Raw genomic sequence first — 71,162 nt, forward strand, 5'->3', positions numbered from 1 at the left:
ACACCAAGATGTATGCCAGGACATATTCTTCTTCCAGCACCAAAAGGAATTAGCTCAAAATCTTGTCCTAGAAAATTAATCGAATTTTTCAAAAACCTCTCAGGCTTGAATGAATCGGGGTCTTTCCAAATTTCTGGATCTCTACCAGTAGCCCATACGTTGACATATAGTAAAGTCTTGGATTGAATATCAAATCCCTCTATGGTGCAATCTTGCAATGTTTCTCGTGGAACTAATAATGGAGCTGCTGGATGTAATCGGAATGTTTCTTTTACTAGTGCCTTAAAGTATTCAAGATTGGAGAGATCATTATCTTCGATATACCCTTTGTTTTGAATTGCATTCCTAAGCTCATTCTGGACTTTCTTCATTACATCGGGGTTTTTAATTATCATAGTCATTGCCCAAATTACCATAGCTGTACTAGTATCAGTTCCTGCTACTATGATATCCTGAAAATCAGTTAAAGTTTTATGTTAGGAGTAGTATTTTAATTTTCTTACAGGTGTTGTAGTTTTCTTGTTAAGGAAACATATCTTTTTATATTTAATTTGTAGAATAAAGTAAATATTACTCCCTCCGTCCCTTAATTAGATTCTTACTTCTAGCATTTATTCCTCATTTCCTCACATAATAGAGAGAAGTAGGAATCTAATTATGGGACAGAGGGAGTATTTTTTACAGTTTCCTTTTGATCATGTTTTGTGAGTTATACATAATGAAATATAGTCATGTGGGGTCTTGTTAGATTCGTCACGACGTATATATTTTCAAAATATCAACTTTTTACAATTTTTGGAAATTGTTAATTAAAGATATTAATGGTTTAATGTATGCAGTGGCAAACGTGACTAAAGAAACCTCTCAACTAAAAAGAAACGGAGGAAGTACGAAATATTAAAAGTGATAGGAATAAAAAATAAATAAAAAAAAAAAAAAGGAGGAGTGACACATATCATTTGCTGGTTTAAAATTTTTCTTCCATTTTTCCTTTACTACTACCTCCGTTACAGGTTATGTGCAACGATTAGACATTTTCCCTCTCTACTTTATGTCAAATCGTTGCACATAACTTGTAACGGAGGTAGTATTAATTTTTAAATTTTTTATTTCTTTTTTTTTGGCTAAATATTTATTAATTATTTTAAATTAAATTTTTTCCTTTCATTTTAACATTATATCAGTATATATTTTGTTTTCTCACTCGAATAAAATAATTTTATATTTTCTCACTCATCTTGTTTTTTGTTGAATTAGCATTATAATTTATTAGTGTAAGAAGAATTACCATTAACATTGCCTTAATGTGATCCAGAGTGAGCTCAAATGAAAAGCAACGCTCTTTCTTGAGTTGGAGCAGAATGTCAACCATGTTTTCTCTTTCAAATTTATGCTTCTTTAGGTCAAGATGCTCATCAATGACCTCTTCATAAAACTCTTCCATTTTCTTGAATGTTTTCTCAAGTTTTGAATACTTTCCAGTTAACTTATCAAGCCAACCGAAGTAAGGGAAATAATCTGAAATGAAGAAGCCGGCGAGCATGGCTTGAGCTTCGGTCAAAAGGTCATGGAACCTACTCCTTATCCCTTCATCATCCTCGAACCTGTATATAAGAGGACGAATAATATCAATACTCCCTCTATTTTTAAATAAGCATCACGTATTTCATTTGAACAACTATTAGCTAGCATATTGAAAAACCCTTATTATCAGTAATATTGTCATTGGAGTACTAGATAGATAAATTTGAAATGAAAAACATTACAAAATATCTTATTTCATTAACTAATAATTTAACAACTTTGCAAGAAAAAATCTATTTCTTCAAAGAAAGAAAAAATCTAAAATTTGTTGACTTTGCTATAATAATTATTAAATACTCCATAGTTAAAATTATAGGGGGTAATTTAAAATGATGACCATAAAGATCGACTTGAAAGTCGTACCATCTATGTTATACTTACATCTTTAATTACCTGTATATTTCATGTACTTCACTTTCTTTTTTTCATTTTTTTTTTTTTTTTTGAAAAGGTAAGGGAAAATGTTTTTCCTTTTTCCTAACCCACATTTTCTTTATAAATGTATTTATATGTACGAATGTATTTAAACCATGCATAATGTTTATAATGAAATACTACATACTTCCTCTGTTGTTTTTAATAGTTACAACAGCTTGACTTCTACACTGTTCACTTGTTTCACTTTGACCCGTTTTAACGATTTATGCTTAAATGAAAATATAATCATGTGAGATCTTGTTAGATTCGTATTGATTTATATACAATATTATTATCAAATTTTTATAATTTTGGTATAATGGTAATTAAAGATATAAACGATTGAAAACATGCATTGACAAGTGTGAAAAGAGAAATGTTGCAACTATAAAAAGACAGAGGAAATATGTTCTTTATCTCTATGTGCATTAAATTAAAAACATGCAAATATATATTTTCTAAAAACCCGCACTGTAAGACATGATTAAGGACCTGTTCATATTTACTGAACTGAACTGAACTGAACTGATTGGAGCTGAACTGAACTGAACTGATTGGAACTGAACTGAACTGAATTAAGCTGAAATGAATATTTTATGTGAGAGGGAAATTAAGAGCTGAACTGAACTGATTGGAACTGAACTGAACTGAACTGAACTGATTGAAGCTGAACTGAACTGAACTGAAATTAAGTAAATATGAACAGGCCCTAACAATTAAATAAACATCATGCACACACATTTGCCTTCTAAATTATCAAATTATCTATAAGTAAATATAATTAGCTAGCGAGCCTTGGCAAGAGTAGATACATACCGCTTTCCAAAAGCGGTCCTGCATATGGTGGAGCTTGCACATCTAAACAGCAATTCACTCAAATTGACAACTTTATTTTCAGACGAAAGAGATGAGATCTTTTGAATGATCCTTGAGACTTCTTCGTGTCGAATCGGAGCAAAAGTCTCTACTCTCTTGGTACTTAGTAGATGAACCACAAAAATCTTCTTAATTTCTCTAAAATACTCACCATATGGTGCAAAAGCAACGTCTAACCCATTGTAACTTAGCCTTTGTCTACCAACCATTACTTTTTTGTTACAAAAGTTTTTGTCTTGTACTTGTAACACCTCTTTGGCCATCTTAGCCGATTGTATCACAACAATCGATCGATTCCCGATTCGAAAACTAAAGATGGGTCCATAGATATTTGCTAGCTTGGTAAAGTAGAGATGAGGGTTTTTGAAGTCAATTTGATGAAGATTTCCGATAATAGGAAGACCTTTAGGTCCAGGTGGTGGATTAAATGGTTCATGTTTTTTGTGTTTTAGATAAAGATAAATGATAGAAATTGCTGCAATGAAGAATAATGATAGGAGGAATAACATGTTTTTTCTCTTTTTTTTTTCTTCTTTTTCTTCCTATTCTTCAACTATTTATGCATGCACCTAATATAAGCATATATAGCAAGAGAGTATAAATATATAATTATTGATCATGTAGGGTTAATTTTTTATTTTTTATTTTTTTATTTTAACCTATAGACAAAGTTTGTAAGTGACTCATCCTTTGGGAAATACTTTAGTCATTGTTAATTATTAAAGATTCGTAAGAGTAGTGGTATCTGATCTGATTTATGATCAATTCATGATATGTTTCTGTCGCAATAATATGGTTCTCCACAAAACATGTTACTAACGTTTTTTTTTTTGTTTTTTTGGTGAAAACATATGTTACTAATGTTGTACTTCACCAATCACCACACACAATTGTGGTACTATCGTAGCTAGTGTATATATGGTCCTCCTCACACACTCGTACCAACATAATACTTTTCAACACAAAATTGTACTCGTTTATATGGTTTTGCACACATTATCAAAAACTTGCGTATATGTATGGTTCTCATTTCACAATTGTTGATAGCGTTTAAATGGTTCTCCATTCACGATGGACAACTTATTGCGGCAATACATAATACATGCGTGGTACTCCACACACAATTGATAACCAAGCGCGGCCCTTACCAGGCCATGTGCAGGTTGAGCAGCTGCACAAGGCGAGGGACCCAATTTAAAGTTTCTTCTTCACTTAGGCGTACTACAGTATAGCTATATCATGAGCAACAGATCATCTATGTATACTTTCTCCGTTCTTTTATTATTACACCGTACCATAAGGGTTGGGCACAAATTTTTTGGTTGCGGAAGAAAGGATGAGAGAGTAAAGTAAAAATGCATAATTACCTATGTAATTTTTTTTTTTTTTTGAGAAATAATTACCTATGTAATTGTATACATAACTTAAAATATTAAAATGGATATGGTATAATATTTGTGAATCTTCTTTAAAGGAAAGTAGTGCAATAAATTAAAAAGGCATTAATTCAGCCTTGCTCCCGAAATTCTCTTTTAATGAGCATTAATTCCATCCATATTCTCTTCAATTTTGCATTTTCCTATGAACAAACGACTTTTAAAGCAACTTCTATGGCTGCTTTTGGGACTAGATTGCAATTTTTATATGTTTTAAGTGATAGCTAAACCATTGGAGGATAATTCACTTATTAGCTTGGCAAAGCAAATTAACTTAGCTTAGGAATTAATTGTTTACAATAAAAACTATTATTTAATAATAATATAATTGAAAAAAAAAATGAAAACTAGCTTACCATTTAAACATAATAATGACCCTAATATTAGATTCAACAATAAATTATTGCGAACCAAATCTATTTATAAATGACCCACATTTTCTTTATTTTGAATTATATGTTTGTACATATGTATTTAATTCATGCACAATGTTTATAAGGTACTTCATACATTATTTCTTTCTATAAGTATGCATTAAACACATAAATATTTTTTTTAAAGGCAAAAATTAACGGATGCTTTGGTGGCATAATTTAGATAAAATAAATAAAAAATTATTGCGTAATTTTGATGTGTATTTCAAAATTTTATACTATTTTAAATATCTAACGTAACGCTTCAGAGATAGTCGTTAAATTATTTGGCAAGATCTTCTTTAAAAATCAACATCATGAATCACGTGATAAACGTTTAACAAACATCATGTTACACGCGTTCACCTTCTAATTACTAGTAGATTACGTAGAGATTATCAAATTATTCATAATAAAACAAAAATAATTGGTTAGCTAGCTTGAGCAAGCAAGAGAGTACAGCGGTCCTGCATATGGTAGAGCTTGCACATCTAAACAACAATTCACTCAAATTGACAACTTTATTTTCAGATGAAAGATATGAAATCTTCTGAATGATCCTTGAGATTTCTTCGTGTCGAATCGGAGCGAAAGACTCCACTCTCTTAGTACTTAGTAGATGAACCACTAAAATCTTCTTAATTTCTCTATAATACTCACCATATGGTGCAAAAGCAACATCTAACCCATTGTAACTTAGCCTTTGTTTACCAACCGTTACTATTTTGTTACAAAAGTTTTTATCTTGTATTTGTAACACCTCTTTGGCCAACTTATTAGCCGATTGTATTACAACCATCGATCGAATCCCGATTCGAAAACTAAAGATGGGTCCATATATTTTTGCTAGCTTAGTGAAGTAGAGATGAGGGTTTTTGAAGTCAAATTGATGAAGGTTTCCAATAATAGAAAGGCCTTTAGGTCCAGGTGGTAGATTTAATGGTTCACATTTTTTGTGTTTTAGATGAAGATAAATGAGAAAGATTGATGCAATGAATAAGAGGAGTAACATATTTTCTTAATTTTCTTTTTCTTGCTATTCTTCAACTATTGTTGAATGTTGATGCATGTACTTAATCAATATCTTGCACCAAGAGAGTATAAATGTATAATTATAGATGTAGGGTAATCTTTATTAATGTGTTGTAAGTTGGTGAGTGTTAAATTAACTCTTAAGAGAAGTGGTATCTGATTTGTGATCAAATCATGTATGTTTCTGTCACATTTATGATTCTCTATACACAATGACACAATGCTGGCAATTCATAATTTGTTAATATAAATGGTTCTCCATACACAATCCACATTTGCAATTTGGATCACATATTGACTAATTGACATATTGTACTGTTGTGATTCGTTTTCACTATGTTATTGTGATAAAATTGATTTTTAATTTAAGTACAATTTTAATAAAGAACATATATGTAGCTAGGCCCTATTCAGTTCACCTTACAAAAATTAATATTCAATAAAAGATAATTTTAGTTCAATAAAAATAACTTCAGTTTACTAAAATTAATTTCAGAGTACGCTTTTAATGGAGGTTACCGAGCTCAGCTGCATCAATGAGAGATAGAACTTTATTCCGACGGCTTCATTGCTGAATTTTGTCGTGTTCTTTTTTTTTCCCCATTTTCTTTTTAATATACCTAATATTCTTTTCGGGTGCATCATGCGCATGGTTCACCCGGGTGCACCAACCACACATTAATTGACATATTGTACTATTATGATTCGTTTTCACTATATTATTGTGATAAAATTGATTTTTAATTAAAGTACAATTTTAATAAAGAGCATATACATGTAGGCCATGATCAGGTTAACTTAAAAAAATTAATATTCAATAAATATAGTTCTAGCTTAGTAAAAATAACTTGAGTCCAATAAATTAATTTCAGAGTACAGTTCTTCTGAAGGTTACCGAGCTCAGATGCTTCAATGAGAAATAGAACTTTATTCCGGCGGCTTCATTGCTAAATTTTAAGAAAACCCTAATCATAAAGAAGAAGATTAATGGAATGCTTAACCCCTATATGGTAGGTGTTTGTTGTGTGCTTGTGAACTCTCTCTCTCTCTTGATTAGATGCTTGTGCTTGAAGATAATTTTGCTTCAATAGAGATATTAATTTTTGGTGATAACAGCAGTGAAACTATGCATATAAACATCGTTACATGGGTTTTACAAATATACCCTTTCCTTGACATGTGAGATTACAAAAATACCCCTTGAAGATAAACTTGAATATTCTCATTTTATACTCCGTTACATTTATTGTTTTTGTTGGGCGTGGTGAAGACGTGAAGTACCTATTTTGAATCAACTTCGGGCTTGTTCTCATTGACTGAATCGAGTAGAGCTGAAATGAATATTTTATAAAAGAAAGAAATTAGGAGTTGAGCTGAACTGAATTTCAACGTATGAGAACATGCCCTTCCTTAATAAAATCAAGAAAATTTTCACATTTGCTACCAGCGAAAGCACCCTGGTTTACATTTACTACCGCTTTAATTTTTTATTTTATTTTACTACCACCCAAATCCCAAAATCTTAAATATCACTACCATTTGCCTGATGCCGTTACTATTTCCGTTAGTAAAGCGCAACCACCGTCCAAACACCTCACCGCCACCACTCCATCTTCAACCACCCTCTTTGCCACATTCCAACCTCCATTTCCCATCAACGTCGGCGCCCAAAGAAGCCCACAGCAGCCGCGAACTCCACCAGCAGCCCCTTTCCGCCACGGACTCCACCAGCAGCCCCTTTCTAGCCCCGATCCCATGCCCTCCCCCCCTCTCCCTCACAAAAAAACCGACCTTGGACCTAAACACCACCCTTAAAACCGCCCTAAACGGGTTTTAGGGTAGCGTTGGTTGCGATTGGCCGCAATTGCCACCCTTTAACCGCCGTAGACGACCCCACAACTCTCTCATTCCTCTGATTTCCCACCGTTTTAGGGTGGTTGTTGCTGCTGCCACAAATTGCCGTTGCTGCTGATGCAAATTGCTGCCTCGATTTGCTGCTGCCGCAATTGATTTGCTGCTGCCTTGATTTGCTACTGCCGCATACTGCTGCTGTCGCGGTGGTGTTGTGTGTGGTGGTGAAGGGAGGCTTGGTTTGTGGTTTGTGGTGTTCTGAGTATAGGGCTTTCGGTGGTGGTGGTCTGGGTTTGAGGGTTAGGGTGGTGTCGTGGTGGTGGTATGGGGAGTTGCCGGGTTTGGGGATTACGATGGTGTTGGTGGTGGTGGTCCAGAGTTCGCCGGCGTCAGGGGAACCTTTGGGCGCCGGAAAGGGGAGGGGGAAGGTGGTTGTTTGGTGGTTTTTGTGGCTGGGGGTTTTGGTTTTTTAAGGTTTTTTATTTTTATTTATTTATTTATTTTTTAAAAAATTAATTAAATTATTATTTAATGAAATATTGGGGCCCATTCCGTTAAATGGTAGTGATTTTTAACAAAGTCTGATTTATGTGGTAGTAAAATAAAATAAAAAATTAAAGCGGTAGTAAATGTGAAGCAGGATGCTTTCGCTGGTAGCAAATGTGAAAATTTCCTAAAATCAACAAACCCATTGGGAACAAAAATAATGTGACTATCCATTGTCACCAAAAAAAAAAAAAAATAAATAAATAAAGTGATAAGCCCAAATCCAAGTAATCGAGTAAAAAGTGAGACAAAGCCCAACAATAATTACAATGCTACGTGATTAGCCCAACAATAATTGGTATGCACGTGATAAGCCCAACAATAATTGGCAGCTTGGCACATTTACAAATCACAATACGACTTTCTTAACAAAAAAACAAAAAAAAAAAAAAAAAAAAAAAAAAAAAAAAAAAACAATGTGACTACAGGAGTATTTATCTTAGTCATACTATCTTGTCAAAAAAAAAAAAAAAATCTTAGTCATACTAGCTTATTGAATCAAATACAACTTATACGACGAGGGAAAAAAAATGAAAAACGACTTATACAAGTATTTATCTTAGTCATACTAGCTTACTGAATCTGTTTCTGTCTGGATCCGATTGCCTAAGAACTCAAGCCCGAGATCCTGATACTCGTATCGGCAAGCTGAGAACCTACACAATGAAGAGAAGTTAGCTAACCCCGGGGTGATCCGGGGATAACCACTCCGATGATAAAGTCAGAATGTGTTTAAGAAGAAAAGAAGATTAGTATGAGAGAGAAAGTAGAGAGAGAGAGAGAGAGAGAGTAGAGTGTAATTAATGCCCTCATTAATGAGGTCTTACCTACTATTTATAATGATCTCCCTTGACAGGTGGCTCTCAACCATGCAAAGCTTCTTAAGCCAAGTGTCAAGTTTCTGTTGCTACGTGCTGAATTTCGACAGGCCGATATGTTTGCTTTATGATACATATCAGCATACTTTAGTAATTATCCTGGGTTTGGTCATGTGTTCTTCAGGATATCGGCCTTGCTTCACATATCATCCCATACAGAATCAAATATAGATTTTCTAAGCAAAACAAATTTTGAATTGAGTGTATAAAATCATTATTTATCTATTTTGTGCATGAGAGAACTTAAAAATAACAACCTTCTCGTCAAAAAAAATAAAAAAATAATAATAACTGTAATACTCCTTATGATTGTTTTAAAGGAGTTTGATATACTACTCATATTAACAAGATACATCTTCCTTTTAGGCTCATATGCTAAGATATTTCATGGTTAAGCGTGCTTGGCTGGGAGTAGTCTTGGGATGGATGATGTAATACCCCGTATTTTTAATGTATTTTATAAATTATTTACTTATCACAAACTTTTATATGTGGCTGGTCACACGGTGTGACCAGCCACAATATTTTATTTTATTTTTTTTATAATTCAAAATCACGTCCTCTCTCCTCTTTCACTTTCCACTTTTTTCTGTTCTTTGATTCATCTTCTTCAATTAATCCCCAATTTCCAGATTTTCTCCCTTTTAGGGTTCCATCTTCTTCAATCTCAATCAAATTTCATGAAGGTCGTGGAGAGTGACATCGGAAGCATGGTGGCGGCGGAGAATGTCGTCTGATTTTCCAATGTCGGTGATTTTATCGTCGTTGAAGACAACGACATTTTTGAAAATTGAAGCTCGGAATCCATGGTTACAATTAATGCGTTGTGAAGACTAGAATTGGTAGAACCTACTTTTATTTTTATGTTTTTGAAAATGTAGAACCTGCTAATACAATTACTTCTCTCGCTTTCTCAGTACCAAATTAAGTGTAGTTCATCATTTGATTTGGTGCTAATAGAAAGATTTGTGATAAATGATTGTAAATTAAAGTTTGTTAAAGCTAGTTATCACAATTATATTAGCTGTTGAGTAGTGTTGACTCCATTGTTGAGTTGAGTGTATTTTTTAAGATTCTTTGGACATTGAAGAGTCAGAGATGGTTGATTGTTGTGTTGGTTGGAACTTGGAATTGGTGGTTTGGTGGCTTCTTTAGTGGTGGAATTAGTGGTTAGGTCGGGAGTTACTTGGTCGGTCAGGGTTACTTCTACGATGTTACTGGTTTTGGTCAGGGGTTACTTGTATGGTGTTACTAATTTTGGTCGGGGGTTACTTATAGGGTGTTACTGGTTTGGTATAGGGCATACGTACAAGCAACCCTTGAACAAGTAAATCATACAAGTAACCCTGAATAAGTAACTCATACAAGTAACCCATGCACACAAGTAACCCTTGAATAAGCTAGTAACTCATATAAGTAACCCTTGAATAAGTAATCATACAAGTAACTCTTGAATTAACTCATACAAGTAACCCCTGAATAAGTAATCCATACAAGTAACCCCTTAAAAAAAAAGTAACCCCTAAAAAATACAAGTAATCAGTAACTCCTGAAAAAAAATAAAACAAGTAACCCCTGAATGATACAAGTAACCCTGAATAAGTAATCCATACAAGTAACTCTTGAAGAAAAAAAATATAAGTAACCCCTAAATAAGTAATCATACAAGTAACTCCTAAAAAAAAATACAAGTAACACCTGAAAAATACAAGTAACCCTGACAATACCAGTAACTCTTGAAAAAAAAAATATAAGTAACCCCTAAATAAGTAATCATACAAGTAACTCCTAAAAAAAATACAAGTAACACCTGAAAAATATGAGTAACCCTGACAATACCAGTAACTCCCATTATTTTTGCTGACTTGGCAGCAAGCCACATGGTGTGGCCTGCTGCACCAAAAAGGCACTGTTTACTTATTTATAAAATATATTTTGGGTAAAACTATTTTAATTATCAGATTTAAATTAAGTAATAAAGTTTAATCTTTGGGTCAATACCTAACTTACTCCAATATAGCTAATTTCATAACAAGCCCATCTATCCTATTTTCATAATTGGGCTAATAATTCTTTCATCACATTACTATTTCATGGGGCCCAAAACTTACCCTAACCTACTCTACTCTATAAATACTCTTTCAATCCCTAAAATTTCCCACACAAAAAGTCAATTTGTCAAGGTAATTATTTCTCCTCTTATTTCTCTTTTCTTATTCTTTTTCCTTTTTCCTTTTCTCTTCTTTCTTTTCTTATTTTTTTCCCCTTTCTTTTGCTTGTTCTTTCACGTGGGATTTCATGAACTCCAAGTTGCAACTACTCCCAACCACCGGCTGCCACCGCTGCCGTCAACCCCACCGTCGCTGCCGCCAGTTGCCACGCCACCGCCGGCCAGCCGCCGCCCAGCTGGCCGGCCACCACCCACGGTGGTTCTCCCCTTCTCTCTTTCCTCTTGTTTTAATTTATTTTTAAGTAGTATATTTTGGGATTTTGATTTTAATTATTAGTATATGATTAATATGTTTTATAATTGTGTTTTAATGATTAAAGAGGTTTAATTTCAGATTTTACAAGGTATTATGAGTTAGGGTTTTAAAATTATTAAATACTTGATTTTTAGGGTTTTCATGAACAATTGATTTAGGGCTTTTATAGTAATGATGTTTTGAAATTTTGGTGATTATAGCTACTAATTAGTTTAACTTAATTCTAGATTATTCTGAACACATAAATTCGTGTTTTAATTTATAGATTCCCGTTCGTTAATATTAATCATGTTTTAATCCCGATCAGGTTCTAAACTCATCCGATTTTGACAAAAAAGTAGTGTTTTCCATGTGGATTTTGACAAATTCAGCCTCTAAGTATGATTTTCGGGCAGTTTTTGATTTTTAACGAAGTTTTTTTTTAAATTTTATCCTTGAGTTTAAAGGGTAAGAGATAATTTAATTTTTCTATGGATAATTTAAGTATGAAGATGTATTTTGATGAAGTTTTAAAGGGGTTTTTGATTAGTTTAAAATGCTGGAATTTTATTTAAAGTACTATAATTGTGATTTTAATAAAAGGGTGTGATAACCTATTAAAAAGGAGTTTAATTAGGGGTTTTTAAATAATTTTTAGATTATTCTAAATAGTTTAAAGTGAGTTTAAGTTGCTGGAAATTGTGTATACAAAAGTAATTAATTTAGTATTATTGTCCCTTATTGTAGGAGACTTGATTCGGGAATTGTTGTAGTATTTTCGGCCACTTTATGGGCTTAATTGAGGTACGTTCGCGTACTTAGCATATTTGATGACGTAGAATCATGCTAGGTTTGGTTTCAATCAATTACAAGTAGCATCATGCTAAGGTTTATGTAGTAAATTGTGAATTATTAGTATTGGTGATTGAATTATGAAGCATGAATTTATTTGTGATGATCTATGGATCGGAAATTATATTTTTGGCATGAGTATATGGACTACATATTTATTTATGGCATGTTAGAGAGCATGTTTAATTAAACTAGTTGTTTAATTATGTTTAGAATATTGAAAAGGAATTTTATTATAGTCCATATAATTTTTATTGATGCGTTAAGCATGAGGAAGGAGCTATATAAGTGTCTATGTACACAAGGAATAAATAGTATGTTGGTGCCTTTGTGCACTTAAGGTGTTTTCAACACCGAGGGATAGGATTGTTAGCGCTTTATGCGTTTAAGGTGTCTTTGACACTGAGGTAGTTTTAAAAAGGGTTCAACATTAAATTATATGTGGTCACTAATTATTCAAGAATTGAATTGGTATGTTTGTTTGATTGAATAATTATTGTTGATTGAATTATTATGCTTTGGGAGTCATCACCAAGTTTAATAATCTGTAAATAACGTAAAGTGAAAGAGATTACACACCAAAACTCTTGGAACGTATATACCTTGAGTATGAACAATGGGGGGAGTTATGGGGTTTTATATTTAACCATAACTTCTAATGGAGAACAGGACGCTGTATATTCCCTTTTATTATTATGCGCTGGAATTCCGCCACCAATGTGTGGCATAGGTGATGCTGGCACGGTTAGCTCCCGTGCCAGTGGACCTCAATTTATTGAGGTAGGTTTAGTTGGAAACCCGTTCGATGCGTAATCAACGCTAAATGAATTATTTAGTGTCCAGTTAAAGAGTCTTGTTGTTGTGTGTGTGCTTGTAAACAGGTGCAATGAGGTAAGTATGTGTGATGCTAGGAGTTGCATGTTAGTGTGTTTAAATACGCTTATGTACTCAGCTTTGCTGATTGTGTGTGTTGTTTGTGTCTGGCTATGTCTTTATCTTGGCCCTACGATGATCCATTTTAATGGAGAGTAGTGGGGGCAAGTGGAGATAATCTTTTCAGGTGTTGAACCATATTCATGATGGGGCGTGAGTGAAGAGCGAATCATGCTAGTTTCTATTAGTTGAGATGTGGTTTATTGCTTTCAAATATTATATTATATTATGTTATGCTTATGAGACTAACGCAAAGGTTTTCGTAATTTAATTGGTTTTGATAAGGGCCTTCAATGCTTCCAAGTTGTAGGTTGATTTTATTTGACTTCATTTGACTTTGGTTTTAATCTTTACTTTCGTTTGGTTGACTTTTAAGTTGACTCGTTTTGAATGGTTTTGAGTTAAGTCTTCCACTGTGTGTCTTTGATAATTGCCTTAGCCGTTTTCACGGTGGCGGTAATGTCTTAGATATTCCTAAATCGTATTTTTAAAAGAGTAAAGTGTGTATTTAAAGGAAAGGAATTTCTAGGGTGTTACAGGTGACCACCTGAGAAGTTTTCTCGGGGTACACATGAGTGTAGACAAAATGCGCCGAAAGGACCTATATTGGTTTGTGGGAACAGTTGTTGGCCCTTGATACGCGTTTCGTGATAATAGACCCCTCGCTAATTTGTTTGGGGTCGGGGTGTTACAATAACGACCTTAATCATCCACTAATAGTGGCATCAAGTGATTGTTAATTTCGAGGTTATTTTTTAACCTTTACATGGCAAATAAAGTGGGGAAAAAAAGTTCATAATATAAAGTACTTTTTTTTTTTTTTTAAAAAAAAAAAAATGTATTTCCTGTCTCCCTCCGTCTCCTTATCTACGGAAAATGATTTTGGCACACCCTTAATTGATTTTAGCACACCCCTATGTGAGAAGAGCATAGAAAATTGTGCTCTCACATAGGGGTGTGCCAAAATCAATTGAGGGTGTGCCAAAATCAATTTCCCTTATCTACATGCCTACTTTTTTTTTTTTGGGTTTCAAAACTTCATGCTCATTTCTATTTTCTATTTAAAGAATGTGCTTTTTGACAATATTCTCTCTTTTTGATGAGTTGTAAATGTCATTAATTTTCTTTTATTGTTTTTTGTACTTTTGACTTGACATTAATTTCTACTCTCTCCGTCCCCGAAAGAACGACTCATTTGGCCTAATTTTAGTCCCAAAAAGAATGACCCATTAGCATTAAAATAGTTACCAATCTGCAACAATATTTGTGCAAAATTGGCTTTTCCACATAAAATTTTGTTTTTCCATGTACTTTTATTACTATCTCTCTCTACTTTTTTATAAACCCCATGTAAATTTATCTTTCCAATGTACTTTTACTTTTTTTTTTTAAGTTTATTAATACCCGCGAAATCAACCCAAATGGGTCGTTTTTTCAGGGACGGGAGGAGTAACATTTTCTCTCTCTATCTCTTTAATTATCAACTATCTTTTCTTTCTCTTTATCCCTCTCTAACCCCATAGGCCCATATGCACATTTGTCTTTCCCAATCATGAGTTTTAAGAAATCTTTCGATTTTTTAATTTTCGTAAAAAATGAGAAATATGCATGTTGATAATGGACAAAGGAAGTTAATGATTGAGCTAAATCAAGGGACCTTAAACAAATTGATACATAACAAATATTGTAACGCCTAGGTATTGATGTCACTATTCCATATATATATGAAAATTAAACATCTTGATAATATTTATTTGCTAAAAGACAAAGAGGATTTTTCTTATGCATTGTTACTCCAAGCTGCACATCAGTGTCAATGTCGTCCCTCCTTAAACCAATAGGCAGTTCCCAATCAAAAAAGTATAGTAAATTGGCTAGCATAATATCCAAGCTAGCAACACCAAGATGTAGGCCGGGACATATTCTTCTTCCAGCTCCAAAAGGGATTAGCTCGAAATCTTGCCCTAGGAAATTTATCGAACATTCCAAAAATCTCTCTGGCATAAATAAATTAGGGTCTTTCCAAATTTTAGGATCTCTATTAATAGCCCATAAGTTGACATATAACATAGTCTTGGATTGAATATCATATCCTTCGATGGTGCAATTTTGCAATGTTTCTCGTGGAATCAATAATGGAGTTGCTGGGTGTAATCGGAATGTTTCCTTAACTACTGCCTTGAAATATTTGAGATTTGAGAGATCACCTTCTTCGATAAACCCTTTGTTTTGAATTTCATTCCTAAGCTCGTTTTGAACTTTCTTCATTGCATTGGGATTTTTCAATAACATAGTCATTGCCCAAATTACCATAGCTATACTAGTGTCTGTTCCTGCTAATATGATATCCTGAAAAGTTACGAGTATTTAACAATTTAATACTTTGTTTTATAGACATATATTTTAAACATTGAACTAATGAGAAAACTAAATTGCTGACTACGCTACATTTTATTTTTAAAATATGAATAACTTGATTTTCATAAAATACATTTATTTTGAAATATATATATGAATAACTTGAATAATGTCTTGCCATTTATGACCTAACCGGACAATGTAAATGTAATTGTGCAAGTAAATTACTAGTATGTGTATATGGCCAATATGGGATTACCGTATAGTAATTGGCCTAGTTTTAAGATTTCACTAGGCCCAAGTGGAGAGCCCATTGTCATTTCACCCTACTTCAAAAGGTTATGTACATGCTAAGACAAAATTAAATTCAACTATGACGTACTCTATGAGAGGTGTCAAAATAACACTATCTCCGTTAATTTTTAGTTGTCACAAATAAAACCCCAAAATTGCAACTAATAATATTCAATTTTACTAAGCTTACCTATATTATATTTGCCGAATTCAACTTAATTTTGTCGTTTTTAATTTTTTTAAAAAACTTTTTAAAATATTTGACTAGAACTAAGCTTAGCAAAACCATATCGCCTATATTTCCTCCGCTCTTCAAATATTTGTTGCAATTTAAACTCAAAAGTTGCAACACACAAAATTCCAATTTAATTTATTTAGTGGTCTCTAACCTCTATCATCCATTCATCCTAGCTAGTGACATCTTATTATTTTTTATTTTTATTAAGATCTCTTGTTGTAATCGACGTCATATATAGGCTTTTTAAAACTTGTGAAGTTTGTAAGGTTTTAATATAAATCTTCATACAAAAAAATGCTTTTTCATTTTTGAATTAATGCGTATTACATAAATGAGCAAAAGTAAGAATATTTACCATTAACGTTGCCTTAATGTGATCCATAGTGAGGTCAAATGAAAATAAACGCTCTTTCTTGAGATGGAGTAGAATGTCAACCATGTCTTCTCTATCAGATTTAGGCCTCCTTACGTCAAGATGTTCATTAATGACTTCTTCATAAAACTCTTCGAATTTCTTGAATGTTTTCTCGAGTTTCGAATATTTTCCAGCTAGCTTATCAAGCCAGCCGGTATAAGGGAAGTAATCAGCAAAGAAGAAGCCGGCGATCAAAGCTTGAGCTTCATTCAAAAGGTCATGGAATCTACTCCTTGTCCCATCATCATTCTCGTAACTGTGTATGGAGCGAGGCATAAGAATTTCTTCGTAAGAAACTTCCTCTATTTTTCTAATTAACAGTCACATTTTCAAACTACTAATAACAAGCAATTTTATCCTTTTCCTTTAACTTTACACCAATGATATTTGAAAAAACTCAATAAAAAAATAGGCCTTGCCGTCTTGAATCTTGTTTCTTTATGTTAGTGGACCATCTCAACTAAAAGCTTAAGCTGATGGTTGGGGCTCATGAATATGTTTTACTCTATCACTTTAAACTGTATTGAAATAAAATAATGAACTGAGAGCTAATCTGAACTGAAAATATTTTCCAGAATGAAAAACATTATCACATTTCACTAACGAAAGCAATTCAAAAAAGTCTTTTTTTTTTCTTGGTCCATTTTGCTTATTTTTGAATTGTTTGTTTGTATGTATGCATTTAAGCCAATAAGCCATGGATTAAATATGTTTATGATGTTTTCTTTTAGTATGCATAAAAAAAAAGCAATTAATTAATTTCTAAAAATCCACACTATTAGATATGGCAAGACAAATTTAACATCATGCATTCATGCACTTGCGTTCACCTCCTAATGAATAAAATTTGTTAAGTGAGTTTGGGCAAGAGTAATACGTACCGTTTTCCAAAAGCAATCCTGCATATGGTAGAACATGCACAATTAAACAACAATTCACTCAAATTGACAACTTTATTTTCAGACGAAAGAGATGAGATCTTTTGAATGGTCCTTGAGACTTCTTCGTGTCGAATTGGAGCAAAAGACTTCACTCTCTTGGAACTTAGTAGATGAACCACAAAAATCTTCTTAATTTCTCTATAATACTCACCATATGGAGCAAAAACAACGTCTAAACCATTGTAAGTTAGCCTTTTTCCACCAACCAACACTTTTCTGTTACAAAAGTTTTTATCTTGTATTTGTAACACCTCTTTGGCCATCTTAGCTGATTGAATCACAACCATCGATCGATTTCCAATTCGAAAACTAAAGATAGGGCCAAAGATTTTTGCTAGCTTGGTAAAGTAGAGATGAGGGTTTATGGGATCAAATTGGTGAAGGTTTCCAATAATAGGAAGGCCTTTAGGTCCGGGTGGTAGATTAAATTGTTCATTTTTTCTGCGTTTTAGATTAAGATAAATAATGAGAGAAATTGATGCAATGAATAAGAGGAAGAGTAACATATTCATGAGTGTGTTATGTGAGTAGTTAATTAGAATTTTGCAACTAAGTAGGGAGATTTATATAGTTAGTAATGTAGTCGGTCAAGTCTAAGCTAGAGAGTGATGGTTTATCAGTGAATTTATCACATGTGCTTATTAGGCAGTGTATGGCTCTCCACAAACACTCGGCATGTAGCTGGCGTATAAAGCCCTAACTTGCAATTTGGATCACATATTTTGATATTTATATTGTCAATTAATTTTGAATTATTTATTTATTTATTTATATTCCCTCTATCCCATAATACATAGCACAGTCAAACAGTGCACACATGCCAATACATTAGTTTGACTTTATTTTTATATAATTAAATATTTTTAAAAATTATTTTAAAAATTATATTATGAAACATTATATTAACACCTATCTAACAACATATTTTATGATAAAATATATCTTTATTATGTTAGTAAAAATTATAGTCAAATCTAATGCATAAATAGTGAAAAAAAAGTCCAACGTCTCATGTATTATGGGGCGGAAGGAATACATATTTTAAGGGTAATGTTATATGTAGCTAGAGCTGTCAAAAGTTGACTCGACTCGAAATACCGACCCTAACCCTAACCCGTCTGAACCTGAAAAAAATGGTGACCCGAACCCGACCTAACCCGACCTGAAACCAACCCTAGACCCGAGTTGACCCGAGTATTTGAGACCCGAACCCGACCATGAACCGACCTAAAGAGGACCCGACCCGAATGTGACCCGTAAATTATTGACCTGAACCGAACCCGACTCGAACCCGAGAATGACCCAAACCCGATTTAACCCGTCAAAACCCGAATTCAACCCGACCTGTTACTAACCCGACCCGTTCCTTACCCGACTCGAATTTAAACCCGACCTGTTACAAACCCGACCCGAAATCAACTCGACTTGTTATTGACCGACCCAAATTCAACCCGACTTGTTATTGACCCGACCTGAATTTAAACTCGACCTATTACTAACCCGAATTTTAGGATTTAGGAATTTTTAGGATAAAAAGAGTACTCCGTATTGACTATTGAGTTTCAGGCTTTTTTTTCAATTTATTAACATGGATTCCAATTATAAAACAAAAGTGGCCTTTCTCATCTTACTTGACTTATCTCTTACATAATTCTCGTCAAAGAAAAACTGAACTGGACAGCAGCCAAAAAAAAAAAATTAAACAAAAAAATAAAAAATAAAAAAAAAAAACAAAAGTGGCCTTTTTTTATTATTATTATTATTATTATTTTTAAAGGGAATTCAAATTTTATTATTCACATGTCTATTTAATATTTTTTTTTTTGGAAATTTTTTAAATTACGTAATTTAATTTGGAGTTTTAAATAAATTAAAAAAAATAAAAAAAATGTAACTGGACCCAATATGACCGACCTGATATCAAACTTAAACCCTATTAATCCAATATTTGATACCCGAATACGAACATGACCCGACTTGATTATTATAATACGAGAATAAAAAGACTTGAAAAGGACCAATCTAATTATAACTCGAAAATTTTTGACTTGAACCACACCCGAGACCGACTTGGAAATGACCCGACATGATTATAACCCGCAAATTATTGACTTACCAATTTGAACTCGAGAATGACCAGACAAGTTTAAATGACCCAACTTGATTGTAACCCGCAAATTATTAACTAAACCCGACTTGAACCCAAGAATGACCCGACTTGGAAATGACCAGATTATATCCCGCAAGTTTTTGACTTGAACCGAACCCGACCCGAACCCGAGAATGACCCGACTTAATTATAACCCACAAATTATTGACTTGAATAGAGCCCGACTCAAACCCGATAATGACCCGACTTGATTATGACCCGCAAATTATTGACTTGAATCGAACCCGACTCAAACCCGATAATGACCCGACCTGATTATAACCGAAAATAATTGACTTGAACCGAACCCGACTCAAACCCGAACACGACCCTAACTCATTTAAACCCGTAAAAACCCGAATTTAACCCGACTTGTTTTTCACCCGACCCGAATGTAACCCGACCTTTTATTGACCCGACCTAAACCCGACCCGAACCCGAAAAGATGTATGAACCCACGTGACCCGACTCAAGCATGACCCAACCCGAACCCGACCCACATAGGTCCTGACATTAACCCGTATTGACCCGACCCGAGATGACCCGACCCATACAAACCCAACTCAAACCCGACCCATTTACCCGAATTGACAGCTCTATATGTAGCCCTTAGGCTATATATATAAGCATTAAATATAGTTTCTAAAATGGAACTAAGTTGAGAATTTATGATAAAATTATGCGCAAATTGTTGTAATTAATGTTAATTTTTCCTCAATATGTCTTTTTTTAGCTTCTTGTTTACTAAAGTAGTTTATTGTTGTATGGCACAACAATTCAGCACATTAGGAAAAGTGAGTAACCGCATAATTTAATATAAAATTTAATATGACAATGGATTAAAATCTTAAAGACCAAATAAGGCTAACCATCAGCAAAAGTAAGTAACCGCGTATGTAGCTATAATATCAACCACAACAATTGAGCACATTACAAATATGAGTAATCCGTTACAGCTTATAGTAGTATTAATAACAATCGTTTGTACAAACAACAATAAATACGAGTAATTGTTTTGTTTTCTTATGGTGTAACCGCGTAGCTAGAGGAGCTTGTCTTATTCCAAATTTGGGTTTGGTGATCTTTTTAATTTGATCTGACAATTTGTGTTATCTTTATGTGTGCCACTTCACTGTGTGTCCAACAAATAATTGCAATATTGGCATATTCATATTGGTCTAAGACTTCTTCTGTTTTTTTGACAACATGGTCTAATACTTCTTCGGATGAGAGGACGCACAAATATTTCTTATCCTTATAGTACCTGTATAATCTTTAAAAATGCAATACTTTTTTGGCACGCTTTTGTTAAAGTTAATTAGAGTAGTTAAATGAGTGACTTTTAATACCACATACATGTATAAATTATTTTGATTTATTTGTATGTTTACATTACTTAATCTCTTAAAATATATGTCAAGATAGTATGTTGCATTTAAAAGAAAAATGAAAGAAATACAAAACTTGTTCTAAATGTACATGATGTATGCGTAAATATGTACAATATAAGAAAACAAAATTAAATTAAAAAGATTTTTTTTCCCTAATAAAGAAGGTACTCGACTACTCGTGATATATCTTTCCCTTGTCAGTTGTCACTTTTTAATTTTTTATTTATTTATTTATTTTTTGTACTAATAAACGAGTGGACTAAAATGGCTATACATAAGCAATTATGTCATGTCTGTTTGTTTATGATATATCTTTTTTATTATCTTTTGCTAGTTTAAAAATATACATACATATATGGGGATTATTATCGTCAAAGAGAAAAGCAATTCCGTCTCCCTCCCTTCCAATATGATGTATTATTCATTTCTATACTATTTTGCATGATGTTCTAAAGTCTAAACGTATCTTTGACCATACATCAATAATTTAATTATGTATTAACAAAAAATTATAAAAAAAATTAATATTTTATACGTTGGCAAAGGTGAATCCATTAGTATCTCAACATAACTATATATTTATTACTTCATTGGTCTCTTTATTAATATCCACTTTCTATCATTTATTACTCATATAATAAAGAGAAAGTGGACATTAATAAAGAGACGGAGGGAATAAATATATTAATGGAAAATTTTAATCATATTAGAGTTTGACCATAAGAAATTGAGCATATTATTTTGGTGAGATTGAATGTGATTTGACTTGCATGATAAATAATCTTTTATTTGGGTTAATTAGGCCAAATTGAAGTAATTAAGACTCCAAAATTGACTTATAAACTCAAGAATTGATGTAAGAGAAGGTTTTGCGTAGAACGGACTCATGTGAGTCTAGCTTATAACCTTCAAATACACCACCTCCATTTTCCTTATGCTAAACTTGCCACTTTAGTGATTAAATTTTTTTTGTATGATTGGACTCACGTGAGTCCGTTCTACACAATACTTTTCCTTGATGTAAAGCTAACCTTTTGGTTCGTAGTTCAATTATTTAAGTAATTCGTATTATTTTTAGTCAAACAATAATGATGAGATCCACTAAACTTTGCTAAAACATAGTCACTATATAGCCAAAACTGACATTAGGGAAAATGCAACGAATAAAACAACAACATAGTTCAAGTAATTAACATCCAACTTTGCTAGCCCTCTTTTAGTAAGATTGGTGAAATTATATATTTCCTCCGTATTTAATTAGTGGACACTTATCTTATATCACATTGTCAAACACAAATTTGACGATTAATATTTTTATTATCAATAAGTAAAATTATTAAATTGATATCTTGAAAATATACAGAGAGATGATTATAACAAGTTTCTACATACCTATATTTAATCATAACTATATACTAGTCAAATTCACGTGCGATGCACAAATTATACTAATTTATATAGTGAAATAGAACCTGAATTCCCGTGCAAAAGATGCATGGTTGTTTAATACGGAGTAATTATAATACAACAAAATTAATAAACGACATAAAAAAATAAGGACTTGATAGCAATTATTAGAAAGTATGAAGTATATAAATAAGAACAAATACATAAATAGTTGTAATGAACAATTTAATATTTTAGAAAAGTTTAGTTTAGACTTTATGTAAAGCAAATCTTATTATTTAAGGGCTCGTTTAGTATTGCTGTAGTTTTCTATTTTTTGGTTTTTTATTTTTCAAAATCATATGATAAATGTCATATAATGTATCAAAAATTATTCAAACTTATTGAAGTCATGATGATTTTGAAAACTGACAACAGAAAAGTGAAAACACCTTTTTCTTGTTTCCTGTTTTTGGTTTTTTATTTTGAAAAAAAAAAACAGAAAACTGAAAACCAAAAACGATGCCAAACAAGTTAAATACAATGATCCTCATTATAGTAATTTTTTTTTTTAAGCAAATACTTGTGGTGGGAAAATACTCCATACAATGTTACCAAGTGTCAATTTAGGTTCAGCTTTAGTATAATGTAATAGATTAATCACTAAACCTAGTCAAAATATAGTTTGTGAATAGTGTCAAAAGTGTCAACAAAAACATAATTATGGGTTTGGACATGGAGGGCAAGCCCGCCCCAGTTCCACCCATATCTAGTGTATCTTTGTTAAATATTGGGGAAAATAGTTCTTTCTATATATTTCCATTGTATTTTCCCATTCATAATATTCGGCCACAATACACTATATATAGACAATAGGAATAACTAACCCTAATATTCCTTATTATCTTAACTTTCTAAATCTATTCACAATATATATCGTATATATCTTTTCACAATAATATCTCATATGGTATTATTCTCATATATAATATCATACCACAATATACATCCTACTAAATAATCCTCCCACCTGATAACTTCGCCCCACCCCAATTGAAAAGTACTTAAACAGTTCTACTATTACAGAGAATATTTTGCAAATTGCAATAGTGTTAATCTTAATATCTTTAAGAATTTTCACAGATACTTTATATCTCCTTTCACACTGTTCTGTAAATGTCCAATTAGTATACCCTTAACTTTTAAAATTCATTACTTTAGCTATACTTGCAATCAAAGGAGCTTGTAATATTTCCATTTTATCTCTCTTTATCTCACTAGATATAATCTTGTGCACATCTCCATGTCACGATATTAAAGGAATGGTGCGAAGTAAGTAAAACGAAGATGAAAAACCATATACGTAGTATTATGGAATAGACCTTCATTTGATACTTGATTACAAATTAAAGTTTTTATTTTATTGGTTTACAATCTTTACATAAAACATACTCCCTCAGCTCTATCCCTAATTTTTTGTTCCACTTGACTTTTCATCATGGGTTTAAAGACGTGTCTTAAAACATGTATATCTCGATTTTCATACGGGTAGAAATAATAAAACTTTATAGTAATAAAATATACAATGAGACGAATCTAATAAAATCCCACCTAACTAGTTTATTTTTTATAACAAGAATTTATTGATGACAACTTTCAAAGTTTGACCCAATTTAAATATTAGCAATATGACATGAAATTGAAATGGACCGTAGTACGTATGTAATTATAGATATCACATATATAATAGTGTACATGCATGAGATATAATATAACAGGCTACAATTGTATTAATGTCCTACAATAATACTTAATGTATACGTGTCATACTAATAACTTGTTTTTAAATTTGGAAAATGTTATACGTATCCTTATGAGTTATGTATAAGACGCTAAAAGAGAAAAGTATTAATGAAATATCGTATGATCTGATTCGTCATTCATTCATAAAATACTATCAAATAAGGACAGATATTTAATGCTTATTTGTAGCCATAAGGACTACATATAGCATTACCCTATAAATTTTATTAATTTTTTTTTGCCAAAAGGCATAATGGATTTTTCTTATGCATGGTGATGCCAGGGAATGTATCATTGTCAATGTCTTCCTTCTTAACACCACTAGGCAATTCCCAATCAAAATAGTACAACAAATTTGCAAGTGCTAATTCCATATTAGCTATACCAAGATGAATTCCGGGGCATATTCTTCTTCCTGCACCAAATGGGATTAGTTCAAAGTCATATCCTTTGAAGTCTATTGAACTACCCAAAAACCTTTCTGGCGTGAATTTTTCCGGGTCTGACCAAATTTCGGGATCTCTTCCAATAGCCCATGCATTCACATATACTAAAGTTTTAGGTAATATATCATACCCTTCAATGGTGCTTTTTCGAATTGTTTCATGCACTATTAGCAATGGTGTTGCTGGTTGTAGCCTAAATGTTTCTTTCACTACTGCCTTGAAGTATTCAAGTCCTATAAGGTCACTATTATTGATACATCCCTTGTGTTGCATGACATCACGAAGCTCTTCTTGTACCTTTTTCATTGAAATAGGGTTCTTAATTAACTCTGCCATTGCCCAAATTACCATGGCCGCACTTGTATCTGTTCCCGCTATTAATATGACCTGCAAAAAGATTTAGCGAGTTGACACCATTAGAGTGATTTCATAAAAATGCATGTAACAACAACAACAACAACAACAACAAAAAAAAAAAAAAAAAAAAAAAAAAAAATTAGAAGACGTACACTAAGTGTCACTAACAACATTAATAATGTTAGAATAACAAGTAATTTTGTTATGAGAGTCTCATACTCTAATGTGTTTTATCACTAACTTTTTAAAGCCATAAATTAAATGTAAATAAAATTCTGTTCAAAAAAAAAAAAAAAAAATGTAATTGCAATTTGTAAAGACAAAAAACTACATTTGAGGGTGGATATTGATCATGCTAATATAATGACGACTAAAATATAAAGTATAAGATGAAAGTTACCATTAACACTGCTTTGATGTGGTCTAATGTGAGTTCAAATGAGCGTTCATTCATGAGTTGGAGTAGAACATCGACGATATCTTCTCGCTCGGTTTTAGGCTTGTTGTTTGGGTCAAGATGATCATTGATGATTTCTTCAAAGAATGCATCTAAGTCCTTAAACGTCTTCTCGAGTCTAGAGAACTTTCCGGTTAGCTTATCAAGCCACCCAATAATATAAGGGAAATAATCACTAAAGAAGAAGGTTGTAAACATGGCTTCTGCTTCTCTTATTAGCTTGTGAAATCTGGTACTTGACCTTTCATCATCCTCGTACCTGAATTGAAATATACAATTTTGAACTAAAGCTATGTTTACTCTAGTACAATTTTTTACTAGTAGACCAACTACTTGTTGGTTTTGATACAAAGTTCATAGATAAGTTTATGAGTTAACGACATCCTCCCTTTTGTATTGCGTCCCAATCCATGTCATCCATATGCATTTAGAATTTATGCTAGAGACGGTCAATTTCTAACTCAACCTGAATCCGAACACTAAATCCGAATCAAACCGAATTTGACCTGATTTATTTGACCCATTTATCATATTTTGACAATTTTGTAATGACATTATGTTTATATAACCCGATTTGTTTATATAACCGAAACCGACTTGTTGGCTGGAATTGACAAGTCTACTAAAAACATAACTATTGATTCAAGTCATAGTATATATGTTGTTGATTTTAATTAAAAAATTAATAAAGGGTAATATGAATTTTATTTATAGTAATATAAATTTTTTTTAAACAACTGACTTTGAATGTCGCCGAACCTATAAATATAGTTAAATTTTATGCAGATACCTAAAAAATATATAATGTTAAAAATTAATTTAGGGCCTGTTCTCTTACGTTGAAATTCAGTTCAGTTCAGTTGAGTTCAGTTCAGTTCAGTTCAGTTCAGCACAATTCAGTTCAGTTCAGTTCAGCTCTTAATTTCCTTCACTTATAAAATATTCAGTTCAGTTCAGTTCAGCTGAGTTCAGTTCAGTTCAATTCAGTTCAGTTCAGCTCCTAATTTCCTTCTCTTATAAAATATTCATTTCAGTTCAGTTTAGTTCAGTTCAGCTGAGTTCAGTTCAGTTCAATTCAGCTCAGTTCAGCTGAGTTCAGTTGAATTCAGTTCAGTTGAGTTCAGTTCAGTTGAGTTCAGTCAATGAGAACAGACCCTTAGTGAGTACTTATAAAGGTGCATTTAGTCCAATTTGACTCCTTGCTACCTTGACAATAAATGGATACTTTTATTATCAAGCCAATTAAGTCTTGAACAATGCCTAAACTCTGCCTTTTATTTATCGTTACTTTCTTGTACGGAGTACTATTTTTATGTGGATTACAATAGGATAAGCCTATCTCAAAACAAGTTCGATCCTACAGCTTTCTAATCTTACACCTAACACGTTAGTTAGATATTAAAAATCATACATAATCGATTTCAATAGAAATTCATGGTACTCATTTATTACACAAAAAAGTAGCAGATATTTGTTTTTAACACAAATTGTTACTTGTATAAATTTTCATGTACTCACATATTTTAAAGCTATGGTGAAAATAAAAAATAAAAATAAAAAATCCGAATAATTATTAGAGTTTAATGTAATACCTCTTGCCAAATGCAGTCCTGCAAACGTTCAATCTTGCAAAGTTCGCTAGCAACTCAGTCAAATTTATGATTTCTGAAGCTTCAGAGAGGGATGAAATTTTTTCGATCATCCTCGATACTTCTTCTTGGCGAATTGGAGCAAAAGATTGAACTCTTTTAGAGCTAAGAAGATGAACAATACTAATCTTTTTAATTTTTATTTGATACTCATTATAAGGGGCAAAAGCTATGTCTAATCCACTGTAACTTAACTTTTGAATTCCAACCATAGACGGTCTACTACAAAAGTTAAGGTCTTGTGTGTGTAAGACCTCCCTTGCTAACTTGGCTGATTGAACCACAACAATAGGTACACGTCCAAATCGTAAGCTCAAGATTGGGCCGTAGGTCTTGGCTAGCTCGGAGAAGTAGATGTGTGGTTTTGAGGTGTCGAATTGGTGTAGGTTTCCGATGAAGGGGATCCCTTTAGGCCCCGGAGGTGGATGAAATGGCTCATTTTTTTCGCGGTTTGGAAGAAGGAAATGTACTACAAGGGATAAAATTGCTAGAAAAGAAATTATTAGCAACATGATTTATTGTTATATATATTTTAAGTTGATGCAACACCATATTATATATAGACCAATGAATAAGCAGTGAATCTATTATCAGAATTTACAAGATGCAAAAAAACATGAAGAGTGCATGGCCATCTTTCATCCTTGTGATACCTTATGTTGTACGACCTTATCCTAAATACTCTAGTATATGACTGTAAAAGAACGAAAACAAGGATAAATAAATTTTTGTAGGAAACAAATGTATGTTACCTGTGTTACAAGTGATTCCAAATTTCTCTTATTACTAAACGAAAAAAGTATCTTAAATGACAAATTTATAAATAAATATCCTAAAATTTACACTCACTGTTTATGGAAGAGAATAATAATCATTATTAAACATTAATTCGTTCATTCTATGTTACAAAGTGTCAAAGATAGTTCAACATAGGATGACATCATGCGTAACACACTATGACTCTAAGACTCCACTAACCCAAACTGAGACATCAAATCAAACTAACATTAATAATTTATTGCACACGTACATACATATGTAACGTATAAATAAAATTATTGATAAGGTACATTTAACACTGCACACATTCTCCTTTATTCTCTAAATCTCAAAAGACAAGTAAATCATTATGAACAAACTCATAGAAAATTTAATTACTAGTATATTTCCTTGGCACAAGGCAAAGTGGATTTTTCTTATTCATAGTTAAACCAGGAAGTGTATCATTGTCAATATCTTCAATTTTCATACCCGCAGGCAATTCCCAGTCAAAAGAGAATAATAAGTTGGCTAGTGCTAGCTCAAAGTTTGCAACGGCAAGAAAAATTCCAGGGCACATTCTTCTCCCGGCACTAAAAGGAATAAACTCGAAATTCTGTCCTTTATAATCAATTGTACTCCCCATAAACCTCTCCGGCATAAATATCTCTGGGTTATTCCAATATTCAGGATCTCTTCCAATAGTCCATACATTAACAAACACGAGGGTTTTTGGTAGTATGTCGTACCCTTCTATAGTGCATTTTTCGAGTGTTTCCCTGACTATTAGCATTGGAATTGGAGGACGGAGCCTTAATGTTTCTTTGATCACGGCTTTAAAATACTCGAGCTTTGGCAGATCATCTGTTGATATATAATCCTTGTTTTTTGCTGAATCCCGAATTTCTTTTTGTACTTTCTTCATTGAAGTTGGGCTCTTAATTAGTTCTGTCATCGCCCAAACTACCATTGCTGAGTTTGTATCTGACCCTCCTACGAACATATTCTGTGTAACACATTTTCAGAACCAGTCAGTTTACAAATTGTACAACAACGACAATAACAAAGCCTTAGTCCCAAATTAATTTGGTATCTGCTAACATGAATCGTTATAAGACTCTGTCATTTAATTTAACAAAAAAAAATTGTAACACAAGAACTTAATTACCATAAGAACTCCTTTGATGTGGTCTAAAGTCAGATCAAAGGTAAAAGCACGCTCTTTTCTAAGGTGTAATAAAACATCAATTAAGTCCTCTGCCTCAGATTCAGGTCGATTTGGGTCAAGGTGGTCGCTAATGATTTCATCGTAAAAGACATCCAAATCTTTGAACGTCTTCTCAAGCCTCGATGATTCACCGGTTAGCTTATCAAGCCAGCCGATGAAAGGGAAATAATCTTTAAAGAAGAAGGCCGCGAACATGGCCTGAACATCCTTTAGAAGGTCTTGAAATCTGCTCCTGTTGGACCCTTCATTTTCATCGTACCTGTGATAAATTTGATATAAGTTACTTTGTTCAACATTATTACTTTAATTCCAATACATTTTGACAAATTCAAATCAAAAGGCTGTTAATTAATATTAGTAATACACTAATTAATACATACCTCTTGCCAAAAGCAATTCTGCAAATATTGGAGCATGCAAAACTCATTAGCAACTCACTCAAGTTAACAGTTTCTAAACCAGAAGAAATTTGAGTAGAAATCTTGTTTACCATCCTCAAGACTTCTTCTTGTCGAATCGGAGTAAAAGACTCCACTCTTTTAGAACTAAGAAGATGTACAACACATATTTTCTTTATTTCTCGGAAGTATGCATAACTATGGGCAAAAGCTAAGTCTAACCCTTTATAACTTAGTCTTTGTGTTGCGATCATTGATGGCCGGTGACAAAAGTTAAGATCCTGTGTATGAAGGACCTCTTTCGCCGTCTTGGCTGATTGAACCACCACAGCCGGTGTGTTAGTTGAGATGAACTCTACAAGAGGGGGGTGAATTGTAGATGAGTTCCTAGTGACTATTTTTCGAATTATAAAACATAACAAAACAGAATAAAACAGGAACTTGTAAAGCACACAGTATTTTACGAGGAAACCTTCTAGTGCCCAACTAGAAGTAAAACCTCGACCCTACCTTAGGGATTTCAAACACAAACCATTTCACTATAATAGGGCAAACACCAAGTTACAACCTACTATAATAAAGACTATATTCTCAAGTTCCTAAAAGAACTCTCTACAGAACAGCACCATGTTCTACCCTGTCTAAGTCCCACACTTAGACTCACTCGTACTCCCCAAGTACAAATCTTCCCCTTCTCACCAGAAGCTAACACAATAAACAAGATTAACAAAATACTCTCTCCCAATTAACCCAAACCAAATACAAATAATAAACACCTAGTATATGATAGGCAAGCTATGCATGAAACCCGAAACTAATATGACAAGTTTATAAGCTTGGCAAACTTACACAATTTAAGCTCTGTAATTCTTCACGCATAAAACTCACAAAAACCTAAACTCATTTCATCCTCTACCATTTATACAAGCAAGTCTCGTATAGAAAGTAGGTTTTCAAAAAGATAAATAAGTTAAACTTAACTTATCTTAAAACACGGTTTTAAGTAAATCTTTGTGAAGAAAATCTTTTCAAAAAATAAGATAGAAATACTTAGTTAAAAAGCATAATATCTTTTTAACAAACAGATTTTAGGAAATTAGCTTTTAAGTTAAAAATCTTTTTCGAATTCTATCTTTTATATTTTCCGGATATAATTAATTTGCCAAGCTATCTTGTCACGCTTCTAATAAATTCCATGCATATCTTACTTACCATATTTAACAATAAATCTAGAAGATAAAATCTTAACTAAACTATTGCTGAGCTGCATTCTTGATCTGGTAGGTTTACTTGGGCTCCACGTTTTACTAAGTTCCTCCAAAGAACTTAGTCCTTCATCTTCAGGTTCCTGTTAGGGAACGTTCCTGTTAGGGAACTTAGCTCCTGTGAGGGAACTCTTCTTCTTATTGAATAACTTTCTGAATAAAGATCTTCTTCAAGGCTTCCTAGCATCAGCTACTTCTTCCATCTCCAAGATCAATTTCACCTAAGCTAAACAAACACTTGAGAAACCTTTATGAGATGAGTTTGCTTCAGTTTAAGTTCCTCATCATCAAAACCTTTATACATCAACAATTTCCCCCTTTTTGATGATGGCAAACTTAAGCAAACTCTTTGAGAAAGTTAATACAAATAGAATGACGTATTTTTGGATTTTTGAATAAAAGACAGAAAATAAACACACAACTTAAAGAAAACAAAAACTAAAAACAAAATTAACTAAGACATAAAGTAAACTAAACTTTAAGCATCATATCAGAAGAAAGTTTCTGATACTTTCTCAACTGGAACCCAGAACAACTTCAGCCTCCATGTTTGCTTCTTCTTTTCCCCCTTTTGGCATTATCAAAAAGTCCTGCTTTTTCAAGTTTATTAAGCATCTACCTACAGCCCCACAAGCAATTCATCGAGTGTGGAAAACTGAAGGCAGCGCTGCTAACGTCCCTTAGGCAAATTCCACTCTCCTGTTTAAGCATTCATAACAGACAATTGCATATATGTATAGGCAGTTCCAAAAGCATTCATTAAAACCAAAAATTAACATCCTGCTAAAGTTATTACAACCTAAAATATATGTAAACATTTTAAAAACAAAAGAAAATGTTCATGACTGCTAAGAGGTTAGGATAGGCTATTTTAGGAAAGCTGAAAGGAAATTAAGATAGGCTAGGTCTGCAGTAGTTCCAGGATCTGCTTGCTGTCTTCCCTCTGCTGTGCAACAAGAGCTTCCAACCGTTGCTCAAGACTTTCCAATTTCTGCTGGAACTTCTTTTTTTGTTCCTTCAGAATTTTGTCCTGTGCCTGCACTGATTTCTTCAGATCTTTTAGTGCCTTCCCCTGCTCCTGCACTTGTTTTTCCAACTTTTGAAGCTGAATCTTTCCAGCAGACTCCTTGACCTGGATTTCAACCTTCTCCATCCTATCCACCAACTCAGCCACTTGCCCTTCAATCACCTTATCATCTGTATCTAACTCTAAGGGCTCCTCCATGCTGGTCTTAGGCAGAGAGCTTGCAGATGCAGATAGCCTCCTGCTCTTCCTGACAGGTTTGTCACTTACTTCCTTTTGCTTTCTCTTCCCTGTTGATTTTTCAACCTTCTCTTCTTCCTTCTCTAACCTCTGAATTTTTCCCTGAACAACTTCCAGACTTAAACCAGCCAGAGTGTTCCCATTAATCACATTCTCTGGCTTCTCCTCCAAACCAACATATTTTCCTTTGAGTTTAACACCCAAACTCTCAAAAACTGTTGACAAAATAGCACCATAACCAACTTTTGTTCCACTTGGAACACAATGAGCTAAATGCTGATACATAAGTGATGGAAAATTAATTTTAATTCTCTTTGACAGACAAAAAATAACTGCCATGTCCATCAAGCAAGACTCACCCTTCTTGGAAACTCTTGGTAAGATAGTTTTCTTAACAAGATTGAATAGCAGTTTGTTTAAGGGACTAAGATCATTATGACTCATAACATTCTTCCCCCTTTTTCCTCCTAGGGCTTCAACTATGTCACCACTTAAGTAATTTCCAACTTTAACACTAGACTTACCCTTAATGTAAGTCTCATACCCTTCCATGGGTGTTCTCAGAATTTTGCTTAGAGTTTCCACATTTAACTCGATATTAATTTTTCCTACTCTACTTGTTATAATTCCCAATTTTGCATCAAAATTTTCACAGAATTCAGTCATGGCACTTGGATACATCAAATTATTTGAAACTTTGACCAACAGATACTCCCAGCCTTGGAACTTAATTAAATCTATAAATTCAAGAAACCTAGTACTCCTACACCAATCTAAATCAATACGATGACCAACAACATACCTATCAAATTGCACTTCAAGCTCAGCTTGATCGATTTCTTCCTCCTCCTCTGATTTTTCCTTTTCCAAGTCTTCCTCTTCCAAATTACGAGCGAACTCCTCAACTTCCTCAATGTGATCCTCCAAAGACTTTTCTTGACTTTTCTTTGCCTTCCATTCTCTGAATTTGTCAAGAACTGACTTGGTGATGTTTTCCATTTGTTCGGGGTTAGGGTTTTGCATGGTTGAAGAAGGTGGGTTTATGATTTGTGTTTCGGAGTTTGAGACAATCGGAAGTGATGAAACTTCCTCTTGTTCAGAGGTTTGGTTGTTTTGGGAATTTTCAGATGAGCTTAGTGATGTGATTATGGCCATGGTTTTCTTCTTCAGTGATGTAGAATAGTGTAGAAGGATTTTTCACAGTGGAGTAAATGTTTTTGACAGCGAAATGATGTGAAGTGGTTGTGGGTGGCTTTTATAATTAATGAAGCGGTGTAAGGAAGTTAATGGGTTTACTGAGCAGTCATTAATTGAACAAATTCAATTAATTTTCTAAAATCAAAACACGCAAGATGTATTTACCAAAAATAATTTGTTTCCAAATTCATTCAACTTTCAAAGCAAAATCACTGTTCACAAATACGCAATTGGAACACGCTTTCTACACATATACACTGTACATTACTACTAGCAAAATTAATTGAGCGTTTTAATGAACTTACCTTCAATAATTAACAACGGCGACACTTCAGCTATGTTTATCACACCAAAGTTGTGATAAATGCTCTTTTTCCTTTATTTACATTATTTTTGATTCTGCCATATCTTGGAATTTCAGAGGCTAGTACTTCAGCTTGATCATCCCAAGTTCCAGTCTCAATTTCTCAAACCTTTCTCTGTTCAAGGGCTTGGTTAGAATATCTGCAATTTGATTTTCAGTTTGGCAAAATTCTAACTTAATATTCCCTTGTTCCACATTATCTTTTAGAAAGTGATGCCTAATGTGGATATGTTTTACCTTTGAGTGTTGAACTGGAACTTTAGAGATACATATAGCACTTGTGTTATCACAGTAAATAGGTACACATTTAAAAATAATACCAAAATCTCTAACCTGTTGTTTTATCCATAGAACTTGTGAACAACAAGCAGCTGCTGCCACATACTCAGCTTCAGCTGTTGATAAAGCAACTGTGTTTTGCTTCTTGGAACCCCAAGAAACTAAACAAGGTCCTAAGAATTGTACCATACCTGAAGTGCTTTTCCTATTTACCAAATCACCTGCATAGTCAGCATCAGTAAAACTATTTAAATCAAAAGAATCACTTCTAGGATAGAAGAGACTCAAATCATCAGTTCCTTTCAAGTATCTTAGGATTCTTTTTACTGTTGTGAGGTGAGACTCCTTTGGATTTGCTTGGAACCTGGCACACAGACCTACACTAAAAGATATGTCAGGTCTACTAGTTGTTAAGTAAAGTAGTGAGGCTATCATACCTCGATACATAGATTGATCTATGCAAGTTTCAGATGGATCTTCATCCAATCTAGTAGCAGTTCCCATTGGAGTATTGTTGGTTTTGGCATTTTCCAACTTGTATTTCTTGATCAGTTCCTTAATGTATTTTTGCTGATGAATCATTATTCTCTCTTCAGTTTGCTTAATTTGCAAACCAAGAAAGAAATTTAATTCTCCAGTCATGCTCATTTCAAATTCTCCACTCATAAGGTCAGCAAAGTACTTGCACAAAGACTCATTAGTTGCACCAAATAAAATATCATCAACATAAATTTGTACAACTAGGATATCAGTTCCATTTGACTTTAAAAACAAAGTTTTATCAATTTTACCACGTTTAAATCCATTAGCCAAAAGGAACTTTGATAACCTTTCATACCATGCTCTAGGAGCTTGCTTAAGCCCATATAGAGCCTTGTCAAGCTTATAGACATGGTTTGGGAACTTTGGATTTTCAAATCCAGAAGGCTGTTCCACATAGACTTCTTCATTTAGATATCCATTTAAGAATGCACATTTTACATCCATCTGGTACAGCCTAAATCCCATGTAAGCAGCAAAAGCAATAAGTAAACGAATAGCTTCTAACCTGGCTACTGAAGCAAATGTTTCTTCATAGTCTATTCCTTCTTACTGATTGAAACCCTGTACAACTAGTCTTGCTTTGTTCCTGACAATAATACCATGTTCATCTAGTTTGTTCCTGAACACCCATTTTAGTCCAATTGACTTCTTGTCTTTTGGTCTAGGTTCCAGATGCCAAACTTTATTTCTTTCAAATTCATTCAGTTCAGCTTGCATAGCATTAATCCAGTCAGCGTCAGTCAAAGCCTCAACATAATTTTTAGGTTCCATAGAAGAAAGAAATGCATTGAATGCACAGAAGTTCCTAAGCTGAGATCTGGTTTGAGTTCCTTTGGTTATGTCACTCATGATTGCATCTACTGGATGAGATTTCTGATGTTTCCAGGGCCTTGGAGTGAAATCTTTGATTGGATACAATCTTTCTTCATTATTGTTGACTGGTTCTTCTGCAGGAACTTCATTCTGGATCTCAGGTTGAACTTCTTCAGGAGTTTCCACTTGTTGTCCTTCATTATGATTTTCGTTTGGTTCTTGATGTGGGGTTCCTGGTGCATTCTCCAACTCTGGTTCTGCATTTGCTTCAGGGTTCGTTACTTCAGCAGTTTCCACTTGCTGCTTCTGCAGTGATGCTGGTTCCTCATCTGAATTCTGCTTGCGCACAAGTCCAATTTCAAAATCATCATCACAATCCTGTACATCAATCAATTGTTCAGTCTCATCAAATATAATATGTACAGACTCCTCAACACACATCGTTCTTTTATTATAGACTCGGTAGGCTTTACTATTTGAAGCATATCCTAGGAATACAGCCTCATCACTTCGTTCATCAAACTTTCCCAAGTTCCTCTTACCATTATTATGGACAAAGCATTTACAACCAAAAGATCTAAAGTAAGAAATATTAGGTTTTCTCCCTTTCATCAGTTCATAAGGAGTTTTGTTTGTGATGGCTCTAACAGATACTCTATTGAGTATATAACATGCTGTGTAGACTGCTTCTGCCCAGAAGTTCCTAAGTAGTCTGCTTGATATCAGAATTGTCCTTGCCATGTCTTCAAGACTTCTATTCTTGCGTTCCACCACTCCATTTTGTTGTGGAGTTCTTGGGGCAGAGAAGTTGTGGTCCATACCATACTCATTACAGAATTCATCAAATTTGGAGTTTTCAAATTCCGTTCCATGATCTGATCTTAGATGTATCAAGTTATTTCCTGTCCTTCTCTGTTCTTTCTTCACAAAAGCAACAAACTCATCAAACGTTTCATCCTTGCTTATAAGAAAGAAAACCCAAGTGAACCTAGAAAAATCATCAACAATAACCATTACATATTTCTTACCACTTCTGCTTTGAATTCTCATTGGACCACAGAGATCCATATGAATGAGTTCCAAAGGCCTTTTGGTACTTACCATCTTTTTGGACTTGAAGGAAATTCGAGTCTGTTTTCCTTTAGCACAAGCTTCACACACTTTGTCATACAAAAACTTAATGCAAGGAAGTCCTTCCACTAAGTTCTTAGATCTTAATTTATCAAGTAAAGAAAAGCTTGCATGGCCAAATCTTTTGCGCCATAGAAGAGGATCATCCCAATAACACTGAGACATGTTAAACTGCTGTTAGAAACCTCGTTAAGATCCACAACATATGTGTTCCCTTTCCGAGTTCCTTCTAAAATAATATTCCCAGTGTCATTGTGGATGATTCTACACTTATTAGAAGTAAAGCTAACAGAGTTACCTTTGTCACAAAACTGTGAAATACTTAACAGGTTGTGTTTGAGACCCTCGACTAAAAATACATTATCAATAGCATGGGAACGTGACCTTCCAATTTTACCAATAGCAATTATATCTCCTTTCATGTTGTCACCAAAGGTCACGGTTCCTCCATAGTAGGCATCCAGTGAGAGAAATATAGTTTTATCTCCAGTCATGTGCTTAGAACAACCACTGTCGAGGTACCAAGTGTTGTTCCCCCTTACTGGAACCTGCAAGAAGAATTAAACGTTAGAGTCAGGAACCCAGGTTTCCTTGGGTTCCTGTGTAATAGGAGTTGATTCATTTTTCTTAACCCAGACTTGTTCTACATGTTTGACATTCTTCTGAGTGCATTTTTCTTTCTTTGGACATTTAACCTGCTTATGTCCAGTATTACCACAGAAATAACAAACAATGCTACTAGGCAAATTAACATACTTCTTTTCTTTTTGGAACTTCTTCTTAAAACCTAAGCCTTCTGTTCTCTTGGTCTGAGCTTTAGTGATCCAGTCAGGAACTCTATACTCTATTGGCTGTTTACCTTTCCTAACTCTCTCAAGTTCCCCCTCAAGACGTGCTTTATCCGTTTTTAGATCTTCCAAATCATATTTTAATTTTTCAAAATTCGGATATTCCGTAAGTGGAGGAACTTCAGAGTTAGGAGTGTCTACACTGAGCTTTAGTAAAGATAATTCCACATTTAGAAGTATATTATCATGTTTCAGGTTTTCAACAGTCTCTTTCAAAATTTTATTTTCATCAAACAGACTAAAGAACCTATATTGAATATCAAACTTCATGTTATCAACCCACTCACTGTTCTCTTTGTAAGTTTCTAAAGCTTTATCACTTTGCTGTTTTGATCTATATAATTCCTTTATATCTTCCTGAATTTCCAAAACAGTTTTTATTAGATTCTCTTTAGACAGATGTTTTAAATTATTGTAAGAGTACCATACCTCAGATTCCAGCTCCTTCAGTTTGGCAGCTTCATCAGTTTTTGCCATCAAACACAGATGAGCCGTTTCTTCTAAAGGTTGGTCCTCCTCTTCCTCTGAATATGTATCTCCCCAGGCAGCTAACATGGCTTTCTTGACATTGTCCTTGGTGAAGTAAGGCTTGTAGACTCTTGACTCTTTGGATTGCTCCTTGCCTTTAGTCTTTCCTTTCTCTCCATCCTCAACAGGACAATCTTTGATAAAGTGATCCTTTGATCCACACTTAAAGCACGTTGTGTTTCTGGAACTTGTAAACTTTTTGTTCCTATCAAACTTCCTATTGTTCATCATTTTCTTAAACTTCCTGACTAGCATAGCCATCTCTTCCTCATCAACTTCTGATTCTTCAGAGTCTTGGGCCTTGAGTGCCAAACTCTTATTTCTTGAATTTTCAGTGTTGGAACTCAGATGAAGTTCATGAGTCATCAATGATCCAACTAGTTGTTCCATGTTGAACTTTGTGAAATCCTTAGCTTCCTGCATGGCAGTCACCTTGGATCTCCATCGTTCATCTTGTGGAAGGCTTCTTAGGATTTTCCTAGCCTGTTCATCAATAGGAATATGTCTGCCAAGGGAGTTCAGTTCATTAATTATATCATTGATTCTAGTAAACATCTCCTCTATGGTTTCCTTAGATTGCATTTCAAACCTTTCATATCTAGACATTAATAAATCAATTTTGGAACGTTTTACCTCATTGGTACCTTCATGAGTTACCTGTAGCAAATCCCATATCTGTTTAGCAGACTTGCACCCCATGATACGATTATGTTCATGAGGTCCAAGTCCACAGTGTAAATACTTTATTGCTAAAGCATTCAATTCAAGTTTTTGATAATCTTCCTTATCATAATCAGAAATGGATTTAGACACTACCTCATGTTTGTCATTGGTTTGAGTTATTTCAAAATCACCAGTTTCAATAACACGCCAAACCTGGTAATTTTCAGCCTTGATGAAGATCTCCATCCTGTTCTTCCAGTATGCATAGAACTTACCATTGAACATAGGTGGACGTTGGGTTGAGTACCCTTCTTGTAGTTTCTCCTTGTAATTCATCTCTCCAGGAACTTATTCAGCAAAGTTATCTGCAAACACTTGAGAACCTTGCTCTGATACCAATTGTTAGTTGAGATGAACTCTACAAGAGGGGGGGTGAATTGTAGATGAGTTCTTAGTGACTATTTTTCGAATTATAAAACATAACAAAACAGAATAAAACAGGAACTTGTAAAGCACACAGTATTTTACGAGGAAACCTTCTAGTGCCCAACTAGAAGTAAAACCTCGACCCTACCTTAGGGATTTCAAACACAAACCACTTCACTATAATAGGGCAAACACCAAGTTACAACCTACTATAATAAAGACTATACTCTCAAGTTCCTAAAAGAACTCTCTACAGAACATCACCCTGTTCTACCCTGTCTAAGTCCCACACTTAGACTCACTCGTACTCCCCAAGTACAAATCTTCCCCTTCTCACCAGAAGCTAACACAATAAACAAGATTAACAAAATACTCTCTCCCAATTAACCCAAACCAAATACAAATAATAAACACCTAGTATATGATAGGCAAGCTATGCATGAAACCCGAAACTAATATGACAAGTTTATAAGCTTGGCAAACTTACACAATTTAAGTTCTGTAATTCTTCACGCATAAAACTCACAAAAACCTAAACTCATTTCATCCTCTACCATTTATACAAGCAAGTCTCGTATAGAAAGTAGGTTTTCAAAAAGATAAATAAGTTAAACTTAACTTATCTTAAAACACGGTTTTAAGTAAATCTTTGTGACGAAAATCTTTTCAAAAAATAAGATAGAAATATTTAGTTAAAAAGCATAATATCTTTTTAACAAACAGATTTTAGGAAATTAGCTTTTAAGTTAAAAATCTTTTTCGAATTCTATCTTTTATATTTTCCGGATATAATTAATTTGCCAAGCTATCTTGTCACGCTTCTAATAAATTCCATGCATATCTTACTTACCATATTTAACAATAAATCTAGAAGATAAAATCTTAACTAAACTATTGCTGAGCTGCATTCTTGATCTGGTAGGTTTACTTGGGCTCCACGTTTTACTAAGTTCCTCCAAAGAACTTAGTCCTTCATCTTCAGGTTCCTGTTAGGGAACGTTCCTGTTAGGGAACTTAGCTCCTGTGAGGGAACTCTTCTTCTTATTGAATAACTTTCTGAATAAAGATCTTCTTCAAGGCTTCCTAGCATCAGCTGCTTCTTCCATCTCCAAGATCAATTTCACCTAAGCTAAACAAACACTTGAGAAACCTTTATGAGATGAGTTTGCTTCAGTTTAAGTTCCTCATCATCAAAACCTTTATACATCAACACGGTGCACTTCCGAATCGTGTAGACAAGATTGGACCGTAAATCTTTGCTAGCTTAGCAAAGTAGATGTGAGGTTTTGAAGGGTCGAACTGGTGTAAGTTTCCGATAATAGGAAGCCCTTTAGGTCCAGGAGGAGGATTAAATGGTTCATTTTTCCTTTGTTTTCGAAGAAGGAAGATAAGAGAGATTGTTGCAAGGAAGATGAGTAGTAGTATCATGCTTAATGATCTCCTTGGTTTTGGCTTATAATGTGCTTTGTATATGCACTCTATATATACTAGTAGATAAGTGCTAAGATTATATTAGATTTACATCATAATTGTTTTTTTCTTTGTTTTTTTTTGAAAAGTAAAGGTACACAAATATTAAAAGAGTCTTCTTCTAAATTTCTCTAATTATGTATTTTAACTTATCTGAATAATCAAAATAAGAAACGTAATTATATTGATGATTAGAAAGAAGTATTAAAATAATTGGAGAGTTGATGATTGTCATGACATAGGGCCGCCAGCCCGCCATGTAGTATACTACTGGTTTTGTGGTCAAGTGATGTCTCAGATTGTTGATTGCATTTAAATTTTGTCAAAAACCTCCTTTTAAAAGCATTCTTTTGTCAAAAACCTCTTTATAATTTTTTTTTTTGTGAAATCATACCTTAATCAGAATTTTTTTCTTTCACAAAATCATACCTTTTGATGGAAAGTTTTCACACATTGACCACCAACGTGTTTAACGGGAAACCCTTCTTGTGTGCATGTGACCGCTTGTAAAACAACAAAGTAATTCCTATAACACTGAATGAGTAACTCCTATAATGCTGACAAAGTAACCCATATAACATTGATTGAGTAACCCTTATAGCTGTTCTTCGTTCATTGATTTCTAGACTCTCTTCACAGTTCTCTATGAAGGATCTAGTGGGCAGACACATATAAGAATTTGTGTTTTAATAAAATAAGAAAAAAAAAAGTATCATTAATAGAGGTTTGATTTTTTATTTTTTTAATTTTTTTTAAATTTTTTTTTATTATTGTTTTACATGCAGCAGACGTGCTTATATCTTATAACTTAATAATTCATAACAGTCCATCATATCATTAATAATCTTGCAATATAAGTTATCATGAATAAGTTGTGACACATTCACAAACAATGTATAACTTAAATAATTGATGAGGAACACGTAACACATATATAGTGTCACTCTCAGAAGATTTACATAAATCATTAAGATCAAGCTTATAGAAAGATTAGAAACTATGTATATTTCCTTGCAACAAGGCAAAGTGGATTTTTCTTGTGCATAGTTACACCAGGCAGTGTATCAGTGTCAATATCTTCCATTTTCATACCATCAGGTAATTCCCAGTCAAATGAGAATAATAAATTGGCCAGTGCTAGCTCAAAGTTTGCAACACCAAGAAGCATTCCAGGGCACATTTTTCTTCCAGCACCAAAAGGAATAAACTCGAAATCCTGCCCTTTATAATCGATTGAACTTCCCATAAACCTCTCGGGCATGAATACTTCCGGGTCCTTCCAATATTCAGAATCTCTTCCAATAGTCCATGCATTTACAAACACGAGGGTCTTTGGTAGTATATCGTACCCTTCTATAGTGCATTTTTCAAGTGTTTCCCTGACTATTAGCATTGGAGCTGCAGGATGGAACCTTAATGTTTCTTTGACAACGGCTTTAAAATACTCGAGCTTTGGCAGATCATCTGCTGATACATAACCCTTGTTGCCTGCTAAACCTCGAAGCTCTTTTTGTACTTTGTTCATCGCGGTTGGGTTCTTAATTAGTTCTGTCATCGCCCAAACTACCATGGCTGCGCTTGTATCTGTTCCTGCTACAAACATGTTCTGTGAAACACAAATTCAGAACCAGTCAATTTAGAAACTCTTTATAAATTTGTAAGACAAGAACTTAATTAATTACCATAAGAACTCCTTTAATGTGGTCTAAAGTCAGATCAAAGGTAAAGGCACGTTCTTTTCTAAGATGTAGCAAAACATCAATGATGTCCTCTGTCTCAGATACAGGTCGATTCGGGTCAAGATGGTCGTTAATGATTTCATCATAAAACACATCTAACTCTATGAAGGTCTTCTCTAGCCTTGACGATTGTCCGGTTAGCTTATCGAGCCAGCCGAAGGAAGGGAAATAATCCGTAAAGAAGAAGGCCGTGAACATGGCCTGAGCATCATTCAGAAGGTTGTGAAATCTGCTCCTGTTAGACCCTTCATCTTCACCATATCTGTGTTACATACATTTGAATCAAACTATAAGGTACTTTGTTCAACTTTTTTCTTTTTGTGTTCATGCTTTGCAATTTTTTGTGTGTGCTCCATGTACTATTTTGTATAGCCAAATTTTAATCTAAGCTACTAGGGATATTTAATCAATTGATAAGACTTTAATCCTATAAGTGGGGCTATTAGGGATATTGAATGAGATAAAAACATTTCTAAGCTTAATGCCCGCTTTTTTTTTTTTTTTTTTTTTTTTTTTTTTTTTTTTTTATGAAACATTCTAATTAAACAATTTTAATCTAAGCTTATAAGCTTAATACCTCAGCAATTAACCTTGCATACTCGTATTTATTTAATTTTAACACAGAATTAATTTAATTTAATATATATTGGTTAACTGGGTACCCAACCCATTCCAGGTCCAAAAAATTAAGAATTGGAACCGGTTGGAACGTTACCCGGAATTGAAACCAAGCCGGTCCAATCTGATTTCGGACCCACCGATTCCAATTCTGGACACCTGGAATTTTTGCTCGCCCTAATTACAAGAATACACATGACAATCATTAAGATATACGTTATATATTATAACAAAACTATATATTAAAAAATAAATAAATAAATAAATAAAAACTATAATATATTAATAAAGAACATGATAATATTCTATAACATTATTTAAATTTAACTTGCATGATCCATAGACAAATTTTGAAAATAAAATCTTACATTATATTTGTAATCTTGTAAAATAATTTTAGAGAGAGTTTTACTGAGGAACTGATTTTAAAATTAACAATGAACACGAGATAAAAAGATATACGAAATAGTAATTATCTTTAACTTATTTAAAATAGATGCTTAGAAATTATTGTATTCATTATATTTTAGCAATATATTTTTTTTTATCACTTTAGCTATATGCTGTTTACATTTTTGTAATATGCTTTTTTTTTTATTTTTTTTTTAAAAACAGATGTACCATGCGCATGGTACATTTGCTTGTACAAACTAGACATTAGTTTGAGTGGTGCAGAGTTTACTCCGTAGTTGATAATAAGACGTAGGGTATTCTTTTTCATAATTAATGATAAGTGGATTGCTCTATATAATGTGTGAATGAGAATTTTTTTTGTCCTTAGAAGTTACTTGCAAAGAAGATTCAACACATTTTATTACTTTCACTAATTCAGTACGATGCACACGTTAAATCGTCGTATATAAATATTGCAAAACAGAGAATATTCCACTTAGGGCTTGTTCTCATTGACTGAATTGAACTGAACTGAGCTGATCTGATCTGAACTGAACTGGACTAACTGAACTGAAATGAATGTTTTATAAGAGAAGAAAATTAGGAATTGAACTGAAGTGAACTGAACTGAACTTATTAGAGCTGAACTAAACTGAAAATAAACGTATGAGATAAGGCTCTTAATTTGTAAAACAGAGGAGTAAGTGCAGTACTAGTTATGTAAACTTAATTTAGTCGTAGTAGACACTAGACCTACATAATGATTATTCTTAGTACAGTTCAACAAAATTTAATCAAAAGGTCACAATTACAAGCAGTAATACATACCTCTTGCTAAAGGCAATTCTGCAAATATTGGAGCTTGCAAAACTCATTAGCAACTCACTCAAGTTAACAGTTTCTAAACCAGAAGAAATTTGAGTAGAAATCTTGTTTACCATCCTCAAGACTTCTTCTTGTCGAATCGGAGTAAAAGACTCCACTCTTTTAGAGCTAAAAAGATGTACAACACATATTTTCTTTATTTCTCTGAAGTATGCAAAGTTTTGGGTAAAAGTTAAGTCTAACCCTTTATAACTTAGTCTTTGTGTTGCTATCAATGATGGCCGGTAGCAAAAGTTAAGATCCTGTGTATGAAGGACCTCTTTCGCCGTCTTGGCTGATTGAACCACCACAGCTGGTGCACTCCCAAATCGTGTAGTCAAGATTGGACCGTAGATCTTTGCTAGCTTAGCAAAGTAGATGTGAGGTTTTGAAGGGTCAAATTGGTGTAAGTTTCCGATAATAGGAAGTTCTATAGGTCCAGGAGGAGGATTAAATGGTTCATTCTTCCTACGTTTTCTAAGAAGGTAGATAAGGGCGATTGTTGCAAGAAAGATTAGTAGTATTATCATGTTATATGGATTTCCTTGGTTTTGGCTTATGGTACGGTTTTTAGCTTATACTTGCACTACATATGCGGCTATGCAACTACTCCGTACTAGTGGTCCACCGATTAATAGGGATTGACTTTTTGGACTAACAAGTAACAACCCGTATGCAGGGATGACAATCCAGACAAGTCCAATCCGATCCCACTCCGCTCCGGTCTGAGGAAAAAATTCACTCTGAATTCGAGAAAAAAGTAATTCAAGTCTGATTTCAAGTTGGAGGAGGTTCAGAGTCGGATCCTACAAACTATCCGAGAAAAAAAAAAATCATACTCCAACAAATCTTTGACTTTGATGGATCGTGAATTTGGGTGTGGGTTGTGGTGGCAATGGGTGTGGGTTGCAAATGCCCAAATAGCCCAATTTCTCAAAGAATATTGAATAATCGAAGAAAAAAAAAAAAAAAACTCGGAGTCAGGTTGGATGAGAGTTGAAGTCGAAGGCTGCCGTATATTGAAGTCGGATTTGGAGATAGATTTAGCCTCCGACTTTTTATAGGGTAGAGTTAGATTTAACATAATTCACTGCGAATTCGACCAATGTTCATCCCTACCCATATGATAGGTGTTAATTAGTAGTTCGTTCGTCTTTTTTTTTTTTATTGATATAAGACTAATTGGACTAATGAATTTTTTTTGTTTGGTACTATAGTTGTATAAATGTATAACGTGATAAAAATATAATGTAAATTAAATGAATTATATAATTCTTTTTTTTTTTTTTACTTGAATTACTTCTTTTTTCAATCCTAGAGATCTTAATTCAATCGCTAATTTATTAATTTTAATGTCAATATGTTAAAAATTAAATACATTTGAAATTAAAGTAGTACATCGAGACAAATTTATAATCAATTTAATTTTTTTAATTATAAATTAGATAAAATTCCTTTTTTTTTTTTTTTTTTTTTTTTTGCATAGTAGTCCCGTAGTCCGTCAATATTATTTTGAATTAAACATTACATTATGATATTGTAATAATCTTGATTTATTCACTTAATCATCCTCAAGTCTCATACGTCTACTCGATAAATTTTCACAAAACGGAACACTATTTTAAATGTAATTATTGTCGTTTTCAGAAATACTCCATACTTCGTATATATATTACGGAGTTTTTTTTCTTTTTTTTTGTTGACAGGATATTACGGAGTATCTTAGGACTTAGGGTCAATGACATGCACAATAGATGTAAACAAAAGGGCACATTAAATTAGAGAGTTGACGATGGATCGGACGACATAAATAAAAATACCAAATTGCCCTCACATATTTTTTATTACGTTGTACGGACTACTATATAATACTTCCTCTGATTTAGCAGCCCGTTTTGTGTATGGCTAGCCACACCGTGTGGTCACTTATAAAAAAACAAAGTAACGCTTGTAACACTGACCAAGTAACTCTTATAATACTGACTGAGTAACCCCTATAAAACTAACCGACGAAATAACCCCTTTACAACTGATTAAGTAACCCTGTTACACTACAAGGTAACCCTTGCCACACGGTGTGACCAGCCACATACTTCGTATAAGACTTTATAATTGCCATTATATAAATAAAAAAATCGAGAAAATTTTTCCACTTAATTTGCAAAACAGAGTAAGTACACTAACAGTTATGTAAACTTTATTTAGTCGTAGTAGACATGATGATTCTGTACAGTTCAACAAATTTCAAATCAAAAGGACATTATTAATTCAATCAATCAATCAATCAATCAATCAAAGCCTTAATCCCAAAAGTGGGGTCGGCTAACATGAACCAAATTTGATTATTCCGTGTAGTCATCAACATAAATCTTTCTCCTCCATCCCTTACGATCCAAAACTTCATCCTCACGTAAATCCATGCACTTCATATCCTTCCTCACTCCTTCCAACCAAGTCATCTTTGGTCTCCCTCTTCCTCGTTTAATCCCTCCATGGTCCCACTCTTCCACTCTTCGCACCGGTGCACCCTCGGGTCTCCGTCTTACATGTCCAAACCAACGCAGACGATTTTCCCTTAATTTATCTACAATGCCCGCCACACCTACTTTCTTGCGAATAACCTCATTTCTGATTCTATCTCTTAAAGTGTTTCCACACATCCACCTTAACATGCGCATTTCCGTAACCTCCATCTTTTTAATATGCTCTTTCTTAGAAGCCCAACATTCTGTACCATAGAGCAACACTGGTCTTATGGCAGTCCTGTAGAATTTTCCCTTCAACTTTAAGGGAATGCTGCGGTCGCATAACACTCCCGTGGCCGCTCTCCATTTAAGCCACCCTGACTTAATCCTGTGGGTCACGTCTTGATCAATGTCACCATTCTTCTGGATGATCGACCCTAGGTACTTAAAACATTCACTCATGGTCAAATCCTTTCCATCCAAACTCACCACTTCATTGCTTGTCCCCCTCTGAGTGCCAAAACGACATACCAAATATTCAGTCTTACTCCGACTTAGCTTAAACCCTCTAGATTCCAACCTTTGCCTCCATTGCTCCAACTTGACATTAACCCCATCCTTAGTCTCATCCACCAAAACGATATCATCTGCGAACAGCATACACCATGGAACCTCATCTTGAATTGGTCTAGTTAATTCATCTAGAACCGTTGCAAAAAGAAAAGGGCTTAATGCAGACCCTTGATGCAATCCGATTGTAATAGGGAAATCTTTTGTCAACCCTCCGCATGTCCTCACATTTGTTGACACATCCCGATACATATCCTTAACTAGGTCTACATACCTTCGTGGGATACCTTTCTTCAACATTGCCCACCAAAGTATCTCTCTTGGCACCTTGTCATATGCCTTCTCTAAATCAATAAAGACCATATGAAGATCTTTCTTCTTTACCCTATAAAACTCCATCATTTGTCTTATCAAATGGATTGCCTCCATAGTAGATCTCCCAGGCATAAAACCAAATTGGTTATCTGAAAAGGACATTATTAATTATAAGCAGTAATACATACCTCTTGCCGAAAGCAATTCTGCAAATATTGGAGCTTGCAAAACTCATTAGCAACTCGCTCAAGTTAACAGTTTCTAAACCAGAAGAAATTTGTGTAAAAATCTTGTTTACCATCCTCAAGACTTCTTCTTGTCGAATTGGAGTAAAAGACTCCACTCTTTTAGAACTAAGAAGATGTACAACACATATTTTCTTTATCTCTCTAAAGTATCCATAACTTTGGGCAAAAGCTAAGTCTAACCCTTTATAACTTAGTCTTTGTGTTGCTATCAATGATGGCCGGTAACAAAAGTTAAGATCCTGTGTATGAAGGACCTCTTTCGCCGTCTTGGCTGATTGAACCACTACAGCTGGTGCACTTCCGAATCGTGTAGACAAGATTGGACCGTAAATCTTGCTAGCTTAGCAAAGTAGATGTGAGGTTTTGAAGGGTCGAACTGGTGTAAGTTTCCGATAATAGGAAGCCCTTTAGGTCCAGGAGGAGGATTAAATGGTTCATTCTTACTTCGTTTTCGAAGAAGAAAGATAAGAGAGATTGTTGCAAGGAAGATGAGTAGTAGTATCATGCTATAGGAATAATATGATTTCCTTGGTTTTGGCTTAGGGTGTATTATGTATATGTACTCTGTAGTAGCAGAAAAGTAAAGGTACACCAAATTAAGAATAGTCTTCTTCTAACATTGTATCTTAGCTTGCTTATTAAAATCACTTAAAAAGATAGTTTATAATATTAAAGTTAATAGTTTAGACATAATGAACCATGGCATGGCGCTATGTAGCATATCATATGACTATATATTATAATTATGGTTATTTATGCGTATATATTTAGATTTTTTAACGCTTTGAAATTTTAGTCTACAAATTTAAAATAATCATAAGAGGACAAATTAAGTTGTTTATTTAATTTATAAATACATAATAATTGATTAGCCGTCCTTTACTTTGAATTTTATTTGTACTATCAATAAAGATGTACATTCACCACATTTTTTTTTTTGAACGGTAAATATATAGTGAAGTAATCATTGCTTCCTTTCAAAAAAAAAAAAAAGGTAATCATTGCTTAGCTGTATTTTATTGAATAATTTCAGCTTATAGAAAAAATAATTGAACTTTGGTTCAACGATAACGACTGACGACCGAGCTTTACTAATATTTCAAGATAGTGTGCAGTTGCGTATTAACATCACATGTGTTTCGGGGTTTTTTGTGATTCCCTCGGATACTGGTCGCGTTCTGCCGATAATGAGACTCGGACACCTGCAAAACAACGAATATTCCGGTGATCGGAATATTCGCCTCCGACGATCAAGTTAGTGATCGGAAACCGGAAAAGGCTAGAGAGAGAAAGTAGAGAGAAGTTGGAGCTTTTAGTGCTCTATGTTTATGTTATGTCAAAAATCCACCCCTCCCATCATAAATGATTGTGGTATTTATAGGGGTGGGAACATGTACCCCTCTAGGGTTTATGCCCTAAAATTTCGTGACATGATTGGCTGCGCAATCAGAGGTTGCCACGTGTCATAGGGGGCGCCGTTTTGCGGCTTTCAAGGGTTTCTCGGGATTTGGGCCTGAGGTCATCAGGGCCTTTTTTCTCTTTCTGATGTTGTATTTGGGTATTTAAGGATGGCTGACACATGTCACACTCTCATAGGGCCACGTGTCGCCTTCTTACTGGGCCACGTGTCACTATGAGATTGAGCCACATACCTGGGGTATTTTTACCCTAAACATTTGCCCCTCAGAGGGGGTGGCTCGTACACTTACTGGCCGCCTCCTATGATCTTGCATTCTGGACGTCCTGGTACTCTGGGTTGAGTTTATCTCCCATTTGCCCTAGACGTCCATATACTTTTGATTCAAGGCTCTTTTTGCTACCTGGACGTCCATATATTTTGTTCTGGACGTCCTCGTAGTCTGGGGTGAGCTTGTCTTCTTGCTTATTTGGACGTCCGTACTTTGTACTGGACGTTCTCGTACTCTAAGAGAGGCTTGACAGGCTAAAGTCGTATCACCTAATCAAAAGTATTACCTAAATCCTCTAACTAAAGTAGATAGGGAAGTATGGTCGAATCCACAGGGAAACTGGTCTTTCTACTCCTAATTAATTAATATAGTCTAAATTATTAAAGTAACCAATTTGTTGTATATAACGTGAAACTATTCTACGGGGATCAAGTTCAGGGAGAGAATCAATAATAAGAAGGCCTAGGGTCATAGGTTCACCAATAATTAATATTCCGGGATAAAACATAACAATCAAACAATCAACATTGCATAAATAACATGATTAACAGGCTCTCGCAATTTATTAACCAACATAGATCTAACAGGCTCTCGCAATTTACTAGATCTAAGTTCCTATTGAAAATAGCCTTTAATATCAAATTAACATCTGCTCGATTCATCAATTCAATATTGCTAAACATTCACAATCAAATTACATCTGCTCGATTCATAATCCAATTGCAAAGAATTAAAACAATTCAATAAGAAATTATCATGCAAAGTCAATAATCAACAATAACAAATTATCCCTTCATATTAATTATGGATCCCCATAAACCCTAGAATTAAACTACTCGGACATAATTAAAACGAAGCAAAACATAATAATTAAACAAGACATGAAGGAAATAGAATGAATAAAAATACTGAGATTAATTAAGAGAGAAATCGTACCAAGACGGCGGAATTACAATAGAGTTGAGGAACAAGAAAGAAAATAAAAATCTAGAGAGAGAAAGTTGAGTAGAGAGAAGGAAGAGAATAAAAACTAGAGTAAGTAATAATGAAGAAGTCCTAATCTTGCCTAATAAAATTACATTAATACTAAGCAAGAATTATTCGCTGAACAAATTAACCGGGACCTAAAAGCCACACGCGCCTGGTCGGGCAAGGGGCCGCCCGACCGGGCCCGCCTTTTTCTTCAGAATTGGTTTCTCGCGCCCGTCCGGGCGCTCCTCATGCTTCGCCCAGCCCGGCCGGGCGCGCCTTCGGGCGGAGCCTTGTGGCTTGGGCGAGGCTTTTTAGCCTCGGGCTTCTACCTTTGGACCTCCGAACTTGGCCCAAATGCCATCGAACTGAGCCCTTAGTCACCGATTTGATTCCTCTAATCGGCCTTGGGCTATCGAACTGGGTCGCGGTCTTCCAACACTTGTAGATGCTCCTCGAAAAACCCGGGAAAATGTTCCAAGTACGCAAATTCCTACAAAACTCAAGCAAAACTACCAAAGCATTGGAAAACACAAATTAGTAATAAAAGTGGCTCGTAGGAGCCAAAAACACTACTAATTACGACCAAGGGACGGGGATAAATATATATATGAAATGAACACATCAAGGCTTAACCCCTGGGTTCATTTGGACGTCCACATACTTTGGACTGGACGTCTTCGTACTCTAGGAGGAGCTTATCTCCTAACTACCCAGAGCGTCCACATCAGTGGAGCTGAACGTTCTGATACTCTGGGAGGAGCTTATCTCCTAACTACCCAGAGCGGCCACAGCAATGGGGCTGGACGTTCTGATACTCTGGGAGGAGCTCATCTCCTAACTACCCAGAGCGGCCACATATTCTTCGAGATAGATTGGGCTTCCATGATTTCAGACGTACTCTCCGGCTCTTTAATCATGCTGCGTACGTCTGAATCGTCTGAGAACTGGGCGGATGCATTGTTCTCTTAGATATTCTCAAGTTTTGGAGACTAAGTGTTGAAGGTGTAAAACTCTTGAATTTGTCACTTGACTCATTTCAACTCACTTTGACGTGCCGTCAATTGTCCATCTGATTTTTTCACAAGTTAACAGAACCCTAACGTCGTTCTGTCCCTTTCTTCGAGTAATTTCTCAAGAAATTACCGTTTGAATGTTTAGGCGGGAAAAATGATTTTACCATTTTTCCCCCATGAGTTCATTCTATAAATATGGGAAGTGAATTCTCATTTTTACACTTTACCCAATTGTGAATTCTAAAGAGAAGTCAGAGCATTCTAGTGAGAGAAAGTTATTTTTCCCTTAATCTTCAAGAGCGCCGCCGTGAGTTTGAGTTTTCCGGGCATCTTTTGAGTTTTCCGGTCAATCTTCAAGAACTTCACCACCACCTTCAAAGTTTTCAGAACGTACAAAGGTAGGTCGTCTACATTTTCTCTTTTACTTTTACTTGTTTTCTTTTTCTTTTACTTCAATTCTGGATCCATACTCGGCTTCGTCCGACTCTCCTCATGAGGCCGGCCGTTCGCCTGGGACTGAGGAGTTTAGAGTGGACGGAGAAGAGTTGTCTCCTCCTTGGAATGAGTCTATGTCTGATGTGTACATACTCACCCCCACTTATTCTTCTCTGTCCCAACAGGCAATGGAAAGAAAAATGCGTACGCGCGAGATCGCGGCCAGGAACCCAGACGGCAGTCTGGTTCACCCTAGGGTCCCCTATGACCCTAGTAACCCAAGTACAATGGAGGTGGAGACTAACTCCACCACCCAAACAACGACCGCCTCCACTGGCTCTCATCACTTGGCCGTGGAGGTCACTTCTTCCTTCGAGGAATGCCTACAAGCTGAAGGCGCCTCGTCCACTCCTGCTCCGGAACTTAGGTTCCCTCAATTTGCCAGTTCAGTCATGGATGGGGCCGAACTGGTAGCCTGCAAAGACCATCCTACCGATCTTGGGGCGGACGCTGCTGGTTCGTCCGTCCCCTCTTCTTCTCAACCTCTGCTTCAACTGGGCGGGGCGGACAGACCCTTGACGAGAATCTCAATCAGGGAACCGTCCGACCTGCCTATTCGCAGCGCCCCTCTTTCGGGAAATCAGGCGAACGCTGCCAAGGACAAAGGCAAGCGTCCATTAATTGAGGAGAGCGTTCGTTCTTCCATGGGCGTACGTAGCTCAAGAGGCCGAAGCTCGGCCGAAGCAGCAGACCTGGACAGGGTGCTGTCTTCAGAGTTTGGGAGTGCTCCTTCTCACCAAATGGAAGAAGAAGAAGTTGAGAAAGAGGCCGTGGGTGAGACGGCCGAAGGTGAGGCGGCGGCCGAGGAAAACGTCGCCAACATTGACAACTTCAGGGACCCGTACGCCTGTACGGTTGGGGAGACGGCCCTAAAGTTCCTAAAAAAGGATTTTGAGAAGTACAAGGAGTCCCTCCATTTGGAGGAGGGATTCGAAATACAAGTACCCAGGAAAGCCATTGCTGTGGCTACCTGGGATGAGGAGAGGCCGCGCAAACGGGCGTTTTGCGTTTACAGGGCCGCCTTGGATGTGGGCCTTCGCTTCCCTCTTCATCCATTCGTCCGGACAGTTCTGGACGAATACGACATTGGCCTCTTCCAACTGACGCCAAACAGTTGGTTGAATATTTTTGGGTACTTAGTGACGTGCATCTGCAACGGTTTCACGCCAGACTTTGCAGTCTTCTGTGAGATGCACTCACTCACTCGGCTGGAGAAGGATGTGGATGGTTGGCTCGTCTTGAGTGCGACCAGGGATTACATGGTTGTGGTCGACCGTGTCAGCAAATGGAGGGACTGGAAGCACCGATTTTATCGCATCAAAACCCAAGATGCGCAGTTCAACCTCCGCATGAACAAGTGCCGTCCAGAACCAATTCAGCTCGGACGCGGGGACCATAAACCTGACAAGTCGCCCATCCATCCAAGCCACGAGCACCAGCTTGAGTATTTCAAGGTCAACCGAGTCAAGCGGGGTAACAAAACTGAACGTGTCCCTAGCCATTGGGTTCCTCTTGCCAACTGGCTTAGGGACACTACCTTCATGTCTGCGTACGGCCTGTACCAGAACATGCCCCAAGGTGGACACTTAGATATATAAACTTTTTGTACGCACGTAGAGTTTTTAGAAAAATATTCTAACACTTTTGCTTTTTTCTCTTTGCAGCGGAGGCGTACGCTATGCTGGACTCGGCCCAAAAAGGGGAAGTGGAGATGTCCGAGGTGGACTTGGCTCGATACAAAGCTCGTTTTAAGATGTACGAGCAACTCAAGGAGGTAAACACTTAGTTTATTTTTGGAGTTTCTCTTTCCCATTGTCCGTTCTGCTATATCGGGAGGAGCCTGCTTCCCGAGTTTGTACGGACGCACTTCGTCCGTCCAGGCATGCTGGAAGGGAGCTCCTTCCCCAATTCATACGGACGCCAACACATTCCTTATCTTGTAAAATTTTTCTAACTTTGATTGTGTTTCTTGCAGTCCTCCTCTACTCCGAAGGCAAGGAGGAAGCAGCCGGCCACGTCCACTCCTGATGCGAACGCATCTAAAAGGAGGAAGACGGTTGCTACCAAGACGCCTTCAAAATCCGCGGCCAAGGCGAAGTCGCAGACTGCTACGACGCAGTCTCAAGGAGAACAGCCCCGGCTGACACAAAGCGGGGTCTCCAAGCCCGTGGAACCTGTTCCTGATCAGGTCCACGATGAGTCCGTCCCTTCGGACGATGGGGATAAGTCAACCCCAGAAAAAATGACCGGCTCCTTCACGATTCCGGGAGTCGAGATAGTCAAAAAATCTGACTGGCTACATGCCAGTCAGTCGGCCAGCGATGCTGATGCTGGTCGTCCAGAAAACGAGGGGGAGGCCTCTTTGCCGCTTCCTCCCACCAATCTCTCTCCTCCAAGCTTCTCCACTGGTTAGCCTTCTTTTTTTATTTTTGTACATTTTTATTTACTTGTACTTGTAAATTTTAGCTAACTCTTCTCGCACGGTCGTCCGCAGATATATCAGAGGAGATGCAACTGAGGATGCCCGGCCAGTCACTAACTGGTGCGGACAGGAAGGCCATGCGCGATGCCATGGTTCGCGCGGTCCCCCAAGCGCAGCGTGACAAGCTGCGGGGGATCAATGAGGGCTTCCTCGGCCCCATGCTCAATTGTAGTGCTGAGGTACGCTTCATTTGCATTGTACTTTTTCTTTCCAACACTTAGCAAAATTTTCTTATATTTGACTAAGTTTCCCTCTTTTGTCCGCAGCTCTTCCTCCGCCTGAACGCCTTCCTTGACTGGAAGGACAAAGAGAACGAGCGGCTGAAGCAAGCTTGGCTCGAAATCAGGAAGGCCGAGGATGCAGTGACGGGGACGACCGCCGTCCAACGGGTGCACTTTGAGACCCAAATAACCGCGCTGGGCCGACAAGGCGGCGCGGAAAACTGAAGACCTGGTCAAACTGGGCAAGGCGCTCAACGAGGAGTCTGGCCAGGGAGGCCATGCGGGTTGAGAGGGACGAGGCCGTCCTAGAGAAGGAAAAATGGAGGCTGGGCTTCGAGGCGTCTGAGGCCTTGAAGAGTGAGCTAAGGTTGGCCCAAGCCAACCTTAAGTCTGCTCTAAACGAAGCGGACGCGCTGAAGGTCGAGGTGGAGACCTTGAAGAAGTCCATTGCGGACTATGAGGAGCAACTGAAAACTCCTCGGCCACCCAGCGCGGAAGAAATTGTCCGCATCGAGCAGAACGCCGAAGACCGTCCGAAGGCATACTTCTTTGATGCCTTTGACTTGATGGTGGACGAAGGTGAAGCCGCCTATTATGAGGAACGCTTCAAGAAGCGGCTGCAGTACGTCTGCCTCAGAGAAGAGGCAAAGAAGGCCGGCCAGCCTCCTCCTGAGCTAGTAGTTACTTCCCCCGAGTCTGGAGAGGACGGGGATGAGGAGGAGGAGGAGGCGGACGACGGGGCTGCCAAGGCCAAGGACGCCAAAAATGCGGAGGAGTCTGCCAAAGATAATACGGCTAAGTAGAGCTCAGGTCCTCCAACAGTCGTCTGCTCAGCTTTCCAGCTTTCTTTCTTTTTTCAGCTTTCACTTAGCTTTTGTTGTAACTTTTCTTTTTTTTGTTTTGTATTTTGAGGCTTCCTATTTGAGCGGTTTTGTACACATTTCGGCCGCCTTTGCGCGGTCTCATTAATGAAAAATTTGAGCGGTTCTTTCACCTCTGTTTCATACTTAGCAATTTTTGCATACTTAGAATTTTTGCAATTTCGTGCTTTTTGAATGCTTTTCGTACGTTTAAATATTATGCCTTTTCGTACGTTCCTAGGGGTATGCCCCTTTATTCGGTGTTCGCCTAGTCCATTCTCTAAGTGGTTTGATTAACTTGGTAGTTTTTATGCCTTAAAGGGTATGACGACTAGCAAGTTAATCAAATCATAGTAATGATTGCCCTTGGACTAGGTGAAGCACCGAATCAATTTAATTGGCCGTTCGGCTATCATTGTACGAGTAGTCCGTTGAATCTATCGCTCGGACGCACCCTAGAAATCCCAAGTATTATCTCAACTTAGAGATTCCTTGCTCGGCCGGGCTAAACGCCTAGATATGCCCTTGCCCTATTTGTAAAGGACACTTACTTTCTACACAAGTTCGGAAGACCTTGCCTCAATCGTCCGCCTAGAATTGGGCGGACGCATTGTCATCCGAATTAAATCAGTTTTTTTTTTTTTTTTTTTTTTTTTTTTTTTTTTTTTTTTTTTTGTGTGTGTGGCCGAATTGCTATATTGGGAGCAACCTTGCTTCCTTTTCACTTCGGCCATTTAGTAAGAATGATAAGCCGTGTTGCTATATTGGAAGCAACTTAGTAAATCATTTCATTCGACCTTTAATCACAAATAATAATATGCAAATAAACACAAGTAAAACAACAAATAGTTCAACAATGCCTGACTTTTCATTAATTTTGTCAAAAGTACATTGTTGTGGCCGTATGGCTTTAATTACAAGGCTCGGTCAGTAGACCTAGCTGTATACACAGCTTTTTGGCTAAGTACTTAAAGAAATAAAACTTAAACATGATATTTCTTCAGGTTGTCAGTGTTCCATGTCCGTGGGATCTGACGACCATCAATTGCCTCAAGGCGATATGTGCCGTCTCGGACTTCTTCCCTAATTCGGTACGGCCCCTCCCAATTTGGGGTCAACTTGCCGTCCTCATTGGCACGGCCAACAGCTTCCATTTTTCTCAACACTAGATCCCCCATTTTGAGCGGCCGCTTAGACACTCGGCGGTTATATGCCCTTGTCATCCTTAAGCGATAAATTTCATGCCTAAGCGCCGCATTGCCCCTAGCTTCTGGAAGAAAGTCTAGGGCGGTCTTCATGGCCTCCCAATTGGCCGATTCATCATAAAGCATTACCCGCAAAGTGGGCTCATACATTTCAATTGGGAGTACAGCCTCAGCTCCATAGACCAAAAAGAATGGAGTCTCCCCTGTAGAACTCTTTGTTGTTGTCCGTATGGACCATAGCACATTGACCAACTCGTCTTCCCATAGGCCGCTTGCCTTTTCAAGCTTGCGCTTGATCCCATTTGAAATCAACTTGTTATAGGCCTCAACTTGACCATTGGCTTGTGGTCGGCCGACTGAGGCAAAACAATGAGTTATGCCCTGGTCTCCCAACCATTCCTTGAGTTGGCGCGTCTCAAACTGAGGTCCATTGTCGAACACCATTGACTGAGGTACTCCATACCGAGTGATTATACTCTTCCAAATGAAGGCTGACACATCCGTCTATTTAATGCCCCGGACGGCCTCAGCTTCAACCCATTTAGTGAAGTAGTCTACTGCCACTAGTACATATCGTCTCTGGCCGGATGCAGGAGTATACGGCCCCAAAATGTCCATGCCCCATTTAGCAAAAGGAAGCGGACTACTGATGGCTGATAGACTATTTGTTGGACGATGAATAAGGGTTGAAAATCTCTGGCACTTGTAACATTTTTTCACCATTTTCATGGCGTCCGAATTCAAGCTCGGCCAGTATTAACCCAAATATGTCGCTTTTTCAGCTAAGGCTCGTCCTCCAATATGTGAGCCACAATGTCCCTGATGAAGGTCGTCCAACACTTCATGCCCTCTTTCAGGAATTATACACTTAAGGTAAGGCTTCACAAAGGCTCTTTTGAATAGTTCCCCATCCTTCATCTCGAACCAGGCCGCTCTCCTCTTCATTAGCCAACTCTCTTTTGGATCGTCCGGAAGTATTCCATCCCTTAAGTAGGAAATAATTCCGTCCATCCAAGTTGAACTTCTATCCATTATCTGAACGGGCTCGGCATCAATGCTCCTCTTCTCCTTTACTTCCCAAAACACTGATCTTGGAGTATCACGTGATGCCGAGGAAGCCAATTTGGAGAGCGCGTCCGCTTGATGATTTTCTGAACGAGGAACTTGTTTGAGAGAGAAATGTTCTAGGCCCTCGGCCTCATCCTTTACTAGCTGCATGTACTTCATCATGGCCGGCTCCCTGGCTTCGAAGCCACCATTGACTTGGTGAACTATTAGCCGGGAGTCCGAGCATACTTCAACTTTGGTTGCCCCGGCCGCTTTACACGTCCTTAGGCCGGCCAACAATGCTTCGTACTCAGCTTCATTGTTTGACGCTTGGAACTGAAATCTCAACGCGTACTCATACTTGTCTCCCTCAGGAGATTCACATATAATACCAGCGCCACACCCGGTCGCTGTTGCACTACCATCCACAAACACTTTCCAGACTTGGTCCCCGGCCGGCTGAAGATCAGGCCGTGTCATTTCAGCCAAAAAATCCGCAAAAGCTTGCCCCTTGATTGCCTTCCTTGGTTCAAACACAAGGTCAAAACTTCTGAGCTCCAAGGCCCACTTGAGCATGCGGCCACTTGCCTCTAATGTTGAGAACGGCTTCTTCAAGGGTTGGTCTGTATAGACCACAATTGAATGTGCCAAAAATACGGCCACAGCTTCTTTGATGCCATGTATAAGGCCAGGCCAAATTTTTCAATTGGGGGGTACTTAAGCTCAGCATTATGAAGTACATGGCTGATAAAATACACTGGGACCTGATGGCCGTCCCTCTCAGCAAGAAGGACGGCACTTAGAGAGTGTTCAGAGATGGCAAGATAGATGTATAGCTTCTCATTCCTGAGCGGACTGACGAGGCGAGGCAATGTATGCAAGTGACTCTTCAACTGTACGAATGCTTCCTCGGCCTCCTCTGTCCACTCGAACATGGCTTTCTTCTTAATGGTTTGAAAAAAGTAACGGCACTTATCCCCTGACCTTGACAAAAATCTTCCAAGGGCTGCTAAACAGCCGGTCAGTCTTTGCACTTCCTTGATTGCTCTCGGAGACTTCATGTCAAGGACGGCTTGAATTTTTTCAGGGTTGGCCTCAATTCCACGTTGATCAATCAAAAATCCGAGAAACTTGCCGGACTGATAGGTCCTAATTTGTACATATTTTAGGTGCTTATCTACAGTCAATTGTTTATGGATTTAGAAGTCTAAGTTGTATTTTTACATTATTTGCTTAGGTTATGCTCTACTACTCTCCGTTTGTGTGTTTTGATGAATTTCAGGTGATTTAGATGCAAATGGACTATGGTTAGCTAATCTTGAGTATAATAATAATGAAGTATGAAGCTACGTTACTTTAGGATATCATATCATGTCTTCGAGATGAAATAAGGATAGAAAGAAGCAAGGGCGTTGATGAAAGACTTGGCAAATATGAGTCCCGTCCACTATTTTGATCATAACTTTTGATCTACAAATGATATTGGAGTGATTCAAATTGCATTGGAAAGTAGACTTAAAGAGCTTTCCAACGATATATTACACGCCTCAAACAAAGATCTGGAGCTCAAGTTATGACCGTTTTAAGAAGAGCTACGCGTGCAGCAGCGAGATACACGAACGTGCCCTATGCTTACACGCCCGTGTGTGGACAATTCTTGGACGATTTAGCCCGAATTAGTTTCCTAATTCTATCCTAATTCCTAGCTTTATTATAAATACTCCTTGGCTTTATTATCCCATAACCCCCATTAGTTTAGAACCCTAGTTTTCTCTCTAGTTTTATTTTATTAATTCAAGTATTATATTTTCTTCATCTCTTTCATTTATTTTATTTCTTTTATTATGTCAGAGTAGATTATTATTCTAGGGTTAGGTTTAACCCTAGCCATGATTGATACTTGATTTATTCTTTGAAATTCTCAATTAATTGTTATATTGTTCATGCTTAATTAATTGTGCTTATGCCAATACTAGATTAGAGATAATTGGTATTGTTATTATTCCTTTGTTTTAATCGCAACGAAAGTTGGGTTTTAACGGAATCGAATAGATTAATTAAGGGTTTGAAGTTCATCATGAAAATAGTTGAATGGATGATTAGGAAGTTAGAGTAATGTGCTTAATGTCTCTAATTTGCATGATTCCATGAAAATAGGCTTGATTGCGATTAGAGAAGCCATTGATAACTCGAAAGAGACCTTTGGTATTATATCTAGGGATTACTTTTCCTTGTGAACATATAATTAATTGGTTGGGGTAAGAATTCGTCTTGCATTGATTATGCTAGTGGTGATACTTAATTCTAGATGTTTTTATTATTTGATTTTCTTGTTTTAGTAGTATAATATTTTGATATTTTCAACCCTATTTTGATTGACTCGACTAATTTTAATTCATAGTAACCAATATTGATACTACCTTCTCTGTGGGATCGACCCTGACTTACCCTACTACATAATTAGGAGGTTTAGTTAGGTATTATTTTTGTTAGGTGTGCGACCGCCTACCAAATTTTGGCGCCGTTGCCGGGGAAGGTGACGGATTGATTTGGTTTGCTTAGAACTAATTAGTTTGAGTTTGTAATTATTTTTTTTATTTCTTTTTATTTGTTTTTCCCTTGTTCGTATTATCTTTTGATCATGGATTGGAATCAATACAATGGTGAGTATTCTTATAATTATCATCAAGATTATAATGGCTATAATGCTTGGGATTATCATATTTCCGACTTTGATGCTTCTTATCAAAATTCTCAAAACTTTTGTAGGAACCCTTATGATTTTTCCCATCAAGCTTATGAGAATTATTATGACCCTTCTCCTCAATATGAGTATCAATGTGATAACTCATATTCTCCATTTGATTTTCAATTCTCTTATGAGCCTCAACCATCTAAATCTAGATTAGAGCTTCTTGTTGAAGAAAGTGCTAAAATATACAAGGATATTGAAATTCAAACAACCGAGTCAAGATTAAAGTCTATTTTTGCAAATTTCATTGACGAGGTCAATTCTAGTTTGGAGCAACTAACTGACCAATCAAAGAATTTACAAGCCCAATTGAATTCTATTCAACAATCTCTTGATTGTCAGTTGATGTATGATGATGATGATGGCTTAAGGTATGATGAGAATGAAATCCATGTAGAGGAGAGGAATGATGAAAATTGTGAGAATTTGAAGGAAGTTAGGGATGAAATTTGTGAATTTGATAACGAGGATTATAAGGATGAGAGAGTAGAGATTAGTGCGCCTTTATCCAAGACGGTGTCTGTTGAGCCTCATATTCCTTTCTCTAGAAAACTTGGTCTATACCCTTGTTCTCCCCCTTTACATCTCCCTTCTTTTGTCTTTTCACCTCCATCAATCCGTGATAATTTTGTGAACAAGGATTCTCATTTGGATGTAATTAATGGAAATATTTCTTTTGTTTTTCCAAGTGAGTCTAATAAGGTAGTAATTAATTTTCCCTTGTCTTTTGAGTCTTGTTTTTCTTTTTGTATTTTTAGTAGAGTCTTTAGTATTCTATACATTCTTTCTCTAATGTTTTTCTATTTAATATTTTCTGAGATGTTTGCAGGAACATATGATAAGCTTCTTAGAGCACTAACTTGTTCTGCATTGGTCTATAATTTTTACTAGAATTTTAGAACTTAAGGTTTTCTTAATTTTGTTCTTTTTTTTCCCCCTGTTTGACGTTTGTGTAGCAAGTAGTTTAGTACTCCATAGTACTTTGGGGTTTTATTTTTCTTGTTTTTATTAAGTTAGGTAGTTTTGTTTTGTTTCTTTCTTTGTTTTTTTTATTGTAGCTTTGTTTTTTTATTAAGTTAGGTACTTTCCCCCTCTAACTATTTGCTTTAGTATGTGTTTCTATGTGATTGCAGGTGGTTGAAGTTGCCATCCACGATCATCTACTCACCAAGAAAGCATCACAAGCAACATAGACAGAATGGTCCGCAAGCAGGTTGCGGCGAATTCATCTTCTACGCAGCCTAGTTGCGGCAGCATTCTTCTTGTGCATCAAAATCAGTTTAGCCCGCAACTTGGTCGCGGCCAACGATGCTACACCGCAGCCACATTGCGGCATAAGGTTCGTAAAGTAATATAAAAAAAATGGGGAAGAACCAAAGCACAGAAAAACTTACAGACGACTCAAGGACTCCTCGTCACTTGGAAATAGCTCGATCATGACAGCTCGAAAGAAGATCACATTATTTTCGAGAAGCAGGGCCTGGATATGATTATATAGATTTTGGGCCAATTGAGATACTTTTTTTGTGACACTATTCCCGTGTTCCATTGATTCTTGAAGACCCTTTTGATTAAGCAGTTTGGTTTGACGACTGGTGAATGATGACTCTTCTAGTATTGGTGCTGCAATCATAAGGGTTGTTACACCCTCCCTTCCATACTCTGTTGAGACTCTGTGAGTATCTTAGCTTCCCTCTTTATTTAATCATACTCTACTATTATTGCATTGTGGACACTGCAAATTTTAAGTGTGGGGGAGAGTTTTATTATTCTTTGGACATTTTAGGCTTTGTCGTCTTAGTATCATCTTGAACTTTTATTCCAAAATGTGAAACAAGTGATTTTCGAAAAAAAAAAAATTTCCACTATTTTTCATGAATTGATTGGCATTAGCTTGAGTAATTCGATAAGTAGCGTAAATCCTTTTGATAACAATTGTTTGTGGTAAGATGGTTTCGCTTTTCTCTCGCGCGATAAGTACCTATTGGAGGGCCACGAACCTCGTAAGACTCAAATCGAATATCCTCCTTCTTGATCGCCCCAATTGAGACTTGCATTTTAGCTTCCTGAGATCGTTTATCGAATTGTTTGGGAAATATGATTAAGGCATATTTTTGTTATTTAGAGCTTTCAGAGTCATCTTTAGGAATTTTTCTTTATATATATGCTATATCTTTCTCTTTTTAATAGCCCCTTTGAGCCTTATTTCTTTCTTGACTACCCTTGTGTTACAACATTATGGTTTCGTAATGCATTGTTTGGATAAGAACAGTATTTTGCTAAGGCATGTTGATTTGTATGATGAGCTATTTGAAGGAAGGTGTTATGAAAAATAAAGGAGAAAAGAAAAAGTGAATAAAGATGTGAGAAAAAAAAAAGATGAAGAAAAAATAGAAAAAGAAATATATTCAAAAAAAAAAAAAAAAACAAGTATTGAAAAAAATGATGAGAAATAAAGAAGGGTGAATGTTAATGTTGAATCAATGGAGTTGATAAGGAAGAGTAATGCATTCATTGTTGGCGGTGTGATGTTTGATGTCATTAATTTCACTGTTGATGTTTCTTTACTCCTTGCATATTACATTCAAGGATGTTAAATATGAGTTTTATTGGATTGATTTTAACCACCACATTCCCAAATTTACATCTCTCTCACCCTATCACCCAAGCTACCCTTTTAAAGTCCTCTTGATTTTCCTTGCAATTTCGTCTTTCTACCGGTGGAGGGCAAGATTTTGTGCAAGTCTTGACGAAGGTCATCAAATCGAAGTGAGGAATGAGCTAATGTGGTTGAGCATCCTTAGGGAAGGTTCAAGCTTGAGGAAAGGAAGCGGCAAGATTGGTTGGTTATTGAAGGGTGCTACAATTTATCGTTTCATCCATGTCATTGATTTGTGATACATAAATTGAGTTTTGATTTAAAAATGATTTTGGTTTTTAATGAAGTCACTTGGTTGAACAAATTGGTTTGGAAGTTCTTGAGTCGGCTTTGTAGGTATGCCTTCTGAAAACCTTCACGAGACCATACTCGTCCACTAGGGTAGCCTAGGGGTTTAAAGGGCTTGTTGCACATGCTAAGTGCAATCGTGATTCCTACGACAGTGAGTATTAGGATTTATTGCTTTCTAGGTTAGGTTTGTTTTTCTTTTGTTTACTCGAGGTCGAGTAAAGGTTAAGTGTGGGGGAATTTGATAGGTCCTAATTTGTACATATTTTAGGTGCTTATCTACAGTCAATTGTTTATGGATTTAGAAGTCTAAGTTGTATTTTTACATTATTTGCTTAGGTTATGCTCTACTACTCTCCGTTTGTGTGTTTTGATGAATTTCAGGTGATTTAGATGCAAATGGACTATTATTAGCTAATCTTGAGTATAATAATAATGAAGTATGAAGCTACGTTACTTTAGGATATCATATCATGTCTTCGAGATGAAATAAGGATAGAAAGAAGCAAGGGCGTTGATGAAAGACTTGGCAAATATGAGTCCCGTCCACTATTTTGATCATAACTTTTGATCTACAAATGATATTGGAGTGATTCAAATTGCATTGGAAAGTAGACTTAAAGAGCTTTCCAACGATATATTACACGCCTCAAACAAAGATCTGGAGCTCAAGTTATGACCGTTTTAAGAAGAGCTACGCGTGCAGCAGCGAGATACACGAACGTGCCCTATGCTTACACGCCCGTGTGTGGACAATTCTTGGACGATTTAGCCCGAATTAGTTTCCTAATTCTATCCTAATTCCTAGCTTTATTATAAATACTCCTTGGCTTTATTATCCCATAACCCCCATTAGTTTAGAACCCTAGTTTTCTCTCTAGTTTTATTTTATTAATTCAAGTATTATATTTTCTTCATCTCTTTCATTTATTTTATTTCTTTTATTATGTCAGAGTAGATTATTATTCTAGGGTTAGGTTTAACCCTAGCCATGATTGATACTTGATTTATTCTTTGAAATTCTCAATTAATTGTTATATTGTTCATGCTTAATTAATTGTGCTTATGCCAATACTAGATTAGAGATAATTGGTATTGTTATTATTCCTTTGTTTTAATCGCAACGAAAGTTGGGTTTTAACGGAATCGAATAGATTAATTAAGGGTTTGAAGTTCATCATGAAAATAGTTGAATGGATGATTAGGAAGTTAGAGTAATGTGCTTAATGTCTCTAATTTGCATGATTCCATGAAAATAGGCTTGATTGCGATTAGAGAAGCCATTGATAACTCGAAAGAGACCTTTGGTATTATATCTAGGGATTACTTTTCCTTGTGAACATATAATTAATTGGTTGGGGTAAGAATTCGTCTTGCATTGATTATGCTAGTGGTGATACTTAATTCTAGATGTTTTTATTATTTGATTTTCTTGTTTTAGTAGTATAATATTTTGATATTTTCAACCCTATTTTGATTGACTCGACTAATTTTAATTCATAGTAACCAATATTGATACTACCTTCTCTGTGGGATCGACCCTGACTTACCCTACTACATAATTAGGAGGTTTAGTTAGGTATTATTTTTGTTAGGTGTGCGACCGCCTACCACGGACTCAACACCAAATACACACTTCTTTGGATTTAACATCATCTTATGCCGCCTAAGTTCGGTGAACGTTTCTCGTAGATCCTTGAGATAGTCGGCCGGCTCTTTTGACTTGACAATCATGTCATCAATGTATGCCTCCATGTTCCGGCCGAGCTGGTTTCTAAAAACTGTATTAACAAGCCTCTGAAATGTAGCAGGGGCGTTCTTGAGGCCGAATGGCATAACTTTGTAACAATACAACCCCTGTTCGGTCACAAACGCTGTTTTCTCTTGATCTTCTTCCCACAAAGGAATTTGATGGAATCCGGAGTATGCGTCCATGAAACTCATTAGGGCATGTCCGGCCGTAGAGTCAACCAAACGGTCAATCTTAGGCAAGGGGAAGCTATCCTTAGGACACGCCTTGTTCAAGTCCGTGTAATCCACGCACATCCTCCAAGTCCCATTCGGCTTTTTCACAAGAACTACATTGGCCACCCAATCTGGGTAGAAGCATTGCCGAATGAAACCGGCGTCCAGCAGCTTTTTCACCTCGGCTGCGGCCGCCTGATTCCTCTCTTCTCCGTGATTCCTCTTCTTCTAGCGGACAGGCTTTATCAGAGGGTTCACGGCCAACTTGTGCACGGCCAGGTCAGGACTTATTCCTGGCATTTCACTAACTTCAAATGCAAACACATCTTTGAATTCTCTTAACAGCTGGACTAACTCATCCCCAAGCAATCCTAAGGCTATAGTGCCAACACTAACTGTCCGTTCTGGGTGGTTGGAGTCAAGCACTATATCCTGGTGGCTGCCGGCCGGCTGGGGCCTCAACTCATCTGGCCGGCCGACAGTCATTAATTGCTAGGCTTCTTCTGCCCTGGCCGCCTTACGCTTCTGGCCGACCTGGTATGCTGGGAGTGAGGTTCCTTCTTCCTTAGGCTCGGACAATTTTGGGCCGCGTGCTGTTGGCTTCACGGCCAGCTGATTACATTCCTTAGCCATTTTCTGACTTCCTTGAATTGTTCCAATTTTTCCGTCCGACCTTTCAAACTTCAGCAACATCAAGTGGGGCACTATGACCGCCTTGGCTGCATTGAGAGTAGGGCGGCCAAGGATGACATTGTACCCGGTTAACTCTTTTACCACAAGGAAACGGACGACCATGTCTCTTCCTTCTCGCTTCTGCCCGAAACGGATGGGAAGGTCAATCCGTCCGACTGGATGAATGATATTCCCCCCAAATCCTACCAAGGGGTGAGTTATATCCTGGAGAGCATCTTCTGGGAAGCTTAAATTCCTCAAGGCAGACAGGCTAATGATATCGGCCGAACTCCCCGTATCGATCAATATCCGTCCCACCTTCAAATTTGTTATCTTCATTACAAAGACCATGGGATCATTGTGCAAAGCCCTGACCTCTCCACGGTCAGCCTCACTTATGATCACTTCAGGAAATGGCTCGGCCTTAACGGCGTCCGTTTGCATCACATTTGACAAGTTTCGAGCGTCCTGCTTGATTCCTTTCATGGTAGGGCTGCCTGAAGCAAAGCCTCCTGATATCACGGCCACAAAACCTGAATCAGTGCTATTCCCATCATCTTCCTTGTCATTTTTCTTATCACTTTGTTGCTTTTTCTCGGACGTGTTGTCTGTCCGTTTGAAGGTGAATTTGGACTTGGTCACATAGGGTTTTAGCAGACCCTTGTCGGCCAACTTATCCAACAGCCTCTTCAGATTGATACACTCGTTCGTGTCATGACCTACATACTTGTGGTAATGACAATACTTGTTCTTGTTTCTGTACTGGGCCGAGCCTCTCAAAGGCTGAGGCTTCTCAAACTCAAACTTGTCTTTTATCTCCATCAAAATGGAGTAGCCATCCTTGTTGAACTCATACTGAGGATCGTACGTCTTGCTTTTCTTTGACTTGGGTTGCTTGTCATCAGCCACCCAGATTTCTTTTCTTTTGTTTCCTTCTCTCTTTCGGCCGACCGAGTCTTGCTGAGAAGATTGCTTCTTCTCAGCCCCGTTGGCCGGCTGTTCTGATTTGGTGAGCGAACAAAAGTCCGCGGCCTCAATATAGGATTCGGCTTCCCGCAATACACCTGCGTATGACCGAATCTTTTTTCTTACCAAATCAAACTTAAAACCATTATGCCTTAATCCCCGGAGAAATTCTGAGTAAGCCATTTCGTCCGGAAGATTATGAATTTGGGCTTTTTCTTGGTTAAATCTTTGGACGTACGAGCGTAGTCCTTCATTCTTTCCTTGGACAATTGTGGCCAAGTTGAGACTTGTCTTTCTTGGTGGGATGTTGTATGAGAAGTTTCCCACAAACAACAAACTGAGGGTGGTAAAACAGTTGATGCATCCGGCTGGAAGGCTGTTAAACCAATCCTGGGCCACCCCTTTGAGAGTGGCCGGGAAGCATCTACACCATGTAGCATCATCTACACTTTGCAAGTACATCAAGTTCCTGTACGAGGTAATGTGCTCCTCTGGGTTGCCCGTACCATCATAGGCACCCACTAGTACACTCTTCACTTTTGCTGGTTGAGGGGACGCTAGTATGTCTTGCGAAAACGGAGGCGACTTATCACCCAAATTCAACAAACGCATTTGCCAATCGATGGGCTGAGGCTGAGCGGACGTTCCAGCCAGGTAGGGAGCTTGGCCGAACATCTGACCATACGGCCCATATTGCCCAAAGACTTGGGGAGTTGGTTGTATCAACCCATTGAGTACTTGAGGGGGCTGATATTGTGATGGCTGAACTGGAACGGGAATGATAGTATGAGCAGCTTGACTTCTGCTGGAAACGGCCGTGTTGGTGTATTGGGAGAAAGATTGGTTGGAGACTTCATCCGGCATGGTTGGGGTAGAGGCCGTGTTAGAGTATGCGGCCCTCTCCCTTTGCTTGTGCCGAATGTAATCCCTTGCGTCCTTGAAACGCTGTGACGGCTCAGTCTCAACTCTTTTCGGTTGTCTGCCCCTCCCCCCAACCGACTGTGTTTTCGCCAGCAGGCTAGAGAAGTTGGTCTGTGGGACTCGGGGAGACCTTCCATGCGGACGGCGGAATGGGGTGTTATCAGCATCAGTTGCGTTGGTCTTGTTGTTGGCTTTCTTGGAAGTGCCTCCTCCCCCCTTTTGCTGGGTAGCCGCCAACTCCTTGCGGAGCTTAGTCAGTTCGGCCATTAGGGTAGTTGGGGTGACAGGAGGTTGTTCGGCCTCTTCAAATGAGGTAGTCAAAGGATTGCTTGAATGTATGGTAGTACGTATGTCTTCTACATATCCGTCCTCGCCTGGGCGAGGACCAGTATTAGGTGTCTGACCATCTATTGCCATAACGGATGAGTATCCCCACAGACGGCGCCAAATGTTTCGGGGTTTTTTGTGATTCCCTCGGATACTGGTCGCGTTCTGCCGACAATGAGACTCGGACACCTGCAAAACAACGAATATTCCGGTGATCGGAATATTCGCCTCCGACGATCAAGTTAGTGATCGGAAACCGGAAAAGGCTAGAGAGAGAAAGTAGAGAGAAGTTGGAGCTTTTAGTGCTCTATGTTTATGTTATGTCAAAAATCCACCCCTCCCATCATAAATGATTGGGGTATTTATAGGGGTGGGAACATGTACCCCTCTAGGGTTTATGCCCTAGAATTTCGTGACATGATTGGCTGCGCAATCAGAGGTTGCCACGTGTCATGGGGGGCGCCGTTTTGCGGCTTTCAAGGGTTTCTCGGGATTTGGGCCTGAGGTCATCAGGGCCTTTTTTCTCTTTCTGATGTTGTATTTGGGTATTTAAGGATGGCTGACATGTGTCACCCTGTCAGGTGGACACGTGTCACACTCTCATAGGGCCACGTGTTGCCTTCTTACTGGGTCACGTGTCACTATGAGATTGGGCCACATACCTGGGGTATTTTTACCCTAAACAACATGTGTGATATGAGAGGCCAGAGCCAGAGGTGGCACTTATTTTATTTCATTCTCTTTATTATATTATTAGTTTTTTTTTTGTTTAAAAATATTATTAGTTTATATAGTAATTATAATAGTGTCTTCGTTTTTTTTAGTTGACACGTTTTGATTTTAACACTATTCACACACTCTCCTTTGACCGTGTTTTGTGCATTATACGTAATGTAAAATATTGTCGTGTGGAATCTTGTTATATTCGTCATGATATATATTTTCAAAATATAACTTTTCATAATTTTTACTTATATTGATAGTTAAAGATATTAATGGTTGAATTTGTGCATTGGCAAACGTGACTAAAGAAATGTGTCAACTAATTAAAAAGAAATGGAGGAAGTAGTAATTAAAGGTTACCTTCTTTTAGTAAGTATTTGTTATACATATACTCCCTCTGTTTTTAAATACTTGGTTCATTTTCCTTTTTCAGCCGTATTTAAATACTTGCTCCATTTCCTTATTTGGAAAGCTTTTACAATATTTAATTAATTCTCTCACCTATCTAGTGAACCCAAAACAAATCATATTTTATTAATTTCATATTCTCTCTCCTCCAATTCTCTCCACTATTTTTACTTTATACAATTTTTAATTTCCACCCACCCCACTACCACCATATTCTATTACTTTCTCCAATTTCTCCTAATAAAACTCTACGCATGGAAAAATGGAGCAAGTATTTAAAAACTGGGGGAGTACTTCCGTTATTCCTTTAAATCTTCTCATTTACATTTATATCACTCGGAACCAAATCCAACATACAATAAATTTTATTGATTAGTAAGGTCATTATTCATACATATAAACATTCAATTATTTCAACACTCAAAATACCCATCATAAATAAAAATTGCCATATGGAAAATATTTGGATGGAAATTGCTATACGACGCGCTTCCTTTGGCGTCTATTCTCAATTCTCGAGGTCTCCCTGTTGATCCGGTTTGTGCATTTTGTCATATGGATGTGGAATCTGTGTCTCATACTTTCAGAGATTGTCCTGCTATCTGTACTATTTGGCTGTCTGGAGCGTTGGACATCCAATGGGATCTTATGCAATTTCCTTCATTTAGTATTTGGTTCTCAAGAACAATTTCTCTCTTTTCGTCTACGAGAAATTGGAAGGGTATTGCTTTGTTTTTTGCTCTCCTTTGGGCGATTTGGATTTCTCGGAATCATTTGAGGTTTAGGAAAGCTGTTTGGTCGCCTGGGTCAATTGTTGGCCTGGCATCAGATTGGGTTCTTCGTAATATGCACGCTCTAGATTGGAAGCGGCTTGTGTGGTCCTCTCGTTCGATTAGTTTGGAGGCCAAGCAAGATGTTAAGTGGTTGTGTTTGCGGGGGTTACCTTATATTTCTCCAACGACATGCTTGATTGTAGACAGGGCCTGGGATTGTTCTACTAACAGGGCGGGTGCAGGCTGGGTAGTCCGTGATCTTGATTATTCTGAGGTCTTAGGAGGTGGTTGTCGGGCTTTTATGGCTAGTTCAGCGTTGCAGTCTGAGCTTCAGGCTTGTATATGGGGTTTGGAGTTTGCGATTCGTAAAGGTTTTTTGAAAATCTGGATTTATATTGATTGTGCTGCCCTCCTTGCTCTTCTTCCTCCTTCTGGTTCAATGGAAATCTCTGCTTGGTGGCTCATTCAGGAGTTGCGGGTTTCGGTTCAGTCTTTTTTAGTTTGCCAGGTTCAAAAGGTTCCTCGTTTGTGGGTCAATCCTGCTCACTGGTTGGCTGGTTGTGCCCGACGTCGTCAGTTGTTGTATTTTCTGTTTTAGTTTTTTTGGGTTGACAGTTGTTTTTTGGTTTTTGTTCCTTTTATTTGATAGCTCTTTTGTCAAAAAAAAAAAAAAAAAAAAAAAAAAAAAAAAAAATTGCCAAGCATATAATATAAATACCATATATATTACTTCGTATTTTTTTGGGGGTACGGTGCAACTATGAATATGTTTTTGCCACAAGGCAAAGTGGATTCTTCTTATGCATAGTAATACCAGACAATGTATCAGTGTCAATATCTTCACTTTTCATACCATCAGGCAACCCCCAATCAAAAGAGTATAACAAATTAGCTAATGCAAGCTCAAAGTTTGCAACACCAAGAAGTATTCCAGGACACATTCTTCTTCCAGCACCAAATGGAATGAGCATGAAATCATTCCCTTTGTAATCAATTGAGCTCCCTAAAAACCTCTCCGGCATAAATATTTCCGGGTCCTTCCAGTATTCAGGATCTCTTCCAATAGCCCATACGTTTACAAAGACTAGGGTTTTAGGTAGAATATCGTACCCTTCTATGGTGCATTTTTGGAGAGACTCCCGGAGTACTAGTAATGGAGCGGCAGGTTGG

The 71,162-nt window shown here is 36.5% G+C and overlaps 7 protein-coding genes and 1 long non-coding RNA gene across 8 annotated transcripts in view; 2 read left to right on the plus strand and 6 right to left on the minus strand.

Moving 5' to 3' along the window:
* Nucleotides 1-3,586, minus strand: part of LOC145613157 (cytochrome P450 83B1-like) — a 3,767-nt gene extending 181 nt beyond the window's left edge. Inside the window, exons 1-3 of the mRNA XM_081668219.1 lie at nucleotides 2,818-3,586; nucleotides 1,289-1,604; nucleotides 1-452 (exon numbers count right to left, since the gene is read on the minus strand). The exon at nucleotides 1-452 is cut by the window's left edge and continues 181 nt beyond it. Of these exons, the coding sequence (XP_081524345.1) occupies nucleotides 1-452; nucleotides 1,289-1,604; nucleotides 2,818-3,386 (1,337 nt within the window). The 5' untranslated portion in view covers nucleotides 3,387-3,586. The remainder of the gene's footprint in view (nucleotides 453-1,288; nucleotides 1,605-2,817) is intronic.
* A 7,756-nt stretch (nucleotides 3,587-11,342) lies between these two features.
* LOC145614382 (uncharacterized) lies at nucleotides 11,343-13,564 on the plus strand. Its single transcript, XR_014107098.1, has 3 exons — nucleotides 11,343-11,462; nucleotides 12,246-12,302; nucleotides 13,383-13,564. It is a non-coding gene; the product is annotated as an uncharacterized LOC145614382 (long non-coding RNA).
* A 1,395-nt stretch (nucleotides 13,565-14,959) lies between these two features.
* LOC145615102 (cytochrome P450 83B1-like) lies at nucleotides 14,960-18,044 on the minus strand. The gene is made up of 3 exons (XM_081670178.1): nucleotides 17,470-18,044; nucleotides 16,529-16,844; nucleotides 14,960-15,632 (listed from the first exon to the last, which is right to left on the minus strand). Exons 1-3 carry the CDS (start codon nucleotides 18,039-18,041, stop codon nucleotides 15,015-15,017), a joined length of 1,506 nt encoding a protein of 501 aa, XP_081526304.1. The 5' UTR covers nucleotides 18,042-18,044; the 3' UTR covers nucleotides 14,960-15,014.
* Nucleotides 18,045-24,429: 6,385 nt separating this feature from the next.
* Nucleotides 24,430-27,794, minus strand: LOC145613487 (5-OH-xanthotoxin synthase-like). Its single transcript, XM_081668604.1, has 3 exons — nucleotides 27,111-27,794; nucleotides 25,462-25,777; nucleotides 24,430-25,091 (listed from the first exon to the last, which is right to left on the minus strand). The coding sequence occupies exons 1-3, from the start codon at nucleotides 27,677-27,679 to the stop codon at nucleotides 24,486-24,488; spliced, it is 1,491 nt and encodes a 496-aa protein (XP_081524730.1). The 5' UTR covers nucleotides 27,680-27,794; the 3' UTR covers nucleotides 24,430-24,485.
* Nucleotides 27,795-28,314: 520 nt separating this feature from the next.
* LOC145615162 (cytochrome P450 83B1-like) lies at nucleotides 28,315-40,368 on the minus strand. Its single transcript, XM_081670232.1, has 5 exons — nucleotides 40,094-40,368; nucleotides 32,919-32,924; nucleotides 29,535-29,886; nucleotides 29,095-29,413; nucleotides 28,315-28,932 (listed from the first exon to the last, which is right to left on the minus strand). The coding sequence occupies exons 1-5, from the start codon at nucleotides 40,299-40,301 to the stop codon at nucleotides 28,318-28,320; spliced, it is 1,500 nt and encodes a 499-aa protein (XP_081526358.1). The 5' UTR covers nucleotides 40,302-40,368; the 3' UTR covers nucleotides 28,315-28,317.
* Nucleotides 40,369-41,207: 839 nt separating this feature from the next.
* LOC145614646 (cytochrome P450 83B1-like) lies at nucleotides 41,208-44,497 on the minus strand. Its single transcript, XM_081669712.1, has 3 exons — nucleotides 43,922-44,497; nucleotides 42,026-42,344; nucleotides 41,208-41,949 (listed from the first exon to the last, which is right to left on the minus strand). The coding sequence occupies exons 1-3, from the start codon at nucleotides 44,485-44,487 to the stop codon at nucleotides 41,341-41,343; spliced, it is 1,494 nt and encodes a 497-aa protein (XP_081525838.1). The 5' UTR covers nucleotides 44,488-44,497; the 3' UTR covers nucleotides 41,208-41,340.
* A 25,277-nt stretch (nucleotides 44,498-69,774) lies between these two features.
* On the plus strand, nucleotides 69,775-70,590 carry LOC145613590 (uncharacterized). Its single transcript, XM_081668691.1, has one exon. The coding sequence runs from the start codon at nucleotides 69,775-69,777 to the stop codon at nucleotides 70,588-70,590; it is 816 nt and encodes a 271-aa protein (XP_081524817.1).
* A 121-nt stretch (nucleotides 70,591-70,711) lies between these two features.
* LOC145615236 (cytochrome P450 83B1-like) overlaps nucleotides 70,712-71,162 on the minus strand; it is a 4,799-nt gene continuing 4,348 nt past the window's right edge. The window contains exon 3 of the mRNA XM_081670303.1: nucleotides 70,712-71,162. This exon is cut by the window's right edge and continues 200 nt beyond it. Within this exon, the coding sequence (XP_081526429.1) occupies nucleotides 70,751-71,162 (412 nt within the window). The 3' untranslated portion in view covers nucleotides 70,712-70,750.

Source organism: Chenopodium album, chromosome 25 (assembly GCF_948465745.1).
Source record: "Chenopodium album chromosome 25, dcCheAlbu1.1, whole genome shotgun sequence".
NCBI classification, from domain to species: domain Eukaryota; kingdom Viridiplantae; phylum Streptophyta; class Magnoliopsida; order Caryophyllales; family Amaranthaceae; genus Chenopodium; species Chenopodium album.

What these genes read in the sequence shown, in the direction of transcription:
- LOC145615102 (XM_081670178.1), bottom strand. Translation starts at nt 18,041, where the DNA reads ATGAATATGTTACTCTTCCTCTTATTCATTGCATCAATTTCTCTCATT. An exon ending in AGGATTGCTTTTGGAAAACG is followed by an intron (nt 16,845 to 17,469) that starts GTACGTATTACT and finishes CTCCATACACAG; the next exon opens with TTACGAGAATGATGATGGGA. An exon ending in ACATTAAGGCAACGTTAATG is followed by an intron (nt 15,633 to 16,528) that starts GTAAATATTCTT and finishes GTAACTTTTCAG; the next exon opens with GATATCATATTAGCAGGAAC.
- LOC145614646 (XM_081669712.1), bottom strand. Translation starts at nt 44,487, where the DNA reads ATGATAATACTACTAATCTTTCTTGCAACAATCGCCCTTATCTACCTT. An exon ending in AGAATTGCCTTTAGCAAGAG is followed by an intron (nt 42,345 to 43,921) that starts GTATGTATTACT and finishes TATGTAACACAG; the next exon opens with ATATGGTGAAGATGAAGGGT. An exon ending in ACATTAAAGGAGTTCTTATG is followed by an intron (nt 41,950 to 42,025) that starts GTAATTAATTAA and finishes TGTGTTTCACAG; the next exon opens with AACATGTTTGTAGCAGGAAC.
- LOC145613590 (XM_081668691.1), top strand. Translation starts at nt 69,775, where the DNA reads ATGGATGTGGAATCTGTGTCTCATACTTTCAGAGATTGTCCTGCTATC.
- LOC145615162 (XM_081670232.1), bottom strand. Translation starts at nt 40,301, where the DNA reads ATGATACTACTACTCATCTTCCTTGCAACAATCTCTCTTATCTTCCTT. An exon ending in AGAATTGCTTTTGGCAAGAG is followed by an intron (nt 29,414 to 29,534) that starts GTATGTATTAAT and finishes AATTTATCACAG; the next exon opens with GTACGATGAAAATGAAGGGT. An exon ending in ACATCAAAGGAGTTCTTATG is followed by an intron (nt 28,933 to 29,094) that starts GTAATTAAGTTC and finishes TGTGTTACACAG; the next exon opens with AATATGTTCGTAGGAGGGTC.
- LOC145613487 (XM_081668604.1), bottom strand. Translation starts at nt 27,679, where the DNA reads ATGTTGCTAATAATTTCTTTTCTAGCAATTTTATCCCTTGTAGTACAT. An exon ending in AGGACTGCATTTGGCAAGAG is followed by an intron (nt 25,778 to 27,110) that starts GTATTACATTAA and finishes ATTTCAATTCAG; the next exon opens with GTACGAGGATGATGAAAGGT. An exon ending in ACATCAAAGCAGTGTTAATG is followed by an intron (nt 25,092 to 25,461) that starts GTAACTTTCATC and finishes ATCTTTTTGCAG; the next exon opens with GTCATATTAATAGCGGGAAC.